The sequence below is a fragment of the Haemaphysalis longicornis genome, unplaced genomic scaffold (assembly GCF_048455015.1).
Source record: "Haemaphysalis longicornis isolate Haplotype H1 unplaced genomic scaffold, Haemaphysalis longicornis Haplotype H1 scaffold_8, whole genome shotgun sequence".
In the NCBI taxonomy this organism is placed as follows: Eukaryota; Metazoa; Arthropoda; class Arachnida; order Ixodida; family Ixodidae; genus Haemaphysalis; species Haemaphysalis longicornis.
Window position 1 is genome coordinate 187,744,144 of NW_027526445.1, and position 72,089 is coordinate 187,816,232.

The following is a 72,089-nucleotide window of genomic DNA, read 5'->3' on the forward strand; positions in this document are numbered from 1 at the left end:
GTATTTCAGGACCCCTTTAATACTTGGACCCTATAAGCGTACAAACGAAACTTCAGCTGGGGTGAAAGTTATTAGCGATAACTCGCCATGACGTGTTCTTAGGTCATCAGGTAATCAAAATATTCAATTCCAGCAGAACTAGCTTTTTTTTGCTTGTTTTCCGGAACTTTGGACAGCACTGAGCCCAAAAAGAAAAAAATACAAAAATAAAGCAGGTTGTGCAAATATTTTTAGATTTGCAGCCATGTCTTCGAACTAAGAGTTCGGTCGTTTGGGTAACCCCAACGTCGGACTGGTCATTACTGCAACGCCTTCCTCTTGCTAGCGTCCAGCTGTAGTAAAAAGCAAACAATGGTGATATCTATCGAAAGAGGCACCCTTGAAGAACTATTTCCCAGAAAATTACCTGTTTTGTTTTTGTTCTCAAGTTGCTAGAATAATTTGGTTAATGTCCTAAATATAGGACACCAGCGCCGAAGGTAATAATACACTAAAACTGAAATGGTACAAGCCACAAACAGGCCGTCGAGTTTACTGGCGATCATTCATTTCTAAAACAGCTGCGAATGACATGAGAGGGTGCATGCCTCCTTTAGCGCTCTTTTCCGAACGCGAAGTATGCAGCTTACGTATTGCACAGGCTTCTATTTCTACTATTATTAGCTGTATGCGGAAAGAGAGAAAACACGATACACTGCGGGTAATTATTTACGCACCATTTATTCGCGATAGAAAAATATTTAGCCAACGCCATGAAGGCATCGTAATAAACATGTAAAAAAACCAGCCGCAGTCATTGCTGTGGTAGGCGACACGCCGGAAATCGTAGTAAAATGTCGGTGACTTGTAACACTTCTTAAAATGTGAGCCTTTTGCTGGCAGCTTGTCGCAGTTCACGCCACGGATTCTGCAAAAGATTTGTGCTCTTCTTCACTGGAAAAGGAAACGAGTGATGGAAGAGGAACCCACAAGTGGACGGTGCAGCGGAGAGGCTCAATTGAAGTAGAAGTCCTCCTTGACTCGGGCAATTCTGTCAAAGAATTCCGGTATGCACCTCTTCGTGGCATCCACCATGTGGATGTTGAACAGGAGGATCGAGAAGTTTTTTCGCGGAGGAAGGCTCTTCACGAAGGCGACCTGCGGTGCGCGCGTTTCGGGAGTGCGTATGTTCAATTGTAGGACATAGGATAGCATTTAAATGAACACCGAAGTCAAAATATAGATTCGTGTAGAACAGCTGCATAGGTCACCGAGAACACAAATACACGACTCTTACGCGTAGCTTTTTAAAACTGAGGTAGCAGATAGCAAAAATGAGAAGGCGATAAACCTTGAAAGCAATAAATAAAAGAAAGCAATAAACGTTGACTCATCAGCGTAGCAAACTCGTTACGTCCGGGTTAACCGTCGCAACGCCTTCGTTACATAGAGGTCGCAAACACATGGGCTCCAATGAAGGTGGGAATGGGGAATCGGAAAAATTCCTTAAATCAAGCAATTCGTTACATAGAGGTTCGTTAAATCAAGGTTTGACTGTACTCACTAAAAACTCTGTTAAGTGGGCTTCACTACTTTACCCAAATGCATTGCTGCGGAAACATTTGCTTTTATTATAATATAAAAAAACATTTTAAGAACATTTATTATAATAGTTCCACCTGCAACGAAACTGACACGTCAAGAGTTACAACTGGGAAGCTTACTCGATGTGTCCACAAAGAAAACCTTAATTGTTTAAAGTGTTAAATTATAAGGCTTTCTGCTCCTCGATTTCTGAACTTTTGCATTAAGTGTCTCGTACTGTGCACGTCACTTTTAAAAGTGTTTAGGCCTGGATACGAAGCGTGGTAAAATTTTAATATAGGCATCGAGGAATTGCCAGCAATAGGCAGGTTACCGTGGTGACAGTATGTTGCAGCGGGAAATTTTAAACGCGAAGGTGGGAAAAACAGCCTGAGCAATGGCAATTATTCGTATTAATAAAGAGTAAAGACTACAACAAACTACTAGCGTTTTGCCTCGGAGCAATGTGTCAAAGGGCCCCCTTTTCACATAAATGATGATGACACACGCAAGCTTCCCAGCCGACTCTAGTAACTGAGCAGTTTGCTTGCACGTAGAAGTGAATCCTCGTTATATAAAAACCCTTGATACAGTAAGCATTAGGTATCTTGTTATAACAACAGTATTGACATTCGCAGACCTCATTGTTTCCGACGTGTCATTTGCAAATGCGGTACACCCTCGTTATGATGAAAGCGTTTTTATCGAAATCTCTATTTACTAAAAGTGTTTTAGATTACGCAAAGCTGCGTATATCCCTTCTCAACGAAGCACCTCTTATAACGAAGCCCCCTTCTCATCCGGAAGAGGAAGAAGAAACTTTATTTGAGAGTCGTTCGTTGCGAACTCCACACTGGACGGAGGTGGTTCCCTGTTCACGGGAATCCATATGCTGCTCTCGCCACCTGGCCCCTGGTGACCAGTAGTAGCTGATCCTCCAGGGCGGGGCTGGTCAGCAAGATCCTCCATCTCTCATTAAAGGGTAGAGTGGGGTTGGTGGGGCGAGACTCGGGTAAGGGGGGCGGGTGCTTCGGGCTAAACCTACACTCTCCTATCATGTGCTGGAGTGTGCCTAGTTTTTTACATATTGGGCAAGTTTCTTCGAATTGGTTTGGGAACATACGGTTGAGTAGACGGGGGTGTGGAAAGGACTCTGTCTGGATTTGCCGGTATATAGTTTGCTGTTCCTTCGTGAGTGCTGCGTGTGGTGCTGGTAGCGTCCGCCTGTCGTGCCTGTAATAAGTGGTTATTTCCCTGTAGGTAAGCAATGGTTGGTTTTTTGCCTCTACTCCGGACGTGTCCCGGTAAGTGAGTGCTCGGGCCTGCTGGTGGGCAAACTCGTTACCCTCCACCGCAGAATCAGCCGGTATCCACACTACTTCTACGGTTTCCTTCGGAGGTTTTTTCTCCTTGAGCACTCGGAAGGCCAACCGGGACACCCAGCCGCACTGGAAGCTTCTGTAGGCTTGCTGGGAATCCGTGACCACCTTGGTCTTGTCCGGTAGAGTAAGGGCCACAGCAATCGTCAGCTCTTCTGCCTCTTCAATGCTCTGAACTACAGTGGATGCACACGTCAGCAGCTCTTTCGCGGTTGTCACCGTTGCTGTTGACCGGTTCATACCGTCATTCGTGGAGGCGTCCGTGAAGATAGCCCCTTCTTCTTTTGCCAGAAGCCTGTTGAGAGCACGAGCTCTTGCCTCCCGCCTGCCGCCATGGTACGCTGGGTTCATGTTCTTGGGGATGGGCTTGGATTTGATGGCTTCAAGCCATTCATCTGGCAGCTGCTCTCTGTCCTCAGATAGCGTCGCCTTCCAGCCGATTTTCTGCAAGATGCGTCTGCCCGCTTTCGTTTGGCTCAGCCTTCGTTTCTGATTGGCGAGATGGGCCTCAATGAGCTCGTCGACCGAGTTATGCAAGCCCATTACCAAGAGTTTGCATGTAGACGCGCTCATAGGAACTCCAATAGCTTGCTTGACGGCTTTGCGGATGATGACGTCCAGCACCTGTCCGCTTTGTTCAGGAGGAGGTAAGGTGCTACATATGTTATTCTGGTTACCACAAAGGCTTGGACGAGCCTAAGTGTGTCCCTCTCCTTGAGGCGTCGGGGAATTGACGCCACCCGTCGGAGCATATGAAGGATTTGTTTCGACGTGCGCTTTAGTTTTGCAACGGGTATAGATGCCCTGTTGTCGGCCTGAATAACTAATCCTAGAATTTTTGTGCTGGGGCGTGGGAGGATATCTTCGCCCACCAGGGTGACTTTTATGTCCTCTATTTGTTTCTTAGGCGCCCTTGGCCGGATGATCACCAGTGCTGATTTAGCTGGGGAGCATCTAAGGCCACACCCTTTGGCGAATTTGTCCACCACATCTGCGGCTGCCTGCAGCGTGTCTTGGATCCATCCTAAAGAGCCTGCTTTCGTCGTCCAGAGCGAGATATCGTCGGCATATAGCGCATGCCCCAATCCTTCGATCGCTCTGAGCGCCTTTGGCAGGCCCAGGAGCGCCATGTTAAACAAAAAGGGTGACAAGACGGATCCCTGGGGTCCCCTGGCTACCCAGTTTCACAGGAGGGGATACCTCTTCCCCCACTTTGATTCTAGCCTGGCGGTCAGTCAAGAAGTCCCGTACATAATTGTATACCCGTTCTCCGCATCCGGTGCCCTGGTGGTTCGATAGGACGCTGGCGTAAGAGACGTTATCAAATGCGCCCTTGAGGTCAAGTGCCAAAATGGCTCTGGGCGAATGTCTCGTGGCCTGCTCCATGACCTCCTCTTTTATTTGTAGCAACACCTCCTGCGTTTCGAGGCGCTTTCGGAATCCAAACATGGTATCCGGCATCTGATTGGTGTTTTCTAGATGCTTTTGCAGCCTATTTAGCACCATCCGCTCCATCACTTTACCCACACAAGACGTGAGGGAAATGGGCCTTAGATTGTCAATGTGCGGGGACTTTCCGGGCTTCGGTATAAACCTGATCTCCACCTCCTTCCATCGCCTCGTTAGGTTGCTGCTCACCCAGGCCTCGTTCATGTGCCGCAAGAGGTCCTTCCTGGCTCTGTCGCTCAAGTTTTTAAGCAGCCTATACGTGATGGTATCTGGACCCGGGGCACTATTCTGACGGCTCTCGGCAATTGACACCTTAAGCTCAAAGTCGGTGAACGGTTTGTCCAGCGTCTCGTTGGGTGCTCCCCAATAAGATCCTGGCCGGTGTAAACTCCTGTCCGTCTTGAGGTATTTGTCTCTAAGATCCCCAAAGAGCCTCTTCACATCGTCATTATAATTGTTCAACGTTCTCGTCATATTTCTGTTTATCTCACCCTTGCTTGTCACTGGATCAATAAGGTGTCTAAGGAGCTACCACGTCTTGTGAGTCGATAGAGTTCCCTGAAGTTCGTCGCACAGGCTGAGCCAGCTCTCCCTGGATAGCTCCGCAGCGTATTCCGCAGCCTGTTTGTTGACTTCTTGGATTTTCTTGCGGAGCTTTCTATTGTGTCGCTGCCGCTTCCAGCGTTTGGTGAGACTGCGCTGAGCTTGCCAGAGATGTGCCAGTTTTGCGTCGACACGTGGGGTTTGGTTTTTGGTTGCAATTCTCTCGCTGTGCTTTTCCACCAAGGCGATTTGCTCCTCTTCCCAGTGCTCGTAGGGCTTGCTCTCCGTCGTTGTCTCTTCTACCCCCTCCTCCTGTTCCTTCCTAAGGTTGTCCCAGTTCGTTATTCGTACACTACTACGAGGTGGGCCACCGTAACACGGCCTGCCCACGCCCAGGAACACGCGCCTGCCACGAGTGCGGTACGCGCGACCCAGGTCCTGACCACACCTGCATGGCAAAGTGCTCCCTGTGCGAAGGCGCTCACGTTACGGGCGCCAAAGGATGTTCGAGGCGCTTCGTCACTCCGTACGTTATTCGCCGGAGAGAGCAGCACCAGCGACGACAGGCGCAAGGTCAACATCAGGTGAAGTCGCAACAAGGCCTGCAACAGAAAGCGTCGGTGGAGCAGCAGCGGCTGTCGAGGCGGGACCGGTCTTCGAGCCAAAGTCGAAGGGACCGATCGGCGACTCCAAGACGAAAGGGGAGGAGTACCTCCAACAACGGTTAAACACGTGTCGCTGACGGCAGCAGACAGCTGTCGAGGTCCAGCTCAAGGTCCAGGAACAAGACACCAGCGAGGAGCAACCTAAAACAGGTGGGCTGGTCAGACAGACCCTCCATCATAGATGACAACCAATTTCCCCCATTATTGCAAGAGCCTCAGAAGCAATGTAAACAGTACGAACAATTTAAGTCATTGGTAGCCAAACAAAATGAGCAGATTGCTAAACTAACTGCACAAATAGAAAATAAAAGTGAAATGTATCGATCGATATTAAATAAAAGTGAGACTGAGAGCTGCAGCCAAACGACGGACACCAACGCAAGGAGAAAGGTACCCAAGCGGGACATCCAGCCAGAGCAGCCGGAACACCAGAAGTCACCAATGTCAGCCACAAAGGATGAACCAGAGGGGGTGCATCCCATGCAAGAAATGAACAGCACCATTGCGCAGCTCGCAAACAAGGTATCACAACTGGTGACGCAAATGACCTCAAAGATATCTAGGATAGACAGGCTTGAAGCCAACGTTAATCAGCTTCTACTGACGCAAAAGGCAAGGAAGGGGGTACCGTATGCCAAGACGGGATCTGAGGGTGGTCACACAACCAGTAGCATCACCCCAAATCAAGATGGAGCGTCCTACTAAAGAGCCAAGTGAGACCACGACAATTCTCCAGTGGAATTGCCATGGCTTTAGAGACAAGGCAGGTGAGCTACAACAATATATGTGGACTCACTCGACAGCAAGCCAGACAACTTGGTCATGCAGGAAACAAACAAGAAACCCAAACTCCCGGGCTTCGTAACGTACGTCGATCCGACGGAAAGAGGAACAGCAGTGCTGGTGCGGAACACAATAGCGGCAACACAACATCTAACAACCCAAAGAGGGTGCGAGCACACCTTGATTGAAATCCACAGCCGGGGTATAGGAAGTGTACTACACAGCGTTTTTATACTCAATATGTACTGCAGACCCTCCAAGAAGGACCTTGATCTAGCGGGGACATTTCAGGATGCCATGGACAAAGCCGGCTATAGACCTTTGCTCGTTCTTGGTGATTTCAATGCGGCGCATACGACCTGAGGGTACAAATTCTGCTCGAAAAGAGGGAGACAACTAGCTAGCCAAATGGATCAGCACAATTTGGCCTTGCTCAATGAACCAGGCACTGCAACACGAATGGGCACTAATACCACGCCTGACCTGTCGCTCTTGGCAGGTATCCTGGACGCTACGTGGCAAAACACAGGAGTGAACTTTGGGTCCGACCACGACGTCCTGAAGATCACGGTAAGAGGTCTCATCCGGATGACTTCGTTATAACATGGAAGGAATCTGTGAGCTCAAATCGGGGTGAAAAAAGCAGCGCCAAGAAAAAACAGGGCGGAGTTCACCACGACGCACTCGGCAGGAATGTTTTCTTCACATTAATGATGCAGCAATAACTTATGTTGCCAAACTAAATACAAAGCTGTGTGAGGCACCTACTGAATTTAATTCTTGTTCCGCTTTACTAAAGCGAGTAAAAGATGTTAACGCCGGTGCGAGAAAGATCTTCCTTCAGCGACGCAACCAATAGCACATTACGCCATAACCGGGCCTGACGTCATGACACGACGTGATGTGTCATTCTTTGAAGCACATCATGCCGGTTAACGGCGACGCCGGAAAGAAGCAGTTACAACCGCCAACAGTCATACGGCAGATTCTTCAACATGGTGACGTAATCAGTCGGGGTGAAATGGTCTTATTGCTGGTGATGGCTAAACTTCGCGGGAAACTACTGTTACCAGGAGGCGAAGTTCCGTTCCCTTGAGGCAACGAGCCCGTTATTTCGAGGCAACGAGCCCGTCAGTTCCGGCTGAGTTGCCTAGGGGTAGAATGGTGGGTTTCTTTGCGAATGACCTGGGTTCCAACAACAGCAATTCCAACTTTTTTGCGATACCCGTTGTAGTATCTCTGCCGAATGTTCTGTTGGCTCAATTCTACGCATTTTTTCGTAAATAATTGGTGGTTTTGTGACTTTAAATCGGTTTAGGGGCGGGGTGCGGTATATCAACATGTTCAATTAACTTTCTGCACCACAGCGGGAGTGTCTGGCTTGTACCCACTTCGGAACGGAAAATCGCTTCCGTAAGACGGACGTAAGTGGGCCATTGGATTCACCAAATCATCTGAAATGAACACCCATGAAAGGCACTTTAACTCACCTTCTTCGCAATAGTGCTCACTGTATCCGCCAGGAAGACGAACTTGTCTGTTGCAATGAAACCTACTTGATACTCCGAGCGGATAACCTCCCACCAGGTGATATTACTCGGGCAGATCTGGAACAGACCGCGGAGGGCAACCTTTGAGGACATCTGAAGGATTCCGCGACAGAGCAGCATTATAAATGGGTCGACTCGTCCGATGTGCAGGGAAGAGGGACTAAACATCTTTACTGTTTCCTAGTAAAAAGCGGCGTTTGAAAGACTCCCTTAAAGCTATTCCGATTGCAATTATCGGAGTGTATCCGTACCTTATCAGAACAGCCCTTAAAATTGGTGAACATTGAAGGCGCTGCCCCTACAGTTGTAGTAAAAAGCGGCGTTTGAAAGACTCCCTTAAAGCTATTCCGATTGCAATTATCGGAGTGTATCCGTACCTTATCAGAACAGCCCTTAAAATTGGTGAACATTGAAGGCGCTGCCCCTACAGTTGTAATTCAAAGGATTTCATTAACTGATGGCCGGTTTAGGATATTCAATAACTGGTGGATAAGCGTGAGATTTCTTATGCATCTCTTTCGTTAAAGGAGTACTGACACGAAATTTCTCGCTTTCAGTTTTTATGCTGTAAAGAATACCTATTGGCCTAGCAATTACGAAAATCGAACCGAAAGCCGTCAGCCGCCAACACAGAATTAATTATAGCACGTTTATTGCAACCAATTTCAAATTTGGTCGCCGCGCAGGAAAATGGCCGTTCGAAGGCCAGCCTGCAAGCGGGAAGCCTTACGTCACGGTCTCACCCGTGACGTCAGGGACGTTTTTCTTTCCTCCATGCGTTCGCCGCATCGTCTGCTACGATTGCGCATGGTCCGCGACTCGCCCGCGCAGTCGACATGTCGTCTGAATCTTCAGTCTCGGATGAGTCACTGCCACTCGACAGACAGAACAACCTTATTTGGCCAGGCGATTAGGCAGGCGATGTCTTTGCCGTCGTCCGTTTTTTAATATCACTGCGGCTCGAACCGGCGCAGACCGTGATAGCAACAGCTTGTCGCCACTCTTCTAATCAATCTGATCACGAAAAAGCTCTACATGCGAGAAACTAGATGTTAGTGTGTTGAAAATTGTGCTAGGAGTTGTTATCAGCGCTGAATTTAAAAGTGGCGTTCAGATATTTGCCGCAATGGTAAGCCTACGCTGACCGGACGCGGGGGTTCGGCGCTCCGACCACTCCGACCCAGCACTGTCGGCACCACGGTGCGGCGAGCGGCCGAAAGATGGCGCCACCTGCGCGCTAGAATCAAAACAGGCCGCGGCAGATGTCTTGGTCACCGATCGCAGAAACGGAAATTATTGCCAAAATAAAGCTTCGTATGCGAAAAAGGGGATGATAGTGTGGTGAAAAGTTGCGTAAGGGATGGTCATTCGCAGTTGTACAGATACCAGAGATCAAATAGTCGCCACGATACTAAGTTCCCAACGCCAAGGTGACCCGTGCAACCCCGAGCCCGCTGGCTTGGGCGACAGTTCTTGCGGCCGCCGGCGTGCACGAACTCCACGAAGTCCACGTTTAGCGCTGCATGTCGTAGCGTGGAAAATAATGCATCTTGGCGTCGTCGTCGATTTGCTCGGGCAGGCTTCCACGAGCAGTACTTCGCATACCGCGAGCTTGCCATATCACAACTTGGGCGAGCTCGGCGACGCGCACCGCCGCGTCGCCGCGGTGCCCGTAGACATCGCGCACCACGCCGTTTTCGGCACCAGTGCCGAACACCATGCGCCGGCAACGAACTGAAGAGCAAAGACGTCGAACACGCAACGTTTACAAGCATTGCTCACAAAGCTACGCCCACGTCTCCTGCCCTACCCGCCGCGGTGGCTCAGTGGCTAAGGCGTTGCGCTGCTGAGCACGAGGTCGCGGGTTCGATTCCCGGCCGCGGCGGCCGCTTTTCTGATGGAGGCGAAAAGCAAAAACGCCCGTGTGTACGAGATTTCGGCGCACGGTAAAGATCCCCAGGTGGTCAAAATTAATCCGGAGCCCTCCACTACGGCGCGCCTCATCGTCTGCGTTGCGTCGGCGCGTTAAACCCCACAATCATGGAGGAAAGAAACTCAGGAGAGGCCCCTAGCATCCCAATGCATTGCGAAAAGTGTGGAGGAAGTGGCGTCATTTTTCTTGAGCCCATGGACAGTGTTGCTTACTTGTTTACAACTGCGGGGGCCAAATTTGGGCAAATAGAATGGACAAATTTTTACGGCGCTTGGTATTTGGCTGCCTCGCAACGCTTGCAAACCAGTACAGTCTCTACGACAAACGTTTTTAGATTAGGCCAGTTTGAAAACTCCGCCGTCGGAGGCGGCCTTAACTCGTCTGCGTTCGCCATCCCGCGAGCCTGTTGCTATGACGACGACAAACGCTACTTTGCCAGGCTTAAGAGCTGAAAAATCGTCCTTCTATCTCAAAAACGAAGGCCGTTTTTTGATTGAAACTTTGGGTGAGGGTTAGAATGGGCAAATTGAAGGCGAAATCAACAGCTTAGAACATGACATCGCACCGAGGAATTAGCGACGAAGCTGTTTTCGCTGCGAAGCGGGAGGGCAGGGCGACGCCATGTTAGTCAAATCAAACCGGAGATAGCAAAGGATGATGGGATAGAGTGCTGGGCTCAGTGGGCTCAAGTCATGGTGGGACTCGGCTTCACAAATGTGACGTCAGGGCCTCTCCTAACCTTTTCTTTCCTCCATGCCCACAATCAATCAACGTCTCCTGCCCAAACGAATACCACCGACAACAGCAGCGCAGGATATCGTTTCCGGTTCTGAAAACGACTATATGACGTCACCCTGAACCGGCCAGACACGTAGGCCAATGTTTCGTCACGCCGAAAGCGATTGCGCTAGTGCTGCCGATTTGTGGAAGCTCGCGGCCTGGACAATCAAAATCGATTTTAGATGTGATTCCGGCCTCGGATCGCTGCAAAAATTTCTGTGAGGCATCTGTACAAACTACTGAAGCCAATTATATCATTTTTTAGGTATCAAAATTTGGTGTCAGTACTCCTTTAAGAGTAGCTGATGTCCCTGAAAAAGTGTTCAAACCTTACTGTCTTGTTTATTCCAGGAGGAGGAAGAATTTTAGTTTTATTCAGAAAGGGTGGCAAGGGAAGGTGGGTTATATGTCACGGTGGTGGTGACAAGGCCATGTCTTCCAGCGACCCTCCAATGGTCTTGTCACGGACTAAACTTGAATTAATATGTCGGTACTGAGAATCGGGGCCTCCAACTACACGGAGTTAGACAACTGCACACCACTAGGAGGGGGATCCTGGGAGAAGCCACACAAGATATGGGTTAAATATGTTCGTATAGCATTTTACAAGGCGCAGTCCTGTCTGTAATCTCCTGGATAAATCATGATATTTTATAGGGGTTATAGAATGTATTAGTCTGGAGCTGCTTCCAGTATACTTGCTGAATATTGCTAAGAGATTTATTGGGTAGAGGATATTGAAGTATCTCGAGGTCGTATTGCATGGCGATCTTTATTCCAAGGGAGAAATTGTGGTTGATCGCTCTTTTATAGGAATCGGTAAAACACGAACGGGAAAGGGGCCTTCACAGGAGAAATTGAATGTTAAGGAAACCTCATTCATGTGGGAAGGGTTCACGAGCCTGACCCCGCCAGATGAAGTGGCGCCGACACACAAGAAATAAAAAATAACCGATTTATTCCGGGAAAGAAAATCAAATACACATGAACAGAAACAGCAGCTGAACACATGTAACGGTCAGGGGAACAACGCTACAGCGGACGGTGCCCCAATTCACGTGCGTCCCACGTACACGAAGGCCTTGGAATCGAGGCGCCAACTGCCGGCGCTCACTAGCGTCATGATGCGCTACTTCTGTTCTCCTCTGGTAGACGGCAGCACCACCTCAATGTGTCCTAGGGAAGGACATAAGACGCGTTCGGAGAGCGGCTACGTCTCTGTTCATAGCGCAGTCGCCAGAGCGCCGCGTTCCTCCCGTTGTGGCGATAAAGGAGAGAGTTCGTTGGCTCGAGTCCGGGCGCCGCCGCGTCAATAACACTTTTCTGGCGATGTCCCTTCCGGGATGGATATGACGTCACTGAGATCTTGGTGTACCCGGGCATCGAACACTTTCGTGTCAAAAAGTTGTTTCTCGTGGTGTCGGGCTCCAGTTGTGCACACCTTTTGTGTACACAACTTGTTTGTGGCCTGGTTTTTGTCAGCTTGCGAACTCCTAATGGAGGGTCTTCAAATCCTTAATGTCCTCAAAGATTCGCATCTTGTCTGTGTGCCAGTGAGCCTGGCAGTTCTTTGCTGTAGAGCAGAAAAAATTGGCTCAGCTTGCACCAGTGGTGCAAGGCTGGCGGAACAGCAGAGCTGGCATCCCCTCTCCCTTCGTCGGAGACCCGGCTGTCGATCGTCATCATCACCAACCCACTAGGTCCACTGCAGGACCAAGGCCTGTCGCATCGACTTCCAACCGCTCCTTCCCCGCGCCATTCGAGTCCGTTCTTTGCCTCTGAACATTCTTATTGCATCAAGCCATCAAGTAATTGGCCTTCCTCTTTTTTAAGACCCGTCCCTCATTGCCCGCTCTGTCACCCTGGTAGCCCAATTGTCATTTCGACTAATCACGTGGCCAGCCCATGTACATATCTTTTTCGTTATTTGAACTGTGAAACATCAACTATAGTTTGTTTTGTGATCCACGAAGCTTGTTTCCTTTCGCTAAGTGTCACTAAGATCACTATTCCTTCCATGGCCTGTTGAGCAGACCCAAGTTTGCTTTCAAGTTGCTTGGTAAGGCGCCAGGGTTCCGCTGCATACGTCATCACCTCACTTTCATGAACTTGCCACTGAAAGTTCTCCATGACTGGCAGGCCTGGATCGTTTCGTCTGCAGGCGTTCACATCTCTCCCAAAATGAACCACGCCAGCACGCGCTCGAACCAGCAGCCAAGTCCAAAGCCAACGTCCGCGTTACGAACCCGAAGGAAATGCTGTGCGCGTAGGGTGAGATGATAGCCAAACCTAATAATTAAAAAAAAAGATGATAGCCAAACCTAATAATTAAAAAAGAGATGAGAGCCAGACCTAACCATTAAAAAAAGAGATGATAGCCATCCTTAATAATAAAAAAAAGAGATGATAGCCAAACCTAATAATAAAAAAGATGATAGCCAAACGTATAGACGCTGGTTTCATAACGCGAGAGACCCCGGTTCGATACCGACCACGGGAAGCACTTTTTTGTCTTCCCATTTGGCTGCACATGTTATTGTTCCCTAGCGCTGATAACACGCGTCCCTCGGTCCTTCAGAGTGGCCTAGTGGTTAGGTTGCCGGATTCATGGCGTGAAGGTCCCGGGTTGGATTCCTGGGACCACATTAACCTCATTGAATTCTTTGGCCAAGGGGTTTTCAAGGGCGAAACACCGTAGGGGCTCGGGCTGTCGGCGTCTCCTGTCGTCGTCACGATAAATTGTTGTCCAACGATGGTCAGTAAACACGTGTATAAAAGACAAAACCGGTTCAAAATATACTAACATGAATTAACGTACTTTCAAATACAATATTAATCAGAATTTAAGTGCTTTATTTGAAGAAATTTGTTAAATTGTGTCTAAATTGGTTTCGATGCCTGGTTTTCTTCTGTAAAGCGTGCTTCTTAGTATGCTGTTGCGTGTGACACGAATATAGCTACGGCAAATCTGTCTCATTTAATTGCTTAAATAAGGGTCAACGCAAGAGAGGGCGCCACCGCCTCAGCAAGCACACAATTGTTCCACCCCCCCGGCGCTTCTCCTGCGCCCAATCAGCGCGCATCGGCTTCAGAAACGCTCTTTTCTGCGAAGGAGGTTTTCCCATTAGCAGCGATTTTGCTACGGGAAACACGGGGCACACTGCATGCTTCTCCTCTCTACAGGATTCACGTTCGTGGAGATTGCCCCGGATTTTTGGTAACATACGGAATTTGTTTCCGGTTAAACCGCTCTGCAATTATTATTTCAATTTTGCAGTAGTTGACAACTTTCTTTATGCGTGGCTGATATCACAAGTGGCCCTACCGGCGTTGCAGTCTGATGTTTTGTTGTCACAAAACAAAAAAAAATTCCCCCGCATTTCCCCGAGGGGGAGAATGTGAAAGTGCGAATGCACGGTTGTCGGCCCGCTTGCGGCGCTTGCGCTCGGCCCCCGCAGCCCACCGCCTTCTCTTCCATCTCTTCCATCGGGTTTGTAGTATCACGTGTACACCACGCAGTTATCAAGCCGCTATAACGCCGCTGAGTCGCCAACGCACGCCGCTGACGACGTAGTTTGAATGCGTTAAAGATATAAGGCGCGTTACTCACTCTGATATCAGCGTGGCTTCCGTGGCTTAGTCGGTAGCGCGTCGCGCTGCGGCCGCAAAGTCCTCGGATCGAAACCTGGCGCCGGATGCTGTTTCTTTTTTAAATGTAGAGGAGCACTGCGGACGCCAACGCCGCCGACGCCGCCGCCGCCGCCGCCGCCGGCGGTGGATGGTTTGGGGTCGCTTATAAAGAGCATTCGCTCTTAAAAAAGGTCAGACGTTTTGTTTTATGATTTGCGCCAAAAAAAAAAAAAACGGAAATTTGTTTCAGTCAGACACTGATTATCACATAGTTATTCCGTTCGCACTACGGCTAAGCGCTTGGGGAATATCGTGTAGAGAACGGGATAAGAGTAACGTGACAGACAATGTGATCCTTTTAAGCAATCGTACTACGCAATGGTAGAACTGTAACACAAGGCATCTGCAGCGGAGGAAGATCATCCTTGGAAGGCACTGTGGTGTTTTATTCCACTTCTTGCTGGCGTGAGGAGTCAGTTCATGATACCATCTCGTATTCGGGAGGAGGAGAAAAAACTTCCTCGGGGAACTTAAGTCTGCTTACGTGCTTTGAAGGCGAGCGCCTGGCTATTGGTATCAACTGCTACACCGTATTAAACGGGGACCCGTTGTAGGTCGAGCCTTTTCGTTTGTCTGCCGAAGGTCGTCCGTCACGTATGTGTAGGATCAGGTTCCCAGACTCTCCGGTGGCCTCGAACATGGCTTCCGAGATAACCCGGCGCGCGCTTTGCTCGAACGTACACAACCGCCCAATGTCCCACGTACGGCACCAAATATAGAACTGAAAATTGGCGGAGTTAATATTTAATTGATCGCAGAAAGCGTAGACAAAGATAATTATTCGAACGAAATTTAGACAAAAACAAAACACAGAAAGTAGAAAAATAAGAAAAACAAAACTGATAATAACAAATTCAAGAATATAAAACCTACACAGCTCTTCCACAAAACAAAGACAAAAATAAAAGAGCAGCTAAAATAATGACAAAAACGTGACAGAAAAAACATCGCGCGAACGAATAAACCGTGTAATGCCCTCCATTTGTTCGAAATGCATAATTGTCGGAGTTAACAGATTTAATTGTTGTAATAGCACGAATAGAGGCAATTGAGCGAACGGAATCTTAAAAACAAAAAAATACTAATCATAGAAAGATAATAAAAAGTGAACATACAAATTCAAAAATCGGAGATTTAAACATTTTCCGCGCATAGCGAAGACAAGAATAACCTGACAAAAATTAACGTGGGAAGCCCTATTAAAAAAAAGAAACTGACCGAATTGAAACGCCCTGCATTTGCGCAAGAAATGTTTAGTTGGCGTACTTTACCTGTTAAATTAATCGTTATAATAGCGTGAATGGAGATAATTGGTTGTATGCAATCCTAAAAGAACCAAAAATAAAAAATTATACAAGCTAGTTTACAAAATTAAACATGCGCATTTGCATACCGCCTCCAAGAAAGGAATACTAAAATAAGAAAAGCAGTGAAAATAACTACGAAAATACGCATAGAAGTATCGTGAAAACGACCAACCGTGTAAACCGCTGCCTATGCATAGAACTGCATAATTGGCACAATAAGATTTCTAAACTCTTTAAGATAGCGTTAATGGAGTGAATTAATTGAACGAAACTTGAAACCAGAAGAGACAACCGAAAAAACAAACAATACAATTTTAGAAATGATGTTACAAAATAAAAAAAAAGGGGAGTTAGCTCATTTAATCGTTCAATTGATATGATACGGCTAATCTTGCTGAGCCATCTGCTCACACATGTATACCAGCAAAAAGCATTCGACGTTGCAAACACACTCAAATAAGTAACACATCACGCGATAACTATGCAGCTTCATATGCTCTGATGTATCGTGAACTGCTTCCAGGCCATCATCAGCATTTTTTAACTGCCGCGGCTATGCGCTATATAGTTCACAAAGCGCTTATGCGCGTTTGTCTACCTCGCCAATACTCACTGGCACTGCATTGCATGGACGATGGCGTCTGAATGCACCACGGCTGGTTTGTGTCGGACTTGCATGCTTACGATTTTCTAAGCCTGCCTTAAAAATCCGCCGCAAAAAAAAAAAAAAAATTATCGTGACATGCATTCAGAAGCAATCTTAATATTGTATTTATTCGACAGATGCTTATGCAGGTCGGAACTCAGGACGCGCGAGGATTTTCGGGGCCACCGCGTCTACATTGATCGACACATCGACAAATCTAAAAAAATTAAGAGTGTCAGAGAACATCTACATTTGATTCTTAAGATGTAAGGCGTGCCATCTGTTGGGAATGCGTGTCCTTTCTTGTATCTCCGACGTAGTATTATTATCCCTCTTTCCACACTTCTGTGGCCGTTGTGTCATACTGCAGATTGAAGCGAGCACTCGCCTCTCGCTGCCTCAGTCGTAGCTTCCGGGCGGCAGCGATGACGTATTTCTGTAGAGGCTTGATGGGCACGGCTGATAGCAGACGGCTAGCAGGCACGGGAAAATCGAAAAATAAGCCTAATAACGCTATCGCGTTAAACATAAGGGCGTGAAACTACAGCAGAGAACGCCATTGCCGACAGCACTTCGTTCGGGTAAAGGCGGAATAATCGTTATTAATAATAATAATATATGTTTATTGCAATATACAAGGTACATTTGCGGGCCTGCCGAAGATACAGAAGGCTTGAAGGGCAGTAACCGGCAGTTGGCGGCACCGAGGCCAATCGCTTCGCCGGTGCGAACAAAAAAAAATGTGGTGAGTGATGAGCAAATAGTTAATAGAAGAGTTCAAACAGGCATTTCTTAATTAATTTTCGGCTACTGAGAGAGAAAACATCGTCTGGTAACTGATTCATTGTATGCGGGGAATAAAAAGCGCGAATACGTTCCCCGTACCTAGTTCGTGTCCTAGGCAAAACGAAACGATTGCGCTGACGAAGGTCCCTCACAGGAATGTACGGAACACGGTACTCTTTTGTCCAAACATATTTCAGAACTACTGTTTGTGTATACAGAACTAAGAATTTTGGCATCTGAGACCATGAGAAAATACAGACATTTCCCTAAATATTTGTACCATACAACATCGATTTCAATACCAGTTTCAATAAACTGTCAACTTTGTTGCGCCAAAAGGCCGAGCAAAAATAAAAGCAACAAATACCATAGCGTAGTACGCTGTAACCAAGAGCGTGCACGATCTGTTTACGGAGTGAAACCGGACATATTAAGTGCATTGAAAATAACAAACAGGCAATTTTACGAAGATGGGAACAAGTGTAGACCAACTGGCTGTTCCATAACATGTCAGAATCGAAAAATATTCCCAAGTACTTAGCAGTCGAGACATAATGAACCGGAGAACAACTGCAATTATTACAAGACGACTTGTGTAGGAAGATTGGTATTTCTTGGGGGGTAGGTTTGAGAGGATTGTGAAAACATACAAGTTGTGTTTTAGTTTTGTTAATCCCTATCACGTTGTTTTCAAACCATTCCATTAGTTGTTCACAATGGTATGGTAAATTCTTCACAGCTATTGCATATTCAATGAGTACTTGCGCGCCTCATATTATTAAGCAAACCATAATAAAGTTATTGATTATTGTCTTCTACGTGTCATCTTGAAACTCGCGGCTCGACTCAATTTTACTGTAAGCTGGGAAAACGCGTGTTTCCTCGCTTGCGCCAAGCTGCAGCGGAATGACCTTTACCCGCCGATTCCTTCGCACGAACCATGGAATTTACGCGGCGCCGGCGATGTCATTCTCGGTCAAGCGCCCGCTCACGTTCGAGCCGGCCACTGACATACCCATGGCGGGGGCGTTCGAGGAAACCAGGCCCCTCTTCCCACCCCCCTTCCCCTCCCCTGAAATTTTACGGACGGGGTAATTTTCAAGGCTGAATCAAACCGAGCCGTTTTTTTTTTCTTTTTAAAGCAGTGCTTTACTACTTTCTTTCAGCGGTTTCACGGAGGATGCGGAAGTTAACCTTTTTACCGAAGACACACCCCCGGCGACACACCCCTCGAACCGCATCTCGTGATTCGCCGGGCCCGCTCTTCGGCGCTGCGCACAAGGCCCCATTTTAAGTCGTTCTGCTCACATCGAAGGCCGCTCCCGTCACGGCGGCAGCGGAGCGGCCGCTCAGCTGATCGACAGCCGACCACACCCGCAGCCTTTCACGCATGCGCCGCTGGGGCATCTCGGGCGATGTGACCCATCTTGCGCCACGTTAGCCGTGAAAGAGAAACGCCACGTTCGCCGAGAATGAAAGCGAGTCCGGGCCTCATTCAGCGTCCGTTGCACGGGACCGAACAGCTTTGAGCCGTGGTGCAGCTACATCAAAGGTTAATGAAGCGAAACCAAGACTCAACCACACTAAACCAAGCTTTTGCTTTTCATATCCAGGGTTAGCTGGGCTAAATCTTTTAAGCGTCCTTCCCGCCCATTGCAAAATTCTGCCTGCGCCACTGAAGCCGACATAAGAGATGCCCAGCTCCGGTGTTTCATCAGATTTCACACTGTGTGGTACTGGGTTCAAAGTTTTCCGTGTCTACCATCGCTATAGTTTTTTTTTCGTCTTTTGGCGCGAATGACTTAAACCGGCTCTCCTCTTTTGACGCGCTCGTGGCGTTTAGTTCAGGTGTCACGCGACGCGCACTATTCTACAAATTTCACGTTTACATGTCACAGTTTCTCCGAATTTTGTGTAACGCCTGCATTAGCTTCTCAAAGCCCCCGATTTCTGGCCTATTACCAAGTCGGTATGTTCCACGATGAAAAAAACACGTACAACCACAACTGAAATAACTCTTGTTCCACCGCTGGCAACATGCCGAGATATTACCGGGATAGCGCATCGTCCCGCTACAATGAAGATACCAGCTCGAATCTTTTGGGATCTTGTATGTGCAGGTTTTGCATTTGTTTACTCCATACAGCAGCGGTCATTTACTTTACCGAAACAGTAACCACGGTTTTTCCACTAATGAGGCACTTGAAACCTTCGCCTAAGAAAAATCCGGTTACTTACCTCCCTCTTCAGGGAGCAGAGGAATTGTGGTGCACGGTCACACGACACAATTGTTTTTTAGGATACTGCCGCACGAACAGTGTCTGCGTCTCAGTAATGCATAAGGCCTGGGCAATGAGTGGTCGTAACACTCACCGACGAAAATTGCTCGCATTCGGTTCCCGAAACGGCTAGACGACTGCAGTCAACGATTTAAGAGTAAACAAAATGAACTCTAACAAGGTTTCAGGGCTCAGCAGCAAGTCTTAATCCGAAAACACTGTTCACATTTATACTATAACGTTCCAGCTCCAGGCAGATATGATCCTAAGTTGAGGGGGGACTCACAATTTCCGCGCTAGTCAAGCCACTGCTGGTACACTTTGCGTACTCGATCTGGTGTGGCTTTTGGGCCTCCTGGTCCAACATGTAGGTCAAAGTGGCCATCTCCATAGAGAGGCCCACGAAAGCTCCGGTGTTGTTGTACTGGAAACTCGGCTTCACCAGCTCCCCGTGGCGCTCCTGCACACGCCGACCGTACGCACATGGGTGAGTTAGGGCAGTGGAAAGGAATTTAACGAACAAATTGGCCGTGTATCTGCTCACTTCGTTGCAAATGGCGCTCAAAGACGATAGTCATCGCCGCCCCTGTCATGTAAATGCCACCCTTCTCTTTCCCGCTCTGCTCTAATGATCTCTTCCGTCTCGCTCCTCCCCAAGATAAACACGACAGCGGTTTGATGAAGTCAAGGTACATTTACCGCTTTCCACTGCTCCACGCTGAAAGCCTCGATGCCAGTGCTGCCATACGGCGGAGACGCGCGTGAATCGAGGCGCGATGTTTACTCTACGTGCGTTCCAAGCTGAACGCGGAAACTAGGGAAACCGCGGGCGGGCACTTTTTTATTTTTCTGGACGTATTTTTTAATAAATCAATCATCCGCGTATTATTCATAAAGAAAACACTGCGAATGTCACTTTTGTATCAGTCTCGCCTCAGTTATGCGTAACATTTTTTCGGCTTAACAACGTTGACAAGTATGAACACTGCCACGGGACTTGCGCGTTTAACTTTGGCTGTGGATAAATAAACCTAATATGCAGCATCTGTTTAACTTTGGCCAGGCGGCTGAATCGCGAGAAAGACAGACAGACAGAACGATAAAAAGATTGGCATGTAGACATACTAAAATTTCCACGTTCAAGTAGCCTAAGAAAGGCTATTAACTTAGAAAGTTGACAGCCCTTATAATGTTTCTGATCAAACACCTGTCACAGCGGAACTCAGATGCAATAAGCTCTCATGGCAACAAAATCCTAGGGCCGGAAAACTGGATTTGTGGTAAAAGACACTTCAGTACACACGGTATTGACTTGATGGCAGGGTTTCAGTGCTAAAACTCACGAACACGTGAAAGGCGAGAGGCAAAAGACGACCCCGTCGCTTTTCGGAATCGCTTGTTCTGTCGCTTTTCAAGTGTTCGCTTATTTTAGTGGTAAAACCGTGTTGTCCAGTCTTTACCCCGAGCAACAAGTTCTTTTCAAGGGAGCGATTTGGCCTCTTTGCCCGGCAGCGGGAGCACGAAACACTTCAAATAACAGTAGTGAAAGTCGAGCTAGTTGGTATGGTTGCATTCTTTGAACAGTGCTAACAGAACGGCGACTGGGAAAGAAGGATGAACACAGGCGCTCACTATTAACTAACATCTATTCAAAGGATAACAACATACACATGCATATATATCAGGCCATGCCCAAATAATTGCGCACATCGATAAAAAGACCTGCAAGAATTTTTATCGAAGAATCCAGAATTTCATTCAAGAATCGAAGAAAGTTCTTATCGATGAATGCGTGCACCGATAAAAGCAGCTGCAAGACTTTTTTAGCACGATAAGCGCAATAGAGGGTGGTACTTCTCATGCGCTTATCCTGTTATGGTGAGAACTTGAAGGAATAAGTCAAAAGTATGAAAATAACCAGTGTACATCCGCGTCAACCATTATGCAGTAAGTTTGAAGCCACAATAAAATTTCATTATAAAGGGGGAGGCAAATTAAAACAACCCTCAACGTGCAATGGCGCTGGTAAACCCTCTTTAAAGGGGGTGGGGGCAGGTGTGCTCATCGCTAGGGGGGGGGGGGGGGGGTTGGTCTCTGATCCCCCCTCCCCCCGGGACAGACGGACAGACCGACTAACAGGCAGACAGACCGACAGACAGACAAATTTTCACATGACGATAGGATAGCCTAAGAAAGGCTATCCTAATAAAAAAAAATGCTGTTATCAATGCTCAAGCTGCCGCGGTCAGTTTCACTGATCAGGTTGCCATTTATTCCCGTGTTTTTGTTTCGTTAACTTTTAGCAACATCTTTTTACCTACGACAGTGCGGAGCAAGGTAAGGTAGGCGGTATATAGTCAGTACTTAGCGGTTTTGAGGGATACTCACTAAGGAGGGGAAGGAGTAGTACGGTGAAGTGGTCGCCGTGGGCGGTGCCGCTCGGCATTTTGCCGGGGATTGGCGGAAGCCCGTCGAGCTGATGGCGATCACAGTGTCCGCCTTGATGGTGCTGCATTGAGAAGAAAAATGGACGGGAATGAGGCATCAGCTCTCGCTTCTGTGCGTTGCTTTTGGCGTGGCGTGGTTTAATTATTCATCGGCAATCTCTCTCCACCTAAAGGAACCTTCTTAAGTTTAAAAATCGGTGACGATTACGGTACTCATTGATGCAAAACTTGTGCACAGCGCGAACAGCCTCCTTCTCAGTCAAGGCGCATATGTGCTGCGTCTCAAGCGATGGCGCCAGCGAACGCACGGCGGCGCGCGCTACACTGCCTTTGTCTAGCAGTGCGCTGCCGCTGCCGAGCATGTCGTAAAGCGCGTTTCAATCTCCCGCGCAAATGTCACGTGGTTCGTATGAGCCACGTAACGAGGACGACGACGAAGGACCTGAAGGACTGATATACATGCAGCACGCAGTGCGCGCACGGCTTCTGTGCTTTTCGTGAACTTGAAAGAACAAGACGCTTGCTTGCATAGATACCTGGTTTTGCGTTTCCTTTCTCTGGCGCCACTATACGGCGAGGGCGGTTTTCACAGTCCTGTCTTACGCGGCCTTGGCATAGTGCTTCCCTCGTACTTTCGGAAGAGCTTCTCGCGCCGCCTCAGCCCACCGACCTCCTGCTCACACTTTGGCCACACTTTCCGCATACGTTTTTTTGTCTTCGGTGTCCCACCGTTCTCTCGGTAACGAGGCCAACGGCACGGTCAAACTACAGGGGCGGGCGCAAAGTGCTAAGCACTAAAATATTCGCATCTGCTCGCTCATCTTGCGACTAGGATGAAACACCGCATTCTTCGAGCATTTGAGCTGTATATCTTTTTTTCTTTCTGATGGTAGATGCATGTCCGGAATGAATGATCCAGGAATTAGTAGTGGTTACACACACTGCACCAAAACACAAACTGCGCTTGGCAAGAGCCACATGTGACGTATCCACAGCATATAAGCTGTTAATTCCTCGCTACACTAACGACTTATTCAAATATTCATTAAAAAGGAAAACAACTGCAACATAGAAGCACAGGGGATGACCTTGTTGACATTTGGCCAAGTCACCAGGCGCCTACTTTTGGGCTCTATACAATCTCAAAAACGTCATTTATAGATAACGTCCTTAGTGTGGCGTCTTATAACAGATTTTCATGTTTCATCGCTCTCGGAAAGAAGCTCGTATATAAAGTAGTCAAATTGCCAGTTTGACTATTTTCTACAGCGGAGGTATACCTTATTTTGTCAGACGTATTCAAAGCGAAGTGTACACCTTTACCCACCAAGGATTCTGTCGTGGCCGTTGGCGTCAACACGACACTCCAGGAACAAATAAACGAAGTCCCTGGCACCAACAGGAATCGAACCTGGTACGAACGGAGAACGGAGAAACGGAGCAAGAGCCCGTTGTTTTACCGATTGAGCTACGAGCCCACGTGGTGACCGGGGAGACAGACGGTGCACTTACCGAGCACATCTGCGGGTTTACACCCTGCGTTCTCGCTGAATACCACGTGATATCGTTACGCAGCCTCTCGCGCCTCTGTGCGCTCCGCCCACGGCACGTGTAGTGGCCATTTGCGCGCCATGGTATGCGCTAGGAGTTAAAAACTAAGGGAAGGTCACACCAACGCACGGCGTCTCACTTCTCCTCCATCTGTCGCCGATCTTGTCTTCTCCGTAGGCGGCGGCAGACACGGAGAAGAAGTGTGATCGGTTAACACCGGAGCTACCTTTAATTTTACATAAAAAAGTGTTTCCTCACGCCAGGTGCTTCACCGGTACAACAGAACCTCCCTTCGTTCATGAATCATGCATTGATTTAACCTTAGCAAAGAATGTCTCTTTGAAGTAATAAAGGGCGTGGTTTAGTGCATTTCGCTAGTCTTTGGTATCACTCTTTGTAGAGCGACGTGTGTAAATTCAAGTGATGTCGCATGGATAATTGTTGTGGGTGTCGTGTACAGCTTCGCTTTCCAACCACCTCCACGGGGTGGATTGGCATGCATTTTTTATTCAATGCCGCCATGCTCAACTGCAGTGCTTGTCCGCGACCGACGGCTTCACGTACAGGCCTTACAGGCAACCGTGATGCCATTGGCGTTGCAGCTACGAATGCGGTGCCGTGAAGCGAAGTGATGCTGGTTTTAGTGCCCACGCCACGACGATTTTCAAGACAGTCACTCTTGAATGAACCGAGCAATGGCATTTTTTTTATGGCAGAGACGACTGAGTGGGCCTAAATCGCAACAAAATTAGTCCTCAATAAAAATTTCTCGTGACGGTTATTCGCGATGCGAGTCACGGCGTTCAAATGAAAGCGGCAGTATTTTCCCAATTACCCAGGGAGGAGTAGGACGTAGAACAGGTCTCATTCTTTCTCACGTTGTTGATTCGAACTTCCTGCCTTCTCGATTAATCCGGATTATATTTAGAAACCACGCGCCGCCACATAGAATTCGAGCTCAATCCTTGTTGTTTGACTGATATCATGGTTAAAAGCGCTTCTTGCATTGACAAAATGGGAGAGCTAAAGTTGAAATTTTGTCATCACTATACCGCCAACAGATCATTATTATAAAGAGCTAAAACTAAAAGCTATTCACTCAGTGTTTTTCTCTGCTTGTGTATATATGTCTCCGGTGTGGTACTGCTTAGTGTACCTATTTTAAAGCAAAGCTTTTTACATTTAACCCATTAAGGGTCCCGTCGCGACCGTTGGTGTCAACAGAAAACTCCCGCGAACAAATAAAGAAGTTACTGGCACCTCCACGAATCGAACCTGAACAAATAGAGAAACGGAGCGAGAGCCCGTTGTCTTACCGGCTGAGCTACGAGCTCATGAGGAGACAAGGGAGACAGACGGTGCACTCACCGAGCACATCTACAGGGTTTACCCCCTGCGTTCTCACTGATCGCCAAGTGATAGTGTCAAGATAGTGTCACGCGAGCTCTCGCGCCGAAGTGCGCTCAGCCCACGGCACGTTTAGCGCATGCGCTAGCAGTAAATAAAATTAAAGAAAGCTGACCACCAACACACGGCATCTCAATTCTCCTCCGTCTGTCTCCGATCTCGTCGCCTCCGTCGGTGGCGGCAGAGACGGAAGAGGAGTGAGATAGTATAACATCGGGTTTGAGCTTGCCTTCATGTTATAAAAGAAGCACTTTCCACTGATGCGCTTCACCAATACAACTCAACCAACCACCATTCATGGATGATGCATTGAACCCTTAGGAACCCTATTTTAAGTAATAAAGTGTTGGGTAATGTGCATTTCACTTAATTGTCTCTGGTTCCACTCTTTGTAGAGCCACGTGTCTGAATTCAAGTGATTTCGCATGGGTAATCTTTGTGGGTGTCGTTTACATCTTCGCTTTCCAATCACCTTCACAGGGTGGACTGGTGAGCATTTTTAAGTAATAGTTCTATCTTCAATTGTTTAATTTACCTCCATAAAGTGGAACGTTGATTTTGAAGGGAAAGGGAAACGCGACGTTCAAATAATACTAACTTGTTTTCAAACCGGTTATGGCTAACCTAACTGAAAAAGGGGATATAATCCGCCATTCACCTTTCCCGGCCGTTGCTTACGCTGACAATTTCTGCGTGACTGTATTTACATTGTTGCAGCAGCTACGAACGGCGGGGACTACGACCGGCCTTAAAGATAGCGACCTGCCCATGATCGGCGATTCCACGTGCCGAATTTGTTATTGCTTATTTCGTGCTTCTTTTTGTTGTTTTTTTCCGACGCCACTGCAGCAGTTTCCGCTGCATTAGCCCCATTTTTCTGTTGTATACGCAACTGTTCGACCACCCGTCCCTTCCCTGTCCATTGCCCTCAGTTTTGCCGATTCACCCCGAGAGAAGTGCACGCCTTCCGCTGGTACGATGGTGTGGGAAAATAGGAGTTTTTAACGCAATATGCTTCCTTGCTAAATTGGCAAAATGAACTCATCCGGCCGGAGTCCTCCGAACGGGCAACCACCCGGATATCGTCCACAAAAAGCGTACACAGGTGTCAACCCTTTGTTAAAACGTCCCATGCCGTTTCACGCTTTGGTTAGCGCAAGCACATCGGAAAGAATAGAACACAAAAAAATTCCCGCGCCTTCCCGCGAGGGGAACACGAGTAAATGCAGAGCATTGAGGCCTCAGTACTGGTTGAAGGCAGTGTTGCTTCCATCGCTTCTTCCGTGATGCTGGAGTAGCAGACACGAGTAAACGTGGGAGCGAGCGTCAACCAAGGAAGGAAGGAGCAACGCAGTGACTGAAGCAACTGAAGCAGGAGGGACCGCTAGCCGCTTTATATTTGCAGCGCGCGCAGTAGAGGGAGAGCGGTACGGGGGGGAGAGCGCGCATGCGCAAGCAGCGCGCGCCCTTCCACGCCCCACCACGCTGCTATCACGCACCTGTTACGCCGAGACCGCGACGGAGCGAACGGGCTGACTACGACGCATGCGCGCGCCAGCTGCTGTTGAGAGAGAGGAGGGAAGGAGGAGAGGCGCACCTGCTGCGGACGCGGAGCTGTGGACGCCGTCCGACGCAGGAAGAGGCGAGGCTAAGAAATGCTCTGCATTTAAAACATTCAGAGCACTCTGTTTTATAGGATCTATCTAAAAATAAACACCGAGAACCAAAAAACCAGCACAGTTTTCTATGGTGCTTAAAGAAAAAAAAAAGAAAGGAAGCGCTCGGTGCACGGTCCATTTTCATTGGCTTAATGCGTTTTGTACCCCGAGTATAACACGAAACACGAAAGTATAACACAAGAAGACAGACGTTTTGCCTGCAGCTTGTTTGGCCTTTTAAGCTTCTGTGGAGGCAGTGTTGCTGAAGCATGCACAGTTATCATAAAAAAAGCGTGATAAGGGGAAATACAGCACAGCTGCAAGACGGAAATAAGCTGGACATACACGAGCGCTGACCTGCTGCGCAAGCACAGACCAGATTCACGCGAAAAGAAATCCTCGCGATGTAAAGGCACAGTCGATCTTTTTTTCTAATGCGTAAACAAAAGGCAATGCTCGGAAATTTAGAATACTTGTCGAGCAGGCAGATATGGTAGCAGCATTGCTGATTGATTGATTGTAGGGTTTAACGCGCCGACGCAACGCAGGCGATGAGGCGCGCCGTAGTGGAGGGCTCCGGATTAATTTTGACCACCTGGGGATCTTTAACGTGCGCCGAAATCTCGTACACACGGGCGTTTTTGCTTTTCGCCTCCATCAGAGAAGCGGCCGCCGCGGCCGGGAATGGAACCCGCGACCTCGTGCTCAGCAGCGCAACGCCTTAGCCACTGAGCCACCGCGGCGGGTAGCAGCATTGCTTACTTGCGTACATTGAAGATTGCATAGCTAAGTGGGCCCAGACTGAACCGTAAATTCTCGGTCTTGGCAGGTACCATAAGTACTGCAGCGCTGTTCCAGAAGGCCCGAGATAGCTCGCGCCCGAGTTTTCAGCTGCTCGAGTTAACAAAGTAATGATTGTAGAGCATCCGATAAAACTCGAGCGACAACGCTTATTCGCGCGGAGCACGCTTGGAAATCCCAGGGCGCCAAGCTGAGGCCACTCACGTTGAAAAAGCGTGGCTTGTGCGGACCCCCGCGTGCAGCGCCGTCTAGAATGGAGTTGTAATATGCACTCCGTTGTGTAAACTGGTAACTTAGCTATTCCTTTTACAACTTCACCCTGGCCCCAGCCTCCTTTGAAAGTTCCGCCCTCTAAAAGCGGTGTTGGGCGGCTCCGATTTTCTCGGTGTTCTGGTCTTTAACAGAAATGTGTTTGCTACGTTCGTTGCGGGTGGCTACAGTGCAACTCGCCGCAAACCCAAAGCAAGTCAGCTGAGGAGTCCATTGTAGCGAAAGGAGCGGGCCCTCCTCCCGACTCTGTCAAACGTGACAAAGTTTGTTTACGTGCGGACGTCGGGCGTAGTATCAGAAATCGCCCAAATTTAGCGTGTCATGCGCATGTTTCAACATTGACGTGTGCGTTTTAGACGTTGAAGATGTGTCATCTGGCGTCGATTGTGTTTTTACTGTGTATAAATACGGCTGCCATGGAGAAATTTTGTCGTCTTGGCCGCTCTTACCGTTTGGACAAGATTGAACTCTTAGTTCTGACCGGACACCCCCACAACTGGCAGCATTTGACTGACGGTGGCCTGGCGACTTCCGTTCATTGTTTTATGTTGGAATTTGTTACCGGAGCATCAAATGCAAGTGACTTCGTAGCTGCGACGCTACCCCACCCGCGAAGCTGCGGTTGTGGCTATTCCTTTCTTCGTGGCACAGTCCCACCTGAGGGACTTAATTGGGAGCTTTGAGAAGTGAGTGGGCCCGGCTTTGAAATTCACAAAACTGTGAATTGTACAAGTATAAGTTGTAGAATAATGCGCGTGGCGTGACTCGTGAACGTGATGGAACTTCGCAGGTAAGGTGCACACCAGCCGCAAAGAATACCAATTGCAGGGAGGCTGCGGTGTGTGCCAGTCATATTGCTGCATAGCTAACTGCGAAATGAAAGAAAAGAAACTGACCAAACACGGTATAGCAGAAAAGAATCTGCTCGAAGTAATGCCAAAATTCACACCGAAAGACAAAGAAATGATAGCGAGAAAGAATACGAAGTGCAATGTATCAGTTAAAATAATCGCAGCAACAATATATCAGTTATTAGTAAGTATCACAAGTACACTGAACCAGTTGTTATTGAGTATCGCCAAGGTTTCGCCTTGAAATCATGGCAGCAGACTTACGCGCCCCCAGCAAATTTCGAAACGAAAAGTCAACGGAGGGTTTCGATAACACCGAGCAGCAATTACTTTGAATGCGGCGCGTTTCCATCACCCACTTTCTGTATTTGCCAGACGGCCTTAGTTACGTGATTGTGTTGTCTGCCACCAATGGAAGACATGGGCAGACACTGCTTCGTAGGACGGGAAAGTTCAAGCAAAAAGATCACATGAACTGCTGAAATAAAACATGAATCAACTTTGTAGCGCATTACTGATAAACAGAATAAGAGCGCGCTAAAGTAAAATACATGGATATTTTAGATGCAACGCATCTCTTTAACTCGCCTTTTACCGCGTCGTTGTCGCTGCGTAGTCCGCATCCCTCCCCCATTCTCCTCGCCGCGGCAGCTGCGCGCTCCGCCACTCTCACCGCAGCGCCATCTGTGCGTCAGCGCGGTCAGCGCGCAGCTTGCGCTCGGTTAAAAATTTACACCATCTTCCCGCGAGGGGAACCATGGGGCAGATGCGACGCATGGGGGGTGAAAATGCTGCGTAAATAGGATACACAACAACATCAATCCACACGCTGACATTGGTAACATAACGGAAACGCAATGGCAACCCCCGATGCGTCGCATCTACCCCATGGTTCCCCTAGCGGGAAGATGGTGTAAATTTTTTGCACAAGTGGTCACCAGTGCAGTAGTGGAGCGAGAAAACCAAATGAAAAAAGAAAAACGTGGCATGTCCTTGTTGCGACTGCTTGAGTGCGCTGCCTTGGACCGGTTACGTCCCCTCAATTATCAGAATATAGCATGAATGGCATATTCAAGCACTTGAACTCCACCTCAAAATATTATCATTACGTTACGTGGGCGTCGCTAGAGCTCGTGTATCCTAAGTTCCGCTCAATCGCGGGCTTTCTGGAATAGTACCCCTGATCAGTACACTTGCTATTTACTGATGCGGTCGCTGCATTTTACACAAATGATCGCTGGTCGCACAGGAAGCGAAGCGAAGCTGGCGATGATGATGATGATACTTAGCGGCTTCTCCTTTGTAAAGGGGTGGTGTTACATCGCGAACTTAATTGCAACGCCCTGTACAATCATCTCGCCAAAAAAAAAAAAACTCCTAACGGAATTTTTGTGTTAGTGTGAGTTCTTTCTATGTCTTTTTCACATTCTTCTCTGTTCTTTTCCCACCTTTCTTTTACTAACCTCTACTGTTGCCCAATTCATTATTTGTTAACATTAAAGCCAATGCATTCCGTAAGCCGGATGTCTCCCTCACCAAGAACTGGATGGATACCTTGGCACTCCGCTGCAATATGTCACATTTTTTTTCTGGCTCCCAGCCGCAACCTGCGCACAGTCCTTCCTGCACCGGCTCGCGGATAAGCGTTTTTTGCCCGCAGGCAACCCACCCGAGCATTAAAAGCAATGCACTTCCTTTGGTATTATCAATGAACTTTTCCCTCGCCATCAACCGCTTCCCAATTTTGTAGATATATAAGGACAATTTTCGTTTCCATCTTTTTTTTTCAGGTCATTGTCTCTAATTCTTTCACTTCATTCTTTTATTAGCTTGGTCGTTTACCCTGTGCTTCCACGTTTCATAAACTTTGTCCTTGGCGTTCTCGTTCTTTTTGCACACCGTGTGTCCACACTTTTTATGCAAAGATGCCGGAATGCTCTGGTCGGCCATGTCTGGTCATCAATATGTCAGTCTTCGAAACATATTTTGCACTCTGCTTCTCTCACTTGAAATTTAAGGAGGCCCATCCCATGTCTCCCTGCACTGCCTCAATTGTTGTTTCATTCTACGCTCCTAACGCCAATCGACCTACCGCCCTCTGATTTACTTTTATCCCTGAGGGAATCTCTGATTTGGCACACACTACTGCGTTTGAAAAGGTGAGTGCTGGTACCACTACTCCTATCCTGATTCCTCTCACTACTTTATATCTGTTATATCCCCGCAGGGGTCTTTGCTTCATGACTGAGGCGTTTCTTTTGCATTTCATTCTTAAATGCTCCTCACGAGTTTTTAGAAACGCCTCACATTCGTTTATCCTTATACCCAGATATTTGTATTCCGTTACCCACGCTATTGCTGCTTGTTGAATGAATACCGATTCGTTACGGGCGTCGTCATACAAAACCAGAACCCCTGACTTTGCTGTGTTGAACCCTAACTACAGTTCAGTGGCTTTTTCGCCGAATATATCTGTGAGCTGTTGCAGACACTTTTCCCTATCTGCAGATATCAGTACCGGGATATATTGTTCCATTTCCTGTCCTTTCTGACTATAACATAGATGAAAACCTAATTTACTGTCTTCAAGCTTTCTTTGTTGTCCTGCCATGTACAGCATGAGCAGCAATGAAGACACAGGATAACCCTGCTTTAAACCACTATTTTTGACTACCGGTTAGGTGCACAATTTAGGTCTTCCCAGGTATTTTCCACCTCGCTCTCGTTGTAAATTCCCTGCAGCAGCTGTATAAAGTCCTGGAGTAATTACTCCCGCTAAAGTAGCCTCCATAGAGGTTCTCTATCTACAATGTCGTAGGCTCCCTTTCTATTCAGCAATTATATCCATTGTGGTCGCTTTTGAGCCATTGACACCTCTATGCATTGGGTTAGGACAAATAAAATGTCATCTAAGCGCCTGCTTCGTCTGAATATATTTCGTGGTTCTCCCAGAATGTCATTCCCCTTGTATCCACGCTTGCAGTTCCCCTTTTATGGCTTGCATTGCCAGCCTGTATGCCTCTGAGGTGCCTGTAATAGGCCTGTATACGAGTAGGCACCAGCCCTGTCCCCTTTACCTTTATAAACCAGCTTCATCCTGCACTTTTGCGAATTGTCCAGTACTTGGTTAGCTTTTATCCCTTTTTCTATTGCTCGAATCAGTTGTGCTGTGCTTTTAGGTCCCAGTAGGTCGACCAGCCGTATAGCCGTTTCATCCGAAGCTGTTGTCGTATTACCAGGAACATTTTCATCTGCTTTTTTCCAGTTTAGTTTCTCCAGCTTTGCCTCTATCGGTACGCACCTCTGTGTCCCCACCCTGCAAATGCTTTAGTCCTTTTTCCGTTCTTGTGAACTTCTCTTGTGTGATTGAGCGAATGATAAGTACCACGTCTTCCATTTTAGTACCTGACTTTCTGTCTTGCTTTGCATTGCGGCCGGTGTTGCACACTGCGCCTCGCTCGCGTAACATGAGCGCGCCAACAACCATAGGGTTTGTTGTAGCCGGGGTGAAGTGGACCTTTTTCCCTTCTGCCTTACCCGAGAAGCAGTTCTTCCTACGCACTAGCGCCACCGTTCAGCGAGGTGTGGTGGGATGTAGCATGACGAGAGGACGGCATCTTGCCTTGGGGATACGGTTGCGTGGAGACGTTTCGGCGTGCTGGTCTGGAATGGGGGAACGCTCCACAAAGGGACGCTTCCGGGCGAGCTCGGAGACTGCACCCACGCTTGCATGTGCACGCACGGCATCCCGCTGCTCCGGTATGCCATCGGTGAGTCGAACCATCTCGACCTCTAGCGTTGTTTAATACCCGCTCCCAATATTACCGTTATGGCCTACGATTAGTCTGTACGCGGTATATTTGATTAGCACGTTGCAATAAACGCTGCCATTGGTGTTTCGCCATTGTCGACTCCTGGCTTTGTCTATCTCCGAAAACAACGAACCCGTCCGCAGCCGGCGCTCGCAAGGCATGTTTTGCTGAGCATGGATGGCTGCGGGGTGGGGATAAATAGTGTGTGAAATGCAGAATCCCACAACTATCACCGTTTATGACATGAGGTTGTACGTTTTCGGTCTTCTTGTTTAATTCCTATACATGGTTTCATAACTTTCTCGGCGCGCCTTTATCCTTTGCCCGTATCTTTGAGACCCATCCGTCACTTTCTCGTTTATGTTATTGCTGCACAAATTTTTGTACTTCCAGCTTTTTGAACCGCTAACCAATTCCACTTCAAAGTTATTTCCTCTGCCTGCATTCCCACTCGCTTGGCCTCCCTGTGCTTTGCCGATGGTTGTTGTCTCTGTGTTATAAGCCGGGGATTAAATTTAGTGCCACCAGACGAGCGAGCCGTCAATACGACGTAATTTTTCGGCACGCTGGCTCCCGTTGTCCCGGGCTGCTATGGGGAGGTCGCTATATATAAAGCCGGTCGTACTACGAACTTACTCGACTGCCTGCTTGAAGAGGATTCGGTACGTGGCCCATGCGTCCCGTGCGCTGTAGTCGGTCAAGCCTATGGCTATGACGGTCCTGCGCTTCCCATCGCCGCCTTGAATGTTTTTCAGTTCCTGCATGGGACGAGCAGAAATATCGCAGAAAATGAGAAAATTCTTACAAGTACCCTATTGGTAATTGTCAGAGGGTGCATAGGCCTACACCACACTGATACACACAGAGCGCTTTTAAAGTCGGCTTCACTACCACACAGAAATGCATTCCCGGAAAGATTTCTTTAGAGGAATCTAGGCAGTTTGATACGAAAGTGGGAAGTCCCTGGTACGATTTGAGACTCGGTGTACCCTAGCAGAAATGTGCACCGACTCGAGTTAAAGGGACTCTGCAACTCTTCAGATAAACGCTTTCGCTCTTTCCTTTGCGTGTGAAAGTACTGCGAAAGCTGCATTTATCACCAGAACGGAGTGGCACTGCGGGATTGGCTCGTCGCGGCAGATGCGCTTCCCCTTTCCGCTTTGCTTTTGTGGTTTTTATTTTGAAAGCGTCATTCCTGAGACTAGAGCACACCCGGCCGATAGCCGCTACACCCCTGTAATGACATAATTTCAGCGGTCGAAGAATGCCAAGACCGGAAGAAAAAACTGTCTTGAGCAGGTTTTGGGCTATCTAATAAGCATAGAGCAGTAATTTTTGGGGAGGTACTTCGTGGCCTCTTATTCTAAGTACAACATTTGTCTGGTGAGTCCGTTAAGCAAACAATTCAGATTACGAAACAGTTGCAAAAAGTGTTGGAGGGTCCCTTTGCAGTCGGCCGCACAGCTCTACACGAATGCGTTGCTATTGTAGAAAGCTAGCGTGAAACGGATGCGGATGCAAGCTGCTGAGTGGACGTTCCATCTGTGTCGGCAGGAACTCCCCACGCGACACAGATGGAACGTCCACTCAGCAACTTGGCGACCACTCGTTCTGGCTGGGTCTACGTGACCTAAATTATAAACGTTTTTTTTGAGGAAACGCGGAAGCATGCGAACATTCCAAACCGGCTGATGATGGTGGCATTCATGATATGCACACTCATAATAAATCTATGAAGGCCATAAAGCATTTTATTACCCATGTTATTCAGAGACCATGTATTCCGGGAATTTCCGGCTATACAATCAGTGCATTAAAATTTGGGTTCTTCACCGCTAAGCTCATGTGAATTGCTAGAAAGGTACTCTGGAGAGGCAACATCCGTGGTCCTACGAGAAAACAAAAATATTTACGCATTAAAATATGAGCAGCACGCGTTCATTTGAAATTCCGTCCGTACCAATATACCATATTGGTCACAGAGCAAGCACAGGCATTGCAGTCGGCACTCGCCGCAAGTGCTAGTCGCACATTCACTGCGTGCTATTATATGTGCGCAATATGGAATTGTTCGGCGTCGTCTAAGTTATCTTCGAGGTCAGACTTCTCAAGGCCACAAATATGAAACTCGTTTCGCATAGTTTTTGTTGGCGGCGTTGCCAGGTTGACAGTACTCAGGCCAGCAGCCCGCAGGAAGTTCAGCGAGCAGGTAATGGGGGGAGAGAGCAACAGGGAAGTGGCTGTTTCACCATTATCAGCTGACGCGACGGGCATGCAATGTTGTACAGGCGGCGTCGCCCGATATAGCAAGCGTCGAACGCAGGGTGTTTTGTATGCCTCAATCTGTGCGAACAAAGTCCCGATTGAGACTTCCGTTAAAGAAAAAGGGCAACACTTCCCATAAACGCTTTCACTTTTAAGAGCGAATGCTCTTTATAAGCGACCCCAAACCATCCACCGCCGGCGTCGGCGGCGGCGTCCGCAGTGCTCTTTAAAGAACCGCATTTCCCCGAGGGGGAGAATGTGAAAGTGCGAGTGCACGGTTGTCGGCCCGCTTGCGGCGCTTGCGCTCGGCCCTCGCAGCCCACCGCCTCGCCGCCTTCTCTTCCATCTCTTCCATCGGGTTTGTAGTATCACGTGTACACCACGCAGTTATCAAGCCGCTATAACGCCGCTGAGTCGCCAACGCACGCCGCTGACGACGTAGTTTGAATGCGTTAAAGATATAAGGCGCGTCTAACACTGATATCACCGTCGCGTCCGTAGCTTATTCGGTAGAGCGTCGGGCTGCGGCCCGCAAAGTCCTCGGATCGAAACCTGGCGCCGGATGCTGTTTCTTCTTTAAAGAGCACTGCGGACGCCGCCGACGCCGGCGGTGGATGGTTTGGGGTCGCTTATAAAGTGTATTCACACTTAAAAAACAGCATCCGGCGCCAGGTTTCGATCCGAGGACTTTGCGGGCCGCAGCGCGACGCGCTACCGACCAAGCCACAGACGCGACGGTGATATCAGAGTTAGACGCGCCTTATATCTTTAACGCATTCGAACTACGTCGTCAGCGGCGTGCGTTGGCGACTCAGCGGCGTTATAGCGGCTTGATAACTGCGTGGTGTACACGTGATACTACAAACCCGATGGAAGAGATGGCAGAGAAGGCGGCGAGGCGTTGGGCTGCGGGGGCCGAGCGCAAGCGCCGCAAGCGGGCCGACAACCGTGCATTCGCACTTTCACATTCTCCCCCTCGGGGAAATGCGGGGGAATTTTTTGCTCCGTGCCTGAAAACGTTCCGCAAGCACTAGCGTTCAGTGATGCAGCAGATACAACTTCCATTTCGGGATTTGCTTTTTTTCCGGATTCCTAAAGCTGGCGGTAGGATGCGACCTAAAGAATGCCGCTAATAGCTCCGGTATACGTTGAATGACGTCAATCGAGCGCCGCCCCAACAGCGCCGAAACCATTAACGAGAAAATATTTTGAGCTAGTTTCCCGGTTATGTGATGGACATAGAGCATGGTGCAGTAATTTTTGGCTGTTGACTTTGTGATCTCTGATCTAAGTACTAAATGCAGAAGTAACACGGAAAGTTGGGCGAGTTTGTAAATCATCTTGAAAGAACCTTTCCCCAGAACATTTTTCTGGGAAAAGTTGATGTTAACCTGGAAAAGGTGCTTGGAGGCAAGGTGGTTCGTGTCGCAAGATACGTAGACGATTATTTGGTTTTTGTGCACCGGAATGAAGCATCAATGAAATGTGATGGTATTATAAAGGCGTTCGAAGACCGCGGTATGGGACTGAAGTTCACCAAAGAGCTTCCCGCAGAGGGTAGCTTACAGTTTCTAGATCTAGCCATAAATTTTGCTGAGAACCACACTAGCTGGAAGTAGAATCCTGGGTCGGCTAAGCCGCTTCTTAATTATGCGTCCTGGCATTCAAAAATAGTAAAAAGGGGCATCGCGATGTCTACCCTCGGATCAGCATTAAAAAAGTCATGCCACCATACTGCGGAAAAAAGCTTTGGCGATCAGATAAGCCGCCTTCAGGCAGCAGAATTTCCATACCATGTTATAATTTCGGTGTGTCAGACCTTAGCCCGAGAGATTAAACACGAAAGAAACGAGGTACAGAAGGAAAAAGAACGGGAAAAAAACGAGCTGTCATGCCTTACATGCACAAGTTGGCACATGGGCTGAATAATGTCTGGTCAAGATATGGTGTAGAGGTTATCTTGTCGGCAAAGAACAAAATAGGCAGGCTTTGTTCCCTGGTGAACAAGAGACGTCCACTAGGTACCAGCCAGAACACGTGCGGTGTCAATCACAAGCGAGCCGTTGTGCCTTGCAAATTAGGTGTTGTGTAACGCATTCCGCTGTGCTGCAAAAGAGTGTATGTGAGCACGAGGTCGCGGGTTCGATTCCCGGCTGCGGCGGCCGCTTTTCTGATGGAGGCGAAAAGCAAAAACGCCCGTGTGTACGAGATTTCGGCGCACGGTAAAGATCCCCAGGTGGTCAAAATTAATCCGGAGCCCTCCACTACGGCGCGCCTCATCGCCTGCGCTGCGTCGGCGCGTTAAACCCTACAATCAATCATCAAAAGAGGGTATGTGGGGCAGACGGGGTGGTGCCTGAATATAAGACTAGGGGAGCCCGCAGGGACAATGAAAAATTGCACGTATGCAAATCTGCCCGCACTTTCTAGAAAGTGGGAAACGCGTGGATGTGAACCTCTTTTCGCTGATACCGAAGTGTTCTTCGAGCACAGAAATCAGAAAGTTCGGGAGATAGTAGAGGCCTTCTACATTAACATCTATCAAGACGACTGCGTTAGCCCGACTTCCATCACGCTCCACGAAAAGGAAGAAAAGATAGTTGGCCATATGCTTGCGTGAACTGTCAGTTACTCGGCACGTGCCTCTTTTAAGTTGGTGCGTGTACTTGTTATTTTATCTTTTAGCGTATTACGGTGTGATGTGTCGCTTTAATCGTATGTGGTTTTTCTGTGCATATGTGCACACTTGTGTGTATATATTCTTTGGGTTTCTAATAAAAACTAGTTGAGAGTCAGCGCTTGTGTTGTACATCCCTCCGTTCTTCGTCCTGGTTTTTTTTTTTTTTTTTTTTTTTTGCGCACTGTGTGTGTTTCTTTCCAGATACTAAATGCGCTTAACAACGTGTGGGAACGGGCTAGTTGGTAATCCACTGTACGAATTTCGAGCGGAAAAATTCAGACAGGTGGCGAACGGGACAAAGACAAGTGCTACGGACGTACCGCTTGTCTTTCTCCCGTTTGTCCCATGTCTCAATTTTTGCTCTTGAAAATCGTACAAAATACGCGCTTGTTGACTAAATTTTGACAACATTCCAGATTTCGAGAATAGTTGACAAAAAAATGAAGCGCTTTTAAACAGGAACATGCAATGTCTTGTACTAAACTAAACCCTACAATTTCTAACGGGAATAGGACAAACACCCTTAAGTGTCTTTTTGAAGAAAATTCAAGACAGAAGGAGCAGGTATATCCGGACCATTAGTGCTCAAAAAACGTTTTAGAGAAATTACTGTTTAAGGTTAACCTGTGACGTGATAAACTACATGGACCCACGTTGCTTGATAATTAGCCTTCAGGGCGTGACAAAAGGTTGTGTTGAAACATACTCACTTGCATTACTTCTTTTGTATTGTCTAGCAAAGTCTTCAGGTCGTTCACTTCGGCCAGGACGTTTAGGACACCGTAGTGCGGAATGTTCTCCTGAGCCAGCCCGACCAGGACGCTTCGAATGCCCCTTATATCCTCCGCTGTAATGTAGCTGCAACACAGACAGGCCAAAATAACAGTGGTGTGAGGACTTGTTAACATTGGCGTCAATTCTAGTGAATGCCGCTGAGGGTGGACTAATTATTTCGCAAAAGACAACGAATGACAATGCTGCAAAAATGAAACACGATTCCTTCAAGGGCTGCACACCGAATGAAAGCATTGGCAGTGCACTATCGTTAATATAAAGTCCACAGAGACAGCAAAACTCTTCGAATTACCAGAACTTCCAATTAAACAAAAAATGTGGTTGATTCTTCTGTCATAGGAATCGGTAAAACACGAAAGTGAAATGTGCAGTCAAATCTGCAGCTGAGCATGATTTGCTGGTCAGCGGTGGTGTTGTGGGTGTGCTTGGCGGCCGATGTCCTGCTGGGGGGTTGCTTTGGCAAAGATGTACTGGCGTCATTTCCGTGATGGATATGACGTCAGGGAAATCTTGGTGTATCCCGGCATAAACTTTCGTGTTAAAATATAAAACCCTAAAACGAACTATCCTTAGTACAACGTACTCTTTAGTACTAAAAGTTGCTCCCCCAACAGAAGACCCAGTGTGCAGGGGTGCACCCTTTAGAGGCCGCGTGCTTAGTTGTACTGGCGTCATTTCCATGACGAATATAACGTCAATGAAATCTTCGTGGATCCCATAATGAAACACCTTCGTGTTAAAAGTACACGAGCCGAATTGTTATTAGTCCGCAACAAGTCTCTCTTTCTTATCCAAGTTGAGCGTACGGCACGGGTTGCCATAATAGTGGAGACCTTCCTCTCAAATCGAAGCCTAGAGCGGCCACCCCAAAAACCACTCACACGGCGCTCTACGCAACAAAGAAGGTTGAGGACCTCAAAAGATAAAAAAACTTCCGCTGGCGCGAGTCTCCACTGGCCTGCCGCTTTTGAAATTGTGAGACCGTCGCTTGCGACAGCGCAGGTTGTACAAAACACGGCACTGCTTTTGAGCTCAAACATTTAGAATTTTTTCAAGAAAAAGAATATCCTATTAATTTATTAATAATTAATTAATTAATTAATTAATTTTAAATGTATTTATTTATTTATTTATTTATTTATTTATTTATTTATTTATTTATTTATTTATTTATTTATTTATTTATTTATTTATTTATTTATTTATTTATTTATTTAATTTTTTATGTATTCATTTATTTATTGAACACACTGCTGCCCTATAAGGGCTATAGCAGGAGTTGTTGAAATACACAGCAGCGATTAGAAATGCATTCCTTCAGCTAACAAGAAGTACAATTTACACACGTAGTACACGTACACACATGGAAGTTCCATTCAGAACAAAATCTCGACCCTGTAGATGCCAATGTACACAGATTTATCGCTATACATGCAATAAATTGGCACTGCAGGACGGGGCGCACATACCAACACAACAGAGCAAGGAACTTCTTCAAGGTAAGAAGCACTTGTGTGCTTCTTACCTAAAAAAATTTGAATTAACCGATTTAACTTCTAATTATCAACAATCTTTCCAATAGCATGCATGTTAAATTGCCCGAACGAGGACGTCATTTCTAATTACTCGAATTTTCAAATTACCGTCTTCGAATTAGCGGGTCAACTTATTGATTCAATCGGGTTGACAAAATTTGCAGTAAGCGTGCGCCTAATTGTGATATTTAGATTCTCTGGCGCAGTCGCGACTGACCGACCGACCGATCGACTGGCTGGTTGACAGACTGATTGAGATTGTTAATCGGTTGGTCGATTGAAAGAACTAAAAGAAATAAACCAGACTGATTGAGATGGTTAATCGGTTGGTCGATTGAAAGAACTAAAAGAAATTTCTCAGGGAACTTAAATCTTCTTACATGCTTTGAAGGCGAAAAGATTATTGCTTCCCCTTGTCATGCTGATCGATGACTTTTTTACTGGTACATCGTGTTTGCGTCCCTTTATTCGTTTCTTTTTGGTCTTTTGGTGCCATTGCTTCGACGGGCAGACTGGCGGAAAATCACGTCAAAGCTTCCCCATGATAACGATTCTCCGTGGCTGGGCTGCTCATGTTCTACTCACGGGCCGTCACGCACAACTGTCACGTGATATGACGTGAACACCACACGAACCAGGCTAAATCTTATTCCAACGCAGGCAACGTGCTTATGTAGCATAGTAACAACGCACTTGGCACATACGCGAAGACACAGGTTTAGTTCCCATAAGAACTCGAAACTGTTTTAACGTGAAAGCTCGCATAGCGGAACCGATGCCATCCTGTGAAAAAAGGTATGCCTTTCCACACAGACCGGTTCGTAGAACCAAAAGTTCTGGTAAGGTCTCTGGACACACTGCGCATGCATGAAACAGGGCTTCCGATGTGCCAAAACGTTATGTGAACATAGCGAAAAAAGAACGGTTCTAGCTAAGACAGTACACGCGTCGATCACAAAGAAGGAGTACAATAGTATGCCTTTATCTCGTAAACCACGTATCATCATCATCATCATCATCATCATATCTACGCCCACTGCAGGGCAAAGGCCTACAGCATGGCTCTCAAATTATCCCGGTCCTGTTTATCCCCGCAATTTATCCAATTTAACCCCATAAACTTCGTGACCTCACCTGCCCATCTAACTTTCTGCCACTCCCTTCCACGGTTGCCTTCTTTAGGATTCACTCTGTTACACTTAATGACCAACGGCTGCCTCAACTTCTCATTACGTGCCCTGCCCACGTCCATTTCTCCTCAATTTCTACTAATATGTCCTTACCACGCGTTTGTTCCCTTGCCCACTCCGCTCTCTTCTTGTCCCTTAACTTTACACCTATCATCTTCCCTTCCATCGCTCGCTGAGTCATCCTCAATATAAATTGAACCCTTTTAGAGAGACCCCAAGTTTCCGCCCCGTAGGTGAGTACCGGTAAGATGCAGCTGTCATACGAATTCTTCTTCAGAGGAAATGGTGGGCTCCCATTCATTATCTGAGAATGCCAGTCGAATTCACTCAACGTCATCCGTATCCTTCTTATGATCACGTTATACACAAAACCACGTATCGATATACACTTCATCAAAATTAACACAGGCATAAAAAGCATACACATAGCTTAAAAGATACAGCATAAAACACAAAATCCTAACGCACAGCACAAGGGGTTTGTTGTCCGTACAGATTCCTGCTTGACAAACATTTTTATGCAGTCTCATCCTGATAATTCAGAGTGACTCGAACAGGTAAAGCACAGTATACAATTTCTTCCTTGAAGTTTTTTCGAGGAATATATATTATTTTTCTCAAGACGGTTTACATACAATGGTAAAATGTAGCACAATGACTGTAGGCGATAGCTAGTTCGGAAAAAGGAAGGAACCACGCCAGGTGCTGGCGTACGTCGTAAGAAGTGGCGTGACGTGTGAGTTGAGGTATGGAAATAAATGAATCATTGTTTCTTGATATTGCATTTTTATACATGAATAGAAATTGGAACGCGTATAATGTATTAACAATAAGTAGACAATATTTGGTCAAACAGTGTTCGGTGTGCGCATGCCGTGGTACATTTGCAATTAGTATGAATCCTCAGTTTTGTGCGACCTGTTTAGAACCTTCTTCTTTGTTGTTGTTCCCCATATGGCATGGCAATATGTCATTGCTGAAAGGCAAAAAAAGCATTTTATATAACTAGCTTTACTCCCGTTAGCAGAGAGTACCTGTGTTTACATATTACACCGTTTATTTTAATCATTTGATTGCGTATTTGGTCGATTTCTAGATACCAGCTCTGTGTTTATGATAGACTACGCCTAAGGACTGTTTGAAACAATATAAATAATTATATTTCCATACACCAGTTGAATAGCATCACGCCCAATTTGGTTTTTCGCTCGACATATTAGAGCTTTAGTCTAGTTGGTATTTACTTTTAAGTAGGTTTTTCCGTACCATTGTCGAAGGTACTCCAGAAATTTGATTGCCACATACTGACAAAGTTGCTTTTGTATTCCCCGAAACTAGCATGGTGAAACCAATCAGGCTACCTTTCAATGAACTATAAAATGTATCATTAATATATAAAAGGAACAGCAAAGTACCTAAAATGCGGCCTTGTGGCACACCAGACACGATCGGTTGCATGTGTGAGATGTTATTGTGAGCTACTACTTGACGACGTTGTACCAAGCATGATCGCATAAGAGTAGCGGCAGAGCCTCTGATGCCGTAATGAAAAAGTCTGTCCAATAAATTGTGTGCATAATTACGTCAAATGCCTTCGAAAAATCTATAAATATCTCGAGAGCGAGAAGCTTCGCCTCGAATGCTTTAATTATTGTTTCTTTTTGTTTCAGCAGGGCAGTCTCTCTTGATCTGCATTTCCTAAAAGCACACTGACACTCTGAAAGCAGGGAGTGCTTAGATAATATTGTTCATTCTGATCTATATGACCTTTTCTAAGTCCTTTGATAATACTGGAAGGATAGAAACTGGTCTATAATTGGAAAAATCAGCAATGCTTCCACCTTTATATATGGCAACACATTTCGGAATCTGCATTTGTCTTGGAAAACTCCCAGTACCCAGTGAAAGGTTATAAATGGAAGCAACACAGGGGCTAGTTGGTCGATGACATATTGAATGGCTGAACTTGAAAACCATCGATATCGTGAGCCTTGCGGAGTCTGAGATTTTTGTATATTTGTTGAACTTCTATTTGAGTGGTTGTTGACATGAACAAAGATTCCTTCACGCTTGCAGCTTGATAAGCATAACGGAATGGTCATAAAGAAAGTGATTTACCAGTTAAAACAGTGCCATCATGTTCAATTGTTTTTGGTGGCACTATTGATCATAGGTAGAGTTCGGAGTTTAACTGAGCCCATGAGTCGCGGTAGTACTTGTTGGAGGTGGAAGAGGAAACGCTATTAAAGTAATCTAATTTTGCATTTTTAATTCTTTATTTAATTGATTACAATATTTCTTGAACGCGAGTAGTTTATTAATGTCTCTAGATTTCATGAACCGCGAATATACCTTCAGTTCTATTTTAATTTTTTTGAGCAAATCCAGAGTTACATATGGATGTTTCGCTTTTTTCCTCGATGGTACAAAAAAGCAAAACAGTTTTCATAAGAAGATATAAGTTTGTCTATGAGGGCTTTATACGCGCTACCCGCGTCGGTGTGTGACAGTTCTCCCTCCCAGTTCGTTGCTCGAATATTATCCCGAAAGCATTCATGTCAAGTGTGTTCACGTTAATGCGTTGATAGCGTGCGCGAGGCTATTCGCAGTCGCGTAAGGAAGCTTTTGCGCTTCCCACATACAATGTACGGCTTTCACCCCCACTTATCAGCACAGGACTTCCTACTTCAGATTAAAGACGACGTTCTGGATACCCTGAACAATCACAGCAAAAAATCAATACTAGCACTAGACATCAAAAGGGCATTTGATATCGTAACGCACCATGCTATCTGTCAAGCTCTTGCCTCTACCAACTGCGGCGAACGTACATTTTCCACATCGCTTGCTTTCTGAACAACCGCATGGCAACGATGCGCATTGGACATCGTATGGACCCATTCCCAATGGCACTAAAGGAACCCCACAAGGATCCGTATTTTCACCATTACTATTCAACTTAGCTATGAAAGATCTGCCGGCGTTCCTCGCAGCAATTCCCAATTTACACCATGCACATTCAATGCTTTTATATAGGCCTACCCCCCTCAACATACTCAAAAGTTGCTCCAACTGGGGGCTCCAACTTTGAAGAATTGCAGGAAGCTGATCGTTGTTCCCAAACAACCCGTCTCAAGCTCACACCTAATGGACGAGACACCCTTACACGACTGGGATACCCGGTACTGCCCAAAGAAAACCAGCCCTAACGTGTCCCCCTGCACATCGGTCAACACCTTCGTGTAGCTCCCGTGCCACGGAATATGCAACCCCTTTACAACAAAGCATGCCGCAAAGCACGGATCGATGCGGTTATGAAGAAGCACGCAGGGAACCCTGCGACACGCTACACGGACGCTGCGCGCTACTCCTGCAAAACCGCCCACGCAGTCACGGTTATGGACCACAAGGGTACCGAAGTCACAGCCGCCCCGACATGCACCAGCTCTACAAACACAACCGAGGAAATTGCTGTCGCCCTAGCAGCCACAACAAACAGCGAATACGTTACAGTCATTACGGACTCGCGAGTAGTATGCCGCAACTAACAGCTCGGCCGCATATCACGTTTCGCCCTCAAGATCCCTAATACCGTCCCGCAGCTTCCCGACATCCATATCGTTTGGACCCCTGGATACGAGTTTCTCTACGGAAATAAGGCGGCACACGCCCCTGCCCGAGTGCACCCCTCCGGGCGATTTCTGAAGCCCCCTCGCCCCCCCCCCTCCCCACACACACACTGAATGGCTACGCGGACATTCTCGCTCACTTTAGACACGAGTGTCGACGGTTCCCTCCACCCAACTGCTATTTTTCCAGAGCCGAAGCGACCACACTCCGCCGGCTACAGACAAACTGCTACCACTCTGTATCCCCCTCCAGCATATCTACCCCACCCAGTATTATAGCACCTGCCACGTTTGCCCCCAGCTAGGCACCCTGTACCATCTGGTCTGGGAGTGCGAAGAATCCCCATCCCCCACACCAAATTTCCGTTCCGCGTACGAACAGTGGGTGGACCGGCTGTACAGCCCGGACCTTTCGACCCAGCGCATGCTGATAGAGAAGGACGAGCAGCCAAGAAGGACCTGGGCATCCCGGACTAGCGGTCGCCCTCCACTTGTGCTCTCACCATCCTGCACCATTAGGCTCGAAATTAAACATGCTTATTCTCTCTCTGTCTGTCTCTCTCTCTCTCTCTCTCTCTCTCTCTCTCTCTCTCTCTCTCTCTCTCTCTCTCTCTTCTCTCTCTCTCTCTCTCTCTCTCAATTATCTTGAGGAAGAGATGGTAATTTTTTTTACTCTTTACAGTGGGGGACCTTTTTTTGTACCAAACAACAACGCTGGCGTTTTGCTCATCAACGCACTCAATGCTTCCACCTTAAAATTAACCCAGCTCTGCCCTGTGGGAATTGTGCTGCGACAGCGGAGCTTTGATTTTCTTGTGTGGGTACCAAACACGAAGAACGAATATATATAGGGGAAAAACGGCAATTTGCGGTTGGCGCGGGCGAGCACCAGATAACGTTACAAATAAGACTAATGCCGAAGAAAGCTCCGTAGCTGCAACGCCGAAAGTAGCAGTAGCGGCACTTGATGGACGAAATGGTAACGGTCACACTTTATTCCGTGCAGTGGAGCGTAGTGAAGTGAAATGCCGATCGCAGCAACCACACCGTTTATCCTCCAGCTACAGATGCGGTTAGCTTAACCTATCCAAAGCGTTGAGGCGTTATCTCGCCGCCCTAGGAAGCAACGTTCCCCCGCCCTGCCTTTTCTTACTCCATCGCTTGAACGTAAACGGACGCTCGTCGCAGAACCGCAGCACTTTCACCCTCCAAATTTCTCGGTTTATACAAAAAAGTCGGCAGCCAAACATACACAGGCGGAGGGTCCCTCCCGTCTTCCCCCGGGAGCAAGAGGGAGAGGAACCTTCCCCCACAGAGAAAGAAACCACCCCCGCGAGATCACTGCGCCCTCTATCGCTGCGTCTGAGAACTGCAGGTGAGGCGGTTCCCAGACAAACACGTAGAAAACTTATGACAATCATGGCCAGCGTCCATGTTGCCGTGAAGTCGTGTAAACAACTCACTCGGCATCAAAGGCGGCCCCGCCTTCAGTTCGAGTGCATTTTTTCATCTCTTTCTTGAACCGCTTCCAACTGATGTCGCCTACAGCCTCGTGCAGCTCGTACTCTTGTTTCGAGTTCTTCGTCACGATGAGGTCGCTGTAGTAGATGTAGGTGCACATCCCGTCCGGAGGATACACCCACGGAAGTACCGCCACTGGGTTAACGCTGCACAGCAGCTCGCGGATGACTGCGGGGAAATAAGGCACACCATGCATTTCTGTGCCCGTTGGGGTTGTCTCTGTGTGGCGAGTGTTCAACAAGATTTGGCAGTCCATGTCTTGGTAACCCGCGAACAGAACCCATGATTCCTAGAAACAGGAAACCCAGTTACGCAGCAAATTTACCGCCTACAGTAAATATGCTGCGTCGACAGCAGTGGTGACACGACGCCTCCAGATACAACTAACGTGCAGGCGATATGCTGTTGAATAGCACACGCACGGCAGCGCTAATTAGCGTGCTTTAAATTACTCCCGCGGGCCGCTGTGCATGTCTCTAATACCTGTGCTACACGGCCGTTTCAAATGTCTTCCAAAGACCTTGGGACCGATTGTCTATAGAGTGCACAATTGCAAATATATAGCGCGAACTTCAAAGGGAGCATTCAACTGACTATTAATAGATACATAACGCACTTTCGTTGGTTGCACATTTTGCTTCCCATGTTTACAATGTTTGATGGGCAAACGTCGTTTCTAACTAGACAAACTTATTGATGTTGCTTCAGAGAGCACTTCGATGTAGTCTTCTCTTGTTAAGACACACTCGGTTATAACGAATTTCATGGTTAAGACGAACCACCCTTCCGCTCTCCACTGACATACACAATGCAAAAAAACGTCCACTTAAGGCGAATTTCTGATAATGCGGACAGATTTTTCTTGTACCCTCCTGTTTTTCTTAACAGGAATATGCTTTAATATGAGGAAGTGGAGCCATAAATTGGATGGTGTTGTGCAGGCTACATGTGGCGGTTCTTATTGTGGCCTAGTGTCACAAGATAAGATAGAGTATCGTCACTGAGGCAGGCAAGTGAGTAACAGCGGCCATTTTGGTGTTTTTCAGTGCTGCCAGACGGCCGCTTCTGCGGCCTTACCGATAGCGAGGCAAATCATTGACCGCAAGAAGTCTGAGCATCCATACGCCCTTCCTCCATACAGTACGGCCACCAAGCGACTCCGGTTATGCGGACTAACCAGAAAAACAATGCCGATACCTCATCTTCTATAGACGCGGAGGAGGCCAGAAATCTAAGGAAAATCCAGACCAATGCCTACCTACATAAGTCCAGATCAGCACTTATGTTTCCAGATAACTACAGCGAAGAATGCCATAAATTCCATCAGAAGGCAGACCTTTTCCGCACTGCATGAAACTGCCCGACCACATGACAACAGAACAATTACAATACACCAATAGATCCCTGGAAAGCGACACTGTGCAGCTCGAACCTCTCCAGTGAGCGAGAACTGCTGGAAAGAGCCAAACTAGGGACTTTCGCCTCTAGAGTCCTGGAAATAGGATTCAACCCTTAACTCTACCCCCTCCCCCTCAAGCTTTGTTGTGAATAAAGTTTACTACTACTACTACTGCTACTACTACTACTACTGCTACTACTAGTACTACTACTACTACTACTACTACTACTAGCGCCAACTTTGACAAGGTCATTTGTAAGCAACACTGCCGACGACGCAGCAACACAGCATCTTCGGACACATTTTTCCAGCTCAGATGCTGCGAAGCGCGTTATCTTTGATTCGCGTTCGTGATGACGCAGTCGCGAGCAGCCTCAAAGCGAGGAGGACAAGCGGAGTGGAGACTACCACAACTGACCGACAGGAAACGCATCATGAACCGTGGGCATGAACCGGTGGGCATGAACCGTCGCACTGTAAACAAATATCACGTGATGCGAACGGACCAATGATCCTGGCAGTGGCACGGAACAATAGGAGAAAAGAGTGCGATACTCTGTAAACTTTCTGAAAGTAGTGTGTGCATGATTCCCATGTTTTCAATCCTTGCCCACTTTTTTTGCAACGAGTGGAAGGGGCGCACTTGCTGGCATGATAGTTTATTCGTTATCGCCTTCACCACGGCTCGTGTGGTGCTGCGCTACGCGGTAGGCTGCACCCTGTGCATTTCATCCCTGCAGAAGCCGGGTATCGCAGTTTAAATTTCACCGAGCGTGCGAAGCCTACTCGCACGTGCTCGCCTCTACCCTGCCCCCAACCACCCTGAATCTCACCCCTCTCTAGCCGTGCACGCATAAGTGGGCGGTTCCCAGTGACGTGTGCGTACCTGGACGGGAAGTGGAGCGGCAGAAATGTCGCTCCAGGAGCCCCTCATGAGAAAGACGGTCCGAGTCTTTGATCAGTTGGCCATATTTTGTATGACATCGTTATCGCTCTGATTTTCTGTACTACCGATTTTATTTACGAAACTGTGCACCTCACGAAACATTAAGCTAACTATAGAGATATAAGGATATGGAGATATATGAGCGGGATTCCGGCATGGCTTTTATTTTAAGGCACAAGGTGACTTGCGAGCTTAAGCCGCCAGGCACTTCGAAAAAACAATCAGACATCCGCATGGCCAATAGCTAAGTTACATTGGAAAAACACCGCAAACTTATGTAAGAGGGGTGTACGGTGCTGTCTACGACGTAGAACGCTGCTTTTCATGCCGTCGCATATACCATATGCTGTAACGACACACAGCAGCACGTTGCTCATACTAGATGGATGAAACTTCCTTGTTTAGGGCTCATCGATACTTTTTTGAAATGTCTTTGATGTCGGGCAAGTGAAAGGATAGAATTGTCCAACCAGTCTTCATTTGAAGCACGACTGGCACTGTCTTGAAAGACCTGCCCAATGATGAAACATTTGGAGAGTCGCTAAGCTGAAATAGAACCGCTAGCCGAGGTTACTCCGAACATTCGCTTACGTCTATTGCGCATATTGCAGACTCGGGGGGAAACGTCGGTGCAGAGGACACGGACTACCAAAGAAATGAAAGGAAGACAGCGCAAAATCAATATTTTCTGCACCGAATGGTTTCCCACTGATTTGGATAAAGTTTGCGACTATGTTTTTTCTTTCTGTGGAAATATAAAGTTGGAAATCAGACGTATTCTTCGCTCATGGTTTAATTATTTGGAGCATTTTTTCTGTTCATTTTTCAAGATCAAGGAACAATATGTCGTCCTCTTTACGTCTTTTTTCATTTCTTTGTATATATAAATTAGCTGCACGCACGTTTTTAGGTCATAAACCCATTGTAACATTACTTAGCGCGCAATATTTGTCGAAAAAACAGTTTCACGAACCCCCAGTCAAGTAGGAGGTTTGACGGGGACTGAAATGTCAAAATAGAAGGCTTCCGACGACTACAAATGAGCTATTAGGCAATTGCGTCTCTATGACGCTTTTACAGCGTATCAGAACCACATTACGGGTATATGTTAAGGTAGCATATTCCCATCCACGACAAGAATACATGCGACTTCCCGCGTCTTCAGCGGGGCCTTTGCCGGTATATACCAGCGACCATTACAACCCCTACTATTGAGTTACGCACTGTCGTCTCAAACAAGACTTTGAAGGCGTGTTTGCCTTCGAGGGCACCTGCTTACTCGGTGCCTTTGTGGTGGTCGTAGTGGTTGTAGTTGTCGTAGTGGTAGTCGTAGTCGGGGTCACAGTCAAATTCTGGGGCCCTGCAAATTGTACACGTGGGCGCACTGCATTTAATAATGAGATGGGAGAAAATGGTGGTGGCTGCTTTATTATGAATATTGCCCGGTCTTTACGGATGAGTGGAAGGTTGCATTCCATAATTAACGACGGCAATCCCATCCCCATAATCAACAACAAAATTGCGTTAGTGCTCTTTTATACTTACGCACAACTTAAGGCCTACAAAACAAGTTTTCCTTCCTGCTCCTCCCCGCCCCCGGCCGTTCCTCCGTTACTAGAAAAAGAGTCCGTTACTGCGAGTACTCTGAACGTGAAACAAGTCGTTTCCCTGCTTTCTCGCACTTAATCTGCTTCTAAATAACTGCATGGTTGGCTAATAAAATACCCGAGAAAAATTAAGCCCCGCCACGCATTCAGCACAATTTGCTCACAAAACGCGCACGTTGACGTTACGGGTCCGTAGCTTCGGCGGGGTGACTCACTACACCAGCTATTGCCGTTCTAAACACGCATCCGGATATGTATACTGATTGCCTGTTTATTTTTCTCTTTTGCTATGTTGTCAAGATCGCTCACCAAGTTGGCGAAAGCGCATCTATTTCAAATCCTCTTTGGCTTTCGCCGAATGAAAGGACATGCACAAAGAAGACAGACGTTACTCTCACGAGGGTATTTCTTTTCATTTTACTGTGTATTAAGACGTTTAGGTAGACGGTAACATATTCATTACAGCGTTGGTAAATGCAACGCGGATGTTATGACAAGTACAACATATTCACCCTTCCTTTTAATGTAGGACATTACACCAACTATGAAACAGCCACCTTGCATAGGTGGTAGTGAAAAGGTTTTTTTCCTGGGTTCAAGTACCTCGGACACAGCACTTGCTTCTCCAAGGTTTCAGGAAAGAAGTGAAACATCAGTAGCGCCCCTATCCATCAAAACAATAAACGCAGAAGCAAAAGTGAAATTATAGCAGGTGAAATAAAATGTTATTTCCTTCGTGTAAACAACCCCTAATGCAATTACAAAGTATGTTTCAGTGTTACATGAACGAGTTATTGTTTTTACATTCTGAATACCTTAATGTGCACCAAATGCGCTAACACGTGTATATCCTAGCTTTGCTGTTATAGCCGAGTCATGGTCAGTTCACTGAACTGCCCGGTGAAGTTCAGGGTGTTCGGTACCGGGCATACTGGTAACTTATGAAAAGCTTTGGAAAATAGAGAAGTCTACGAAGAAGTCTACTAGCTATTGCCCGCATCCCAAAGGCTATTTACGTGCGGAGGTTGGGTAACAGGATTGTGCTGTGCGAGAAGAAGAAAACACCGATTATTTCTCGAAAATATTTAATGAACAGCTGCGTCAGTACAAAAAACAAGACGAAAAAGACCGCATGAAGATTGCAGCAGCCCAGCTGACACCAATCTTAAGCTAATGCTACGCGGTGGGCCTGTCATTATCGCCAGAAACCACCCTAATATTATAGCGGAGCTCTTTAAGCTTGAGCTTACTCTGGCGGCATTAGCAAACAAAGTATAAAAAAAGGAACTGGAAATTACCAAACTTCCTAATGCGATATTTGGGTGCAGCAGCAGTTCGCTGAGGCAGCGATCACTCGTGCGTTCTCTCGCCGGCAGCTATGACGAGCCTCTGCGGCGGCGCGCTAAGTGCGCCTCAGGAAGAGACCGCACATCATAATCACGTCCACGCCCCCTCCCGTTTTCGCCCCAGCGTCTTTTTCTCCAGCACCTCATCCTCTACCCCGTGCATACTTTTGGTGAGCGCCGGCTCGCGCCGTCACGGCGAACAGCCCTCCCGTCCCAATTTCGGGACCCTCTTCTCTTCTCTTTCTTTCATCATTCGCTTTTGTTTTAAGTGCGAAAGCACTTCTTAAGCGAGCCTGAATCGTCCGCCGCCGTAGTCCGCATAGCAACAGCTGCGGGTGCGCGCGCTCCTCGTCTTCCCTAGCAACGGGGGGAGATGGGCGCGCGCTGCCTGGCCGCGTCCCCATGGCTCATTCTTGTTGTTGTTCCTGCTGACATGGCACATACCCACGTGGGGGATTGGCCAGGAATCGGGCGTGAGAAGGGCTAATGCACCCGCTTAAAGGAGTACTGACACGAAATTTCAAAGCTGAGATCCGCTCTAGCAATCAAGTACAACGACAACACAAATAGGTGTCTGTGAATAAATGCATCTTTCTTTCTTTGTAGTTGTGTGTGTGTGTGTGATCTCTCTTTCGCGAACATTACCGAACCGCGCAAATTCAACTCGTGCATTCGCACTTTCACATTCTTCCCCTCGGGGAAATGCGGGGAATTTTTTCCCTCGTCGGTACAGGCCAACATTCCCTCGGTTACGCCGACAACCGGCTCAGCACAAGAGACGGCCGCCAAAGGGCTTAGCCCGAAAACTCCTTTGTTGCGAGGCGCATGGCATGGCTTTCTCGCAGCTGCGTAGGCGGAGCCAAGCCTCGCCCAGACATGACGTCGCTGCGACAACGCGGGGACTTCGGTTCACATGGCTGGGCCGAAGAAGTATGTAACTGACTAGGAAGAAGAAGGGCATCGGCAACGCGGTCGTGTTGATGCTGCGTCGTACAAAGCCTAGCAAAGCCAAGCAAAACTTGGCAGAACCGAAAGAAGCTAGGCCTACCACCAGCAAGATCCGCTGTTTCTCCAGCCTTGCACCATTAGCGCAAGCTGCGCACACTATTTGTTTAGGTTTCGAAAACCAATGAAGCCCTGTGTACAGAATCGCTCGAGAGCGAGTGGAACTCATCGTCCTGTCTTTCCTGGACTCCCCGCCCAGTGCGAGGATAAGTGAGCCAATCTTCGTCGATGCATTTGTTCATTGTACAACCACATCGTAACAATCACGGTGAGCTTCCCGACGACGCACAGACTTCGGTACTGGATTAACTATCAAGCCCTTTGGCGGAATTGCTCTTGGGGATATTTGTGGAAGCTTCTGCATTGCATTTAACTCTCCTTCGCTGAGCATTGCGCAGTGCGGTTGCCAGTCAGACACACATATTTGCCAGCAGCACTTTTATAGACGATTAAACTAGCTCTTTTCTACGTTTCTACATTTTATTACCAAGTCGACGAGCATTTTCCGGTTCCTCGTTATCCTGAGGTCCAGATATGCCTGCGTTTTAGTTGCACTTGCAATCTGCTTCGTATTTTTCAATGTCCTATGCTTTTATAACTGCCCTTGTCGATGGTGGGTTGTATTCCGTTACCGTCGCTGTTACTGGGGTACCTAGGCATTAAACACCGGCAATTTGTCAGTAATATTAGCTAGAGGATTTGTTCTCCGGCGCATTGCCACAATAGTTAACACCAATGCGGAGTTTGTCGTTGCAGTGCAGGCGTATTGTAGAGACACAGTGAAAGGGCAAAAAATATGCCATTTAATTTATAATACCGGGTTGATGGGTCATAAATTATAATAAATTCCGAAAATAAAGCCTGCACATGTTCAATAGGCTATGGCTTGGATTGAAAGCTACCTTTAATGTGCTGGCATGTTGGCTATGGCGGTGTGTGCAAGGACATTGCTTTAGTTTCGCAGGCTTTGAACGAGATTAAGAGCAAGGTTTGGAATACAGTTCTGGCTGTGCGTCACGCCGCGGTAGGAGCATGCTCCCCGACCACCGCGGCGGTTTCCATTCCAACCGATAGAGGGCGAAGTGGTCTCGCAGAGGGGGTTCCTCCTCATTCCGTCGCTGGCGTTTCGCTACCGATTCCTTCGCGTGGACCTTAAAATTGTCGAGGCGACGGCACAGCCGTTGTCGGGAGAGCTGTCGTTGACATTTCGGCTGACAAAATGGGACCACAGCTTTATTGCTTCAGCTGATTTCACACTGGATGAAACTGGGATTAATTTTTACTCTTTCAGTAATCCCGCCAAATCCTCTCAATGCCAGCGAAAATTTCCGCCGTGGTTGATGAGGAACCCTTATCAGCACCATACCACGTGAATATCCGCCGCACTTCTATTTTTAGTGCGGAGGGTTTTCAGGTGGAGAACTATATTTTCTGTTCAGAACAATGGCAGGTATAAAGATAGAGACGTACCAGTATGCACTGTAATCACTGTTTTGTCTCCACCCGTCGGCCCAAGATTCGTTAGGTCCACCGCATTGGGAATAAAGTCTTCCTGTTCTGTGGAAATGGTAAAGCATTACAACCACCAGTGTATCAGCGTTCACAGTGTCGACGGTCAGGTGATGCCTGAATGACATCAACGCTTAAGCACATGCAGTGTATAAGGGTAACCATTTAAACAAGGCAGCGGCGTGTTTAAACGCTTGTATGATGCACTTCAGAGCCGAATAACACAGAGCACAATGAAACCATTCCATCAAAGCGATGTTTAGCCTGCAGTGAGGCTTTTCTCAGAACGCTAACCAAGCGTTCATTTTGAATCAATCAAACAATGACATTTTATTTTTACCAGGGTCAGTACAAGGGGTGAAAAAGCGGACGTAGAAAAGGCTGCAACCATGCAGCTTGACAGGGCACCATCCGCCGACGCAGCAATGAAAGGCTAAGAGCTTAAAATGTACAAAACTAAAATACAACAACAAAAATGACGAATTACAACACTTAAATAAACGTATCTATGACGCCAGAATATCCGTCTCCTGTTTGCGAAAATAATTGAGCGTGTTGGGAAGTGTATGCTTTAGAACCTGCTGTCCATAGTGAATCAGTTATGGTGGGGTTTTCCACGGAGGCTTATATCAGTTTGCGTATATATTTACAGTTTCATTTCAATATGCTGGGTCTATAAAAGTATACAGTTTGCTTCGTTTTGCTAAGTGTAGGTACGGATGAGTTTATATCGACATATGTTTTCAGTCTTTAATATTTGCTGTTTCAGAGACAGCAGTTCTTTTGTGTCCGCTAGAAAAGGAACATTTTCAACTGCCTGAATGGCTTTCTTTACAGTGTTATTATGTTATGCACCTTATGCGAGGTCGTGTTTGCCCAGACTAATGCACAGTAGTTAAGATGCAAGTGAAATAGCGCCTGGTATAAAAGTCGTTTTACGCCAGTGGGTAACAAGAGACAACACCTATTTATCATACCACCCGTTTTCGCGTTTTTAAGCACAGTGAGTTAACATGCTCGTAACATGACATATGTTTTGTAAGAATTACACGAATCGTTTTAAATCTTTGACCATAGTGATTTTGTACGGCCCAGAATAATGCTGTCAGGCACCCTAAGCAGCAGAAAAGTGCTCCTTTCGTTTTAATTAATTCGGCATTGGGAAGTTTTTATGGGACCAATCTTGGATCGAGTGACATATAGAACATGACACATGCACTATAGTCTCCAAGTTTTTACCAGAAACAAACAGAATGCAATCATCGGCATATACAAAAAACTCAAAATTTATCTGTATACGTGTAAGGTAATTTATGATGGAAAAAAGATCCTCCGTTTTTGCAGCCGCCCCTTCCCATAGGGGCGATTTCCCGTGCAAGCCGGGTGAACTTCCCAAGCGTTGTAGTCGCACACAAGGGCCGAGCGCCAGGCCGGGGAGTCGCTTGTACCTATTTTACTGGTAGGTGAACGGCGCGACCAAGGCACACGAATGCACATGGAGCCTTTTACAGCCACGGTGGACGCTCAACTCGCAACCGCCTGTGGCAAAACATGCCTCCAGACTCTTTCACCCCCTGGAAATGGCGCAATGTGGTACGATGGTCGGGGTCCCCGAAAGATGGACAAGGGTCAGAGGCCCCTCGCAAGGGTAAAGGCAGCTTTCCAGGGGTGGATTCCCCTTTCAAGGGTCCGCACTTGAGCAGGGTCGCCCGGTGGGTGCCCGGTGCCAACAGAATGCGAACCCAGTCCCTTGAAAGAATAGGTCCGATAATGCTCCCTTGAGGCGCGCAAGTTTTTATAGTTTACGATTTATGGTTATTTACCCCTACGCCATGAAAACGCACCAAGAAGTAAGACTGCATAAGATTATAGGACCAACCTTGAAAACCGTCGTTTTCCAATTTATTAAGAGAAGAAGTGTATGATTGACACGATCAAATGCCTTGCTTAAGTGTAGTTCTGTGTCTAGCGTAAGTAGCCTTTTTCGAACTTTTCCAAAATCGTGTCTTTGTGGATTAATAGCCCGCTTTCACTAAAGCGTTTTGTTTTTCTGAAACTGAACTGGCTGTTAATTATAAGGTTGTGTAGCTGGTAAAAAAAATCCTTTTGGTTATATATTGTTTCTCGAGACATTTGTAAAAATACGGTAGGACTGAAATTGGTGTATAATTAGCTATTTCATTCTGTTCACCACTTCTATGTATCACGCTCACTTTGGCGATCGGATTGCTTTCGGGGAAAACACCTGCTGAGAGGGCTGCATTGTAAATGTGAGCCAATAATTCTGTCCTGAGATCGAAAACGTACTTAATAGGTCTAATGTGTAAACGGTCACCATCACTGCTTTGACTACTTTTAGACTTAGTGGTGATGTCTATTACTTCACGCATACATGTGCGCTGAAGAAAGACAGTGATTGGAAGCAAAATAGAGAGACGAGCTAGTTGGTGAACATCCATGACTGAAACTGAAGCGCCAACAGACACAGGGGCGAAAAAGGGAACCGGCACAAAGGTTATTAAAATTGAAAGCACATATATACCATGTCAATACCCAACAATCAGGCACGTGTGACCGTCCCACATGTGTATGGCAGTACATGAGGACAACTACCCCATTTCCTTCTTTTCTTTTTTCTTTCATCCTCTACCCCCCTCCTAAAGAAGTAGCACTTCTTTATCTAGAATACTCAGTGACGGGTGATTTATACAATCCGAACCCCTAATCTGAATATGTAAGGCTTCAGCAATTTCCCTGGTAGCATGGTCTCTGTGTTTAAAAAGCACTTGCGTGCCTGTGAAGCATGGCTTACAACCGCAGTATGAACAGTGCAGTGCCATGTGTGTGTGTAGGGCCTTCCTTTCAAGGAGGAACACGTACCTTTGAACACGTGTTGGGAACGTGATTATGTTTGTAAAGCCATTGCTCTGGATTACTGAAGCAAGCTCAGTTGCAGGGGCGGTGTTTTTTTTTTAACAACGATGATAAGATCACCACCGACGAAAGGCAGCAATTGTTTTTACTTGCATAGGATAGTAAACGGTCAAAAAATGCGAAAAAAGCACGAAGGCTACCAGATTGTGGGCGATATATAACAGTAAACATGTTCTTCTTTGTTTGTATGCATAAAATTTTGCATTAAGAAAAAAAATGCATTGAGACAGCGGCGGGTCTGGCCGACGTACACCTGGCCACAGGACATCGGAATGCAGTACACAACATTGGTCATACACCGAACAAACTGTAGTCTGAGTTTAATGAAACACCCACGTGTGGAAACACTGTCTCGGCAATCAAGCCTGTTGCTCACCATGGTGCATAGTCTACCTAGCTTATTCCTGGCGGAGAAAACAACCGTAACCCCGAATCTGGCAGCCGTCTTCTTAAGGCGATGCGACAGCGCATGTACATACAGTATGTACGCTTAAAGGAGCATCATTCCTCCTTGAAAAATTACGCCCACCTCCCGGCGCTGGAACCCTGGTGTGATGCAACACATCTCATGGGGGGTTCCATTGGCGTTTTCCATCGTATTGATTACGCTTATAGCAGGGATTCTCACGCGAAGGGGACGTTGGCGGACGACCGTCGACTGAGACCGCCGGAGCGCGGCATGCCGCTTTATATTCACAGCGGCCAAAGGAGAGGAGAGCGCGGAGAGAGAGAGAGTACTGCACATGCGCAGCGCGCGCAGCGCCGCCCACCGGCGCCTAGCAACGGAGTGAGAGCGCGCTGCGCCAACCCGCAGCTGTTTGGGAGAGAGGGTTTGCTATCGGAGAGAGGAGAGGAGGAGAGGCGCAGCTGTGCGGACAACGCCGGAAAGACGCAGGAAGGACAGAGGGGCGAGCATGAGATGCGTTGCGTCTAAAAGAAAGGTCATGCACACACCTGGCGCTGCACTGTTCAGACTGCGGTTGTAAGCCATGCTTTACAGACACGAAAGTGGTTTGAAAACACAGAGACCATGATGCCAGCGAAATTTCTGAAGCCTCTAATATCCGCATTAGGGGTTCAGATTGTATAAGTCACCCGTCACTGAGTATTCTAGATAAAGAAGTGCTACTTCTTAAGGAGATGGGGTATAGGATTAAAGAAAGAAAAACAAGAGAAGAAAAGGGGGCGGTTGTCCTCACGTACCGCCGTACGCATGTGCGATGGTCACACGTGCCTGATTGTTGGGTATTGGCATGGTATATACGCGCTTTCGATTTTAATAAAATTTTCAGTTGATACTAAGCGCTGGTGTCGTTTCCCTTTCTGGTCCCTGTGTCTGTTTGCGCTTAAGTTTCGCTGATGGAGTGTTTGGAAAGGATTCAATGTTTTGGGAAGTTTGTTTTAGGTTACTAGCATCCCCACGTTGCACAAAAACATCGTTAAACTTGCCTGAGGGGTCAGTTCTACTCAGTACTTTGTCATTCAAATCGAGAGTATCTTTGGGTAGAGCTCTTGCCCAGTAGCTTAGTGAGTCTCCTACAAACGATATCACCCTGCTTCAAACAACTTGCAACGAAAATGCGATTGTAGTATTCTTGTTTCACCTTTTCCTTTTTTTTATTTAGGTTGTTTGTAAACGACTTGTATTCATTCCACTTGTTTGAACACCTAGTTTTCGCAAACAAACGGTACAACTTGTTTTTATTCGCAATTTGTTTTGTTAGGTACCCGGTAATCCATGGCATGCGTGACTTGTAGGTGTTAGGTGCATTTGAATGGGAAATGAACTAAAGTAATGCGAGTGGAAAATTTTTATGAAGCTTCCATAATAGCGGAATGTACCTGTAATACGACAAGGACATTCCCGCAGTTTGTTTCAGCTATGCGTTTTCGAAAGTTTTCCCGTGCATTTGGTGATAAGTAAAGGCGTCCTCATTTTCGTGCGTATCTCTGTCTTGCAGGTCAGTTATAAAGGAAATGGGCATGCCATCACTGATATCCGTGCTTAGGACTACGGGCGTAGTGTATTCTGTGGCGGATTTGGTAATAAATACAAGTAAGGATGCTGTTGTCGTGTGACACGTGTTGGGGACGTGATTATGTTTGTAAAGCCATTGCTCTGGATTACTGAAGAAAGCTCAGTTGCAGGGGCGGTGTTTTTTAAGACCGATGATAAGATCACCACCGACTAAAGGCAGCAATTGTTTTTACTTGCATATAGGATAGTAAACGGTCAAAAAATGCGAAAAAAAGTAGGAAAGCCACAAGAGTGAGGGCGACATAAAACAGCAAATATGTTTTTCTTTCTTTCTATGCATACATTTTTTTAATTGGCAGTGCTAACGCTATCGTTATAGATACGTTCACATAATGGGAGCATAGTTTGAAAAGTGAGACGGTAATCGCGTACCTTCGTCTCCAGCTGGAGTGAGGAATAGGACGAGTAAGACCAAGCCGAGGCAGATACACAGGGTGCAGATGATAATGGCTATGATCTTGCTTCGGTCGTACTCCCTGAAAGTGAAATTATAAAGAAACGCTGAAGAACTTTTTTATCCCCAGGTATTTATAAATCGAAAAGGATTTCAGAACATAGTCAACAAGCGCGTCCGGTACGAACTACAAGGGACGTTCAAAATAGGCCCGAAAATACGACCTCCGTGTAAAGTTTGGGCACCAAGAAAGAATCGGTTCGTTCGGGAAGAATTCTTAATTCCATGCATTTGCTGTCGTTACACGCCGAATAAAGCCAGCCGTGGCACCCAGAAAAGTAATGGCAAACGCTTGGCTTCAAGCACAATTGCTTCAACGATGTCCGGTGCGCTCCCAACAGCATGGCCGATCTTGACACGAGAACGGGCTGGGAATGCAGCATGTGGCTTCTTTGACATTGGGATAACACTCCTGGTATGAGTACCGTTAAAGCAAAAGCTTTCTGAGTGGGACCCATGGCGTCGAGTCAAAAATCTAATGCATTTTCCCGTAGACTGGTTGGTCGACCAAAAAGTCTCTAACAAGATCTCTGCACACACGGCGCGTGCGTAAAACCCGAGCCCCTTCTATTGTGTCAAGACGGTTATTTGAAAATTAATAAAAAGAGCCCTTCTAGGTAGTACAATACGCGCATCGGTCATGAAGAGGTGTACAACCGTATACCCTTATCTTATAAACTAAGTATATGTATACATTTAGATTGTTTGTGATGCGCTTACTTAGAGCGCAAGAAATCGTAGGATGTGTACGTTCTTTGTTGGCGATGCGGGTCTTTTAAGGTTTGTCAGTCGAGTGCACGCACTTTTAGCAAAGCTTGGACGCACTTTTATCGCAGGTTTTGATGCACCCTTGACAGTTTTTTTTTTCGGAGAAAGTGTTCGAACGTCTCTCTACTTTTTATTAGAAGGGAAGTTAAAATTTTTGTTTAGGCTGTGGCCCTCAGATTGCAGGATTACGCGTTCAGGCTACATGCCTGGCTTAACCGGTTGCAAATGGCGTATAATCTGAACAAACTCCCGCATACGATCTTGCTGCACTGTGCTCTAACCTGAACTGTGTCTTGCATTGTGGCCTAACTTCGTTAATTGTTTTGAAGCAGTCAATCTAAAATACGACCGAGAAAGAACGTTCCCCGTGTACTCTCCGTCACCCGTGTTAAGATTGTTTCAAACTGGGATCAAAGTTCGGTGAGAAAGGAGCAAGTTCTCAGATCAGAATTGTGTAGCTTTGAGATATGCCTCGCAAGAATATGCAAAAAAGAAACAAGACTTACTCCTCGTCCCTAGTCCGAGCTGAAAACGAAGCCGGAAAGAATGCAGAGTTAGACGCAAGAAAAATCAGAAGAAAAATTTTTCCCCGCTGTGAGAAGCGGTCGTACGTTTACCCCATCAATCGAACATATACTGTTGGGGGTAATTCGCCTCATTATCGAAATAAACAGTGTTTACAAAAAATGACTACTTCAAGTTAGCTGCACGAGCACATGTTTACGCCTCTCCACCTTGGAGGAGGTCAATGACGATGAAGACACAACTAGAAATCTTGGCCGCTTACTTGTTCACTTCACTGCGTATGTCATCAAAAGATGATACATTTCAGCCGCCCGTGCCCTGTAAATGCCCCTTATCTCTTTACTGCCCCCACCTCTCCCCTTTTCTTTCTCTCTTGTCACTCCTAGGAGTGGCAAGGGAGAAGCACACACCCAATATCAAAGACTTCAGCTTCCCACAGGTGTAGGCACGTTGCCTACGTCACATCTTTAAATCGACATAAACCGAGTCACTTTCACCCTCATTCAATTGTGAACAAGGCTCCTGTACGGCAACCAAAAAGCCTTTTATAAACTTTCATGGTCGGTGTGACTTTTCGTTAATAATTTCGGAGGGACGAAATTCGGAGGCAAAAAATGGACTCGCGCAGCGCGCGAATGGAGCGGTTGAAGGTAGACATTAGAGGCCTTCGACCAGCAGTGGACCTAGTAGGCCGTTGTCGATGATGATGATGAAAATGAAAAAGAAACACCAAAAATAAGACTGAGGAAACCACAGACTTGACGCTTCTTCAGAAGATTTCACTTGGCTTTTCTTAGGCCTGCCGCCTTTTGAAGAGAAAGATAGCTATAAAGCGAATCTTTATCTGTGCAAAGTGAGCTAAACGAAATTCCACAATCCAGACTCTTAAAGTCTGAAATCCAAAGTACCAAGGTCTAAAGGTAAAGTCCACTCCACCTCAACCAAATTCCAAGGCCAAAACCCGTGCTACGAGCCCAAAGAAAATGCTGTGCGCCTATTATGCGGTGATATAACAATTGAATAGCCGCCGGTTTCGTGTCGCGAGGGACTAGATTCGATCAGACCATGTCAAGGATTTTTTAAAAACGATAGCCTTTCTTGGGCTACTTCAACCCAGAAATTTTGGTCTGTCTGTCTGTCTGTGATTCGATTCAGCCACCCGGCCAAAGTGAAACGAAGTCTGCGCAATATTCTTATAAACTCACAGCGAAAGCTAAACGTCTAAGACCAGTTTATATGTGCATACTTGTCAACATTGTTGAACAAAAACAAGACATAATGCGAATATAAGGCAGAAAATAATACACAAGGGATATTTACCGTGCTCTTTTAAAAACTCATAGGGGCCTGATTTTTGAGAAATGAAATACTACACCCACTCCAGAAAAAAAAAATCTCTCCGTCGCATGCTGTCGGCCGCGCCACTTTAGCTTCGGGCGGTGTTGAACAAAAACAAGACATAATGCGAATATAAGGCAGAAAATAATACACAAGAGATATTTACCGTGCTCTTTTAAAAACTCATAGGGGCCTGATTTTTGAGAAATGAAATACTACACCCACTCCAGAAAAAAAAAATCTCTCCGTCGCATGCTGTCGGCCGCGCCACTTTAGCTTCGGGCGGTGTTGAACAAAAACAAGACATAATGCGAATATAAGGCAGAAAATAATACACAAGAGATATTTACCGTGCTCTTTTAAAAACTCATAGGGGCCTGATTTTTGAGAAATGAAATACTACACCCACTCCAGAAAAAAAAAATCTCTCCGTCGCATGCTGTCGGCCGCGCCACTTTAGCTTCGGGCGGTGTTGAACAAAAACAAGACATAATGCGAATATAAGGCAGAAAATAATACACAAGAGATATTTACCGTGCTCTTTTAAAAACTCATAGGGGCCTGATTTTTGAGAAATGAAATACTACACCCACTCCAGAAAAAAAAAATCTCTCCGTCGCATGCTGTCGGCCGCGCCACTTTAGCTTCGGGCGGTGTTGAACAAAAACAAGACATAATGCGAATATAAGGCAGAAAATAATACACAAGAGATATTTACCGTGCTCTTTTAAAAACTCATAGGGGCCTGATTTTTGAGAAATGAAATACTACACCCACTCCAGAAAAAAAAAATCTCTCCGTCGCATGCTGTCGGCCGCGCCACTTTAGCTTCGGGCGGTGTTGAACAAAAACAAGACATAATGCGAATATAAGGCAGAAAATAATACACAAGAGATATTTACCGTGCTCTTTTAAAAACTCATAGGGGCCTGATTTTTGAGAAATGAAATACTACACCCACTCCAGAAAAAAAAATCTCTCCGTCGCATGCTGTCGGCCGCGCCACTTTAGCTTCGGGCGGTGTTGAACAAAAACAAGACATAATGCGAATATAAGGCAGAAAATAATACACAACAGATATTTACCGTGCTCTTTTAAAAACTCATAGGGGCCTGATTTTTGAGAAATGAAATACTACACCCACTCCAGAAAAAAAATCTCTCCGTCGCATGCTGTCGGCCGCGCCACTTTAGCTTCGGGCGGTGTTGAACAAAAACAAGACATAATGCGAATATAAGGCAGAAAATAATACACAAGAGATATTTACCGTGCTCTTTTAAAAACTCATAGGGGCCTGATTTTTGAGAAATGAAATACTACACCCACTCCAGAAAAAAAAAAATCTCTCCGTCGCATGCTGTCGGCCGCGCCACTTTAGCTTCGGGCGGCATTTGAAATATTCAAGCGGCAACAGTTACGAAGGGTTCCGCTAGATAGGTTTCACGTTCTGCTTGGAACGCACGTAGACTAGGGTAATGCGGCTCTATAAATGTTGAAGTAAGACGCCTCGATTCACGCGCGTCTCCGCCGTACGGCAGCGCTGGCATCGAAGCAACCGGCCTGGAGCAGTGGAAGGCGGTAAATTTAAATTGACCTGAGCACACCTTTAGCGTGTTTACCTTAAGAGGAGCGCGACGCAAAAGGGACAACATCAGAGGTTAGCGGGGAAGCGAAAGGAAACATTTACTTGATAAATTTCGACAAATACTATCGTCTTTCGTCGACATTTGCGAAGAAAGCTAGGAGCACATACGCGGCTAATTTTTTTTTTCGTTCCAGATGGCTGCACATGTTACTGCTCCCCGGTGCTACTAACGCCGTAGCCCTTGTTGCTTTGGGGTGGCCCAGTGTTAGTTTGCGGGTTTAAGGCGCCTTTATTCGAAAGGTTTCATGTTTTATAGTGGCCCCAGCGCTTTTCGGCGAAACGATGCTTTATTCAATGAGAAATTGTTTAAGTTAAACTTTTGATGCCCCCGCCAAAATTGTGTGTTTTATGATGACGGCGATGACGTAACCACGACTGGTCTTTAAGAGAATGTTAGCACGCTGTTTAGTCTGCCGCGGACTGCGGAACTCCTTTTGCAGTAAGGCCACTTAATTACGTCTGGTCTGGGTTACCCAGGAGGCGCTGTCGAACAAGTGCATCAAGACGTGCGAAGGACACGTGGAATGGACGCGAAGCTGCAACAAAACAGGCCCAAAACAACCGCCGTAAAGCAGACAACACAGGAATGCGTCCCGCAGTCACGCCAACCGGGGTGAGCAAACTCCGGCCAGTGGGGAACGCTTGGAAACAGCGCCATGCGCCGCGCCGTCTACCCTGTGCTCCGTGAGGGAGGGACAATAAGGGCCCATTGCAGAGACCAAAGTCGGCGCTCCTCTTCGCGTCCAAAAGCACCCTCCGCCTCCCCAGCCGATGAATCAAAACCAGCGTCTATCTCCCCGTCGTGACGTGTGTTTGCGTAGCGTAGTAGGTTAGACGACGGTCTCTCGCTCCACTTCGCCTAGGGTCCAGGCTCGATTCCTGGCGGTACCATAGTTTTCATCAGCGTTGTGGGGAGTTGCTTGTGGCGCACGCCACGACCACACCGTTGTTGCAATATATACTTTATATTTCTATTCCCGGCAGCGCTGGCTGGTAGCCGAGTGACCTGACGCTTAAGGTCCATTGTTTTCAAAATCCGGAGTTCAAATTCCTTGCTGCGTGCTGTTTTTGAATTCGTTTATTTGTTTTTTTTTGGCAATGGTTTTCACCCTGAATTCACCATTTTTCTGCAGTAATGTTCATTGCTTCCCAAGCGAGTTCGCAGACCGCGTGCAGACTGACACTGACGCGCTGGCGAGATCTTGCTGGCGTGGTGTTACCATAAGCACCGCCTGCTTGCGGCCACAGTCCAGAATCGGCGGACTCTTGGCCTGGTGCGAATACACCTCTCACTACACAGGCAATAGACAGGCATGCTCCAAAGGTGGGAGAAAAGGGCATCGCATTTGAGCGTAGACCTGCGGTTACGCGGGGTGCGTTCATCCACTGCGTTCGCCTCGGCTAAGGATAGTTACAATTTGAAGTCGTGCTGACAGGCCTATCTGACGCACTTTACAGCCGAAAACATGGCAGAACTGCCGTATGCCGATTACTGAGATATCGAGAACAGCCATCTAATGATAACGTCGGATGTCAAGCATGTTGTTTCCAGAACCGGAACCGAAACTGGTTTCAATTCTAATCTTGGACATCGCCAACTCACATCGCACCTTGTATGGACGTCACTCCATTACTTGGTGTGGCCTTTGCGAACCGCAAATGGTGGTTTTTCTTCTATCAGGCCTTATAAATAAAAATCGCCTTAACGACCGAATAAACTACGAGAAATGAGTTTATTTGAGCTGGTCTACGCAATGCAAGCAAAAAACGGAAGCTTTAGAAAATCACTTCAGTGTCACTTTAAACGCCTTAGATTTCTCGGTTTCGTGCAATTCTCAGTTGCTATGGAACTAGGAGCACGACAATAATGAAGGCGTCGTTGTACTTACGTATGTGCCCCAATCTGGCAACTTGAAAGCAATGAGAAAAGGATGTTTGGCAAAGAATTCGTGCAATTTCTCTTAATACGGTAACTGCTTGGCTGGCAGATTTTGTGAGATGAACCCAGCGTAGGATTATCACTGCACTCACCCGACTGGGCATACGGGTCGCTGTGATAATCTGCAAAGAGAAAACAATTCCACTGAAACTCAGGTCTGCTTGCTTACTTGGAAACCAAAAGGAAAGCAAGGCGGTCCTCAAACTTTTCCACTGCTACATCGTGTTTGAATCTTTCTCGCTTTCGTTTCTTCTTCTTTTTGAGCGGGTTACCACAACAGGAAGATCGGCCACAAATCACGCTACGCCTTCCCCACAATCAGGTCTCCATGGCTGGCGGGTGCCTGTTCTACCGAGGTGTCTTCACGTACCATCACCTCCAGTCTAACTTCTAGTTTCCTTCTGCTAATACGTCAAGTATACGCAGTGGTAACGAACTTATTTCGGCTTTATAGTCACGGGTGGGTGCGAACCCCACACGCACCCAGACGTGTTAGAGTTTGCGGCACTTAAGCGTCCTCCACTGTGGATTGGCGGCTTTGGCGGCCGCGTAAGCGAGCGAACGACGGAAACACCGAAGACAGAAGAAAAATGGAGGAGGAATGTGGGGCTAAAGTTTGAGGGGAAAGCAGTATGCCGAGGCAGCGCGAAGGAAGCCCAGCACGCACTGCCTGGTGCACGTGCAGAATTCTTTCGCCGTCCTCCTGGTAGCACCTTTCTCTTTCAATAGAGGAACTTTCTATCTCCTCCGCGTTGGGTGGATCATACGAACCACGTGACATTTACGCGGGAGGTTCAAACATGATTTGCAACAACATGCTCGGCGGCGGTGACGTGTTGCGAGATAACGGCAGAGTAGCGCGCGCCACTGTGCGTTCGCTGATTACGCGATCACTCCTAGAGACGGAGAAGCTATGCGGAGTGCCCGAGACGACTGCAATTCGCGCTGCGCGCAAATTTCGCATTAAGGAGTATAGTAATCGTCAGCCATTTTTTGTTTTCTTATTCAGTTATTTTCCTATTCCTTAGTTATCTTAGTTATTTGTTATTTAACCCTTTTGGTGTCATTCGTGTTGGCGCCGCCGCTGCTGACGACGGCGGCAATATCTTTTTGCGTTTGATGGGGAATTTATAACGCTTTAAAATTGAAATTTCCCACAACAAATTCCTAGTATTTACCTCTACGCCAGAGTCCAGTTCTAGCAAAAAAAAAAACGTGTTCGCTTGGATAATGGGAAAAGCCGCTTTGAGTGGCTCCCCTAATTTGGGTCCTTTTTTGATGGCGCCCATTTACGCCTGTTATACTATTTCCCTACTTATTTAATGAATTGATGACTGGCCCAAGATAACGCGAATGATATCAAAAGGGTCGTTTGCAGGTTGTATGCAATTTTTAGAACTCTCGTCTTCTAAAGAAGGTGAATCTTTTAATGGGAAGCTCACAGGCAAGCGTTCGCCAGCGGGACGTTCAATTTTTGGCCTTGCCCTAGTGCTTTGTAGTGGCGCTAGGTTGTACGCTAAATAATCGAAAGCACGTTGCTCGCAGCGCGTGAAATGAACCATTCAATTTCCGCAAATTTCAAAGTAAAGGCCTACAAGCGGCTACGCGAACGAGTTTATAAAATAGTGAAGACGAAGTTATCATCACAGGCAAACTTGCCACACCAGACTTGCAATCCCAAAAAGTTTAATTTAAACTTTGATAAATTAAGCTAGTTGATGGGGGAAAAGATGCTGTAGCCGTACTGACTCACACCCCTTTTCCACCCCACTCTTATGACGTCACAGGTACTAGTTTGTGCGACTGGGGACCGGTGAGAATACCGCTTATAAACTTAATCTGAAATTCTATCAGTGCCTGTAGTTTTATTTATTCAACACGTGAGCATAGAGTAAACACACCGGTTAAACATACTTTATTAATGACGTCTTAACTGACGGTTTAGTTGTGGGAAATTCGAAAGTTAGTTAATTTTGGGGATCTCCTCTTGCTAAACACAACGTGCTTCGGGGCTAGGTTGGATTTATCTTTTGTTAATGGCGCGTCCAGTTTGTGCCCGCAGAATTCAGTTGCTGTGTGAGGGTGTAATCAAGCGGGGCGAGTTTCTGTTATGTGGCATGCGTCTGCAATACATATGCATGAGACTTGCACTTCGCATTCTGGCGCGGACATTTTTTGTTTAAGAGCTCTTCAATTTATTCCAGACGAATAAGGAATGTTTCAAATGCAAGCGACCCTACATTGCAAACAAAAATTTACGCAGTGTACTCCTTCATTGGTAGTCCGATAACAGTCGTAACAAAAAGTTTCGTCTAGTTCACTATTGTTAGGTTTTTATTTTGGCGGTATTATGCTGCAGTGATTTACATCTTAAAGGGGAATTTTCACTGTATATAACAACACCCTTCCACCGTATCAAAAACAAGAAACAGCCTTTTAAAAAACTGTATAGTGCAACTAATAACTTTACACCCTCGAAAAACACAAGAAGGCATCCTTTCATGGCGTGTTTTCTCGTTTATAACACCCTAAATTCGGTGTTGAGTTTTTGGTAGGGTGCAAGGGTGTTATGGACAGACATTCCCCTTGGAGTGTAAATCATTTTGCAGTGCAATGACGGTCACAAAATTCCCTTCTATCATATGGAATATGCCCAAATAGAGGGTTCACAGAGCCGCTGATGCGCGACAACCTCTCAAGCTGCCCCTTCTAGATACTAGGACATTCAAAAGTGCGTTTTAAGACGTACTGAAAGGGAACATAAATACAATTTGGATACAATTTGGTTGTGGTCGAATGACTTCAACATTAAATGTGTAGCTGCTATAAACCCCCTATGACTCTTTCAAAGGGCAACTGACCGGCCAAACACAATGTTGCGCACGCCGTTTGGTATTCCTCTAAAGCACCAAAGGACTGCTTGCTCCAAACGAAGAAGGGGTGCCTTAAAATTCGTGAGGCATGACAATGCATCCGAATGAAGTGCAGATAGAAGTTGAAGTGCGCATGAGTCGGCTTTCAAAACCCGTTCCCCTCGCCAACTTCTTCCTAATATTGTTCCGTATTGTACCGTATGGTGTATTGTACCGTAACTGAAAGTGGTTTATATTCTAATCTTGGACATCGCCCAATCACACCGCATCTTGTATAGATGTCAGTGCATTACTTGGTGTGGCCTCCGCAGACCGAAAATGGTGGTTTGTCTTCTTTCAGACCTCATCAATTAAAATCGCCCTAGCGACAGAATAAATGACGAAAGCAGTTTATTTGAGCCAGTCTACGCAATGCTATCAAAAAACCAAAGCTTTACAAATTCACCTCAGTGTCCCTTTGCAGCCTCTACATTTCTCGGTTTCGGGAAATTATGAGTTGCTATCGAAATAGGAGCACTACTTTAATGAAGGCGTCGTTGTACTTACTTGGGGGCATCCATCTTGCCACTTGAAAGCAATGTAAAAAAATGCTTGGCAAAGATTTCGTGCAATTTCTCTTAATAGCGTAACAGCTTGAAAAGCTGATTTCGTGAGATGAACCCAGCTTATGATTACAACTACACGAAAGGAAGGTAAAGTAACGAAGCTTCTTAATCGCATTGTTATTCATTCATTCGTGATATTTTCCAAAGCACTCACCCGAATGGACATACTGGTCGCTGTGATGATCTGCAAAGAGAAAACAATTCCACTGAAAGTCAGGTCTGCTGGCGTACTAGGAAAGCGAAAGGAAAGGGCGGCGGTCATCAAACTTCTTCCCTGCTACATCGTGTTCGAGTCTTTTTTTCGCTTTCGTTTCTTATTCTTTTTGAGCGGATTACCACGACAGGCAGATCGGCCACAAATCTCGCTACACCTTCCCCACAATCACGTCTCCATGGCTGTCGGATGCCTGTTCTACCCACGTGCCTTCACGTGCCATCAACTCTAGGCCAACTCCTACTTTCCTTCTGGTAATACGCCTAACATACGCAGTGGTAACGCACTTATTTCCTGCTTTATAGTCATGGGTGTGTTCGAATCCCACACGCAACCAGACGTGTTTTAGAGCGCGGCACTTAAGCGTCCTCTACTGTGTATTGGGGGCTTCGGTGGCAGCGTAAGCGAGCGAACGAAGGAAACACCGAAACAAGAAAAACGGAGGAGGAATGCGGTGCTAAAGTTTGAGGGGAAAGCGGTTTGCTGAGGCAGCGCAAAGAAAACCCAGCGCTCACTGCATGATGTACGTGCAGAATTCTTTGGCGTCATCCCGGCTGCTCCTTTATCTCTCAATAAACGAACTCTCTCCCTTCTCCCCGTTGGGTGGATCATACAAACCATGTGACATTTGAGCGGGACGTTCAAACATGATTTACAACAACATGCTCGGTGGTGGCGACGCGTTGCGAGATAACGGCAGAGTAGAGCGCGCCACCCTGCGTTCGTGGATCACGCGATCACTTCCAGAGGCGGCCGAGCTACGCACAGTGACCGAGACGACTGCAGTTTGCCCTGCGCACAAATTTCGCATAAAGGAGTAAAGTAATCGTCAGCCATTTTTCTGTTTTCTGATTTAGTTATTTTCGTATTCTGTAGTTATCTAATTTATTTCTTATTTAATACTTTGCGTGCCATTCGTGTTGAAGCCGCCGCTGCCGGCGCCGCCTCTGCAGGCGATGACGACAATAACTATTCGCGTTTGATAAGGAATATGAGGCTTTCAAATTAAAATTTTCTGCAACAAACTGCTAGTATTTAACACAATGCCGTAGTGATGTTCTAGCATTTAAAAACGTTTTCTCTCGGATAATGGGAAAAGCCGGCTTGATTGCCTACCCTGATTTGGGTTCTTGCTTGATAGCATCCAGTTATTCCTATTGTACTATTTCCCTACTTATTCAATCAATTGATGACTTGATCAGGATAATGCGAACGATATCAAAAGGGTCGTTTGCAGGTTGTCTACAAAATTATAGCTGTCGCCTTCTAAGGAAGGTGAAACCTTTTAATTAGGAGCACTCAGGGAAGGGTTCGCCAGCGGGTCCTTCAATTTTTGCCATTAATCTAGTGCTTTCTAGTAGCCCTACGTAGTAAACTCAATAATCGAGAGGGCTTTGCTCGCCGCGGGTGACATGAACCATTCAGTTTGCCCAAGTTTCAAAAACAATGTCTACAAGAGACTACGCGAACAACTGCGCTTAATATGCATTGCACTTAAAGAATAGTGAAGACGAAGTTATCTTCACAGGCAAACTTGTCACACAGGACTTTAAATCACGAAAAATTTAAAGTAAACTGTAATAAATTAAGCTTGGTGACGGGGAGAAGAATCAACAGTCGTGACTCACCCGCAGCCTTTTCGCCCCACCCAATTACGTCACAGAGAATAGCCTGTGTGACCGGGGACCGGCGACAAAAACGCAAATAAACTAAATGTGAAATTACATCCATGCGTATGGAACTATTTAATCTGAATGGAAGCATAGAGTAAACACCCCGGTTAAACATATTTTCGTGATGTCGTCTCAACTGACGGTTTATTTGTGGGAAATTTGAATGTTAGTAATTTTGGGGACCTCCTCTTGCTAAACAGAACGTCCTTCGGGGCTAGCTTGGATGTATTTTGTTGATGGCGCGTCCAGTGTGTACCCACAAAATTCAGTTGCTGTGTGAGGGTGTGAACATGCCGGGCGAGTTTGTTATGTGGCATGCGTCTGCAATACATCTGCAGGAGACTTGCACTTCGTATTCTCGCGCTGACATTTTTTGTTTAAGAGCTCTTCAATTTATTCGAGACGAATAAGGAATGTTTCAAATGCAAGTGACCCGACATTGCAAACAAAAATTTACGCAGTGTACTCCTCTGTTTGTGGTCGGCTAACAGTCGAAACAAAAAGTTTTGTGCAGTTCACTATTGTTCAGTTTTTATTTTGGCGGTATTATGTTGCAGGCACACTTTAAAGTGATCTACATCTTTAAGGGGCATTTTCACTGTACATAACAACATCCTTCCACCGAATAAGAAACATAGAAACACCCTTTTCAAAAACTGCGTAATGTAACTAATACTCTTACACCCTGGAAAACACAAAGCTTCCTTTCGCGGCGTGCTTTCTCCTTTATAACACCATAAATACGGTGTTGGGTTTTTGGTAGGGTGTAAGGATGTTATGAACAGACATTCCCCTGGCGGTGTAAAACATTTTGCAGCACAATGAGAGTCAGAAAATGTCCTTCCATCATATTTCATATGCCCACTTAGAGGATTCACAGAGCCACAGCTGCGCGACAACCTCCCGAGCTGCCCCTTCTAGATACTAGGACATTCGAAAGTTGGTTTTAAGACGTACTCAAAGAGAACATAAGTACAATTTGGATAATTTTTGGTTGAGGTCCAATGACTTCAGCAATGAATGTGTAGCAGCTATAAAACCCTAAGACACTCAAAGAGCGACTGGCATGACAAACACAATGTCGCGCACGCCGTTGGGTATTCCTTTAAAGCAGTACAAGACTGCTTGCTCCAAACGAAGAAATGGTGCCTTAAAATTTCTGAGGCATGACAATGCATCCGAATGAAACACAGATCAAAGTTCAAGTGTGCGTGAGTCGGCTTTCTAAACCAGTTCCCCTCCCCATGTTCTTCCCAATATTGTTCCTTATTATACCGTATTGTATATGGTACCGTAACTGAAAGTTGTTTCAATTCTAATCTTGGACATCGCCCAATCACATCGCATCTTGTATGAACGTCTGTGCATTACTTGGTGTGGCCTCCGCAGACCGCAAATGGTGGTTTGTCTTCTTTCAGGCCTCATAAATAAAAATCGCCTTACCGACCGAATAGACGACAAAAACAGTTTATTTCAGCCGGTCTACGCAATGCGAGCAAAAAAACA

The 72,089-nt window shown here is 46.7% G+C and overlaps 1 protein-coding gene across 1 annotated transcript; it reads right to left on the bottom strand.

Moving 5' to 3' along the window:
* Window positions 1–993: 993 nt before the first annotated feature.
* On the bottom strand, window positions 994–40,567 carry LOC144148626 (uncharacterized). Its single transcript, XM_077680138.1, has 7 exons — window positions 40,560–40,567; window positions 37,806–37,953; window positions 32,787–32,908; window positions 21,742–21,862; window positions 19,640–19,813; window positions 7,873–7,989; window positions 994–1,137 (listed from the first exon to the last, which is right to left on the bottom strand). The coding sequence occupies exons 1-7, from the start codon at window positions 40,565–40,567 to the stop codon at window positions 994–996; spliced, it is 834 nt and encodes a 277-aa protein (XP_077536264.1).
* Window positions 40,568–72,089: the final 31,522 nt, after the last annotated feature.

Coding starts and splice junctions, on each gene's coding strand:
- LOC144148626 (XM_077680138.1), bottom strand. Junction 19,814..21,741: donor ACTACTCCTTCCCCTCCTTA/GTGAGTATCCCT, acceptor CGGCGTGTGCAG/GAGCGCCACGGGGAGCTGGT. Junction 7,990..19,639: donor GCTTGACTAGCGCGGAAATT/GTGAGTCCCCCC, acceptor GGTCTGTTCCAG/ATCTGCCCGAGTAATATCAC.